This window comes from Salvelinus fontinalis, chromosome 6, assembly GCF_029448725.1.
Source record: "Salvelinus fontinalis isolate EN_2023a chromosome 6, ASM2944872v1, whole genome shotgun sequence".
Classification (NCBI taxonomy): domain Eukaryota; kingdom Metazoa; phylum Chordata; class Actinopteri; order Salmoniformes; family Salmonidae; genus Salvelinus; species Salvelinus fontinalis.
Genome location: NC_074670.1, coordinates 1,464,336 through 1,527,895, shown reverse-complemented (window position 1 = coordinate 1,527,895; position 63,560 = coordinate 1,464,336). Strand labels below are relative to the sequence as shown.

Sequence of the window (63,560 nt, the reverse complement as noted above, 5' to 3'; positions counted from 1 at the left end):
ATGGTAGAATGAAGCAGAAATAGCCAGAGAGAGAACAAATGTGGGATGTCCAAAACAACCATGTCAGAATGCTCCTTAACATGTAGAGGGTTGGGCTACATCTCAAATGGAACCCTATTCCCTATATAGTGCACTACTTTTCATCAGGGCCCTATAGGACTCTGGTCAGAAGTAGTGCAATATATATGGAACAGGGTTCCATTTGGGAGACATCCCTGGACAACATCACCCGGGGGTTTCTGATCGGTTCGTTTCCTGGGGAAAGTCCTGAGGTTAAAATAATTGTTTCTGTTCTGTTCTCTCTCCCTGAAATTCTAATTGTCCAGACAGTCGGTCAATGACAGCCAAGGGTTGTTAGGACTTTCAGAGAAGTCTATTTCAGACACTCATGAATAGATTTAGAAAACTATTTAAGTTTTATGTCCCACATTTTCTTTTAACATTGATTACTTACTATAAATTGTGAAGTGTTGGGCTAAATATGTACGACAAACAGGATGAAAATCACTTAAGACTGCAGGTCTGGGACACGGACAAACACAATTATCTAAAAGACCTAAATCTGGATTTTTAAAGAGACAGATGACTGGACCTTCATTTACCGTCATTTTTCTTTCTCTCCCCCATTTCCAGTTAAAACATGTAACTTTTTTTACATTGTGGTTTGTCCGCTCCCCTTCTATCCCTAATGTGTTCTGCTGCTTGGTGAAGAATGAAAGCACGGTTTAGTGGCTTCTCTGTGTCAGGTTTGAGGTTTCAAACGTTTGGTGGGGTAGTCACCTCACCTCCATCAGCAGACCCTATTAACACACACACACACACACACACACACACACACACACACACACACACACACACACACACACACACACACACACACACACACACACACACACTATTGGTTCAAATGATCTCATTTGAGGAACATTTGAGACCCAGGAACCAGACATGACTGTGGCCTGACCTGGTTGCCTTCAGCAGTCAGACACGGGGACTTCACCATCTCCCCCCTATAGAAATAAATAGTCGGCCATATTGAGTGACCCCATGAGGTAAACTCCAGTCAAATTGCTATGGTCAGAGGGGCTTTCCCCGTTCTAGTAAATGCATTTCTATGTCACCTTGACCCTGGTTATAGTATGTTGGACATAAACACAACCCACCACACTAACTTTACCACGGTGTGTCACCTCCAATGTAGAGGAGCCTTGTGAAGACATGAATCACGCTAGCTAGCCTGTTGTTGACATGGTGAAGGTTGGGGTGTTCCATGGAGAGAAATGTTTAAAGGGGGGGGTCACCTCTTTACGAGCGTAGAAAGACTTGACTACTTGTTGACAAATCATGTTTTACAGTATATCTGTTGACAGGAAGCATGGGGAGGTTTGATAGATAAGAGGGGGCTCCTTGTTGATTTATATCTGTTGACAGGAGATAAGAGGGGACCCCTTGTTGATTTATATCTGTTGACAGGAGATAAGAGGGGACTCCTTGTTGATTTATATCTGTTGCCAGGAGATAAGAGGGGACTCCTTGTTGATTTATATCTGTTGACAGGAGATAAGAGGGGACTCCTTGTAGATTTATATCTGTTGACAGGAGATAAGAGGGGACTCCTTGTTGATTTATATCTGTTGACAGGAGATAAGAGGGGACCCCTTGTTGATTTATATCTGTTGACAGGAGATAAGAGGGGACTCCTTGTTGATTTATATCTGTTGACAGGAGATAAGAGGGGACTCCTTGTTGATTTATATCTGTTGACAGGAGATAAGAGGGGACTCCTTGTTGATTTATATCTGTTGACAGGAGATAAGAGGGGACTCCTTGTTGATTTATATCTGTTGACAGGAGATAAGAGGGGACTCCTTGTTGATTTATATCTGTTGACAGGAGATAAGAGGGGACTCCTTGTTGATTTATATCTGTTGCCAGGAGATAAGAGGGGACTCCTTGTTGATTTATATCTGTTGACAGGAGATAAGAGGGGACTCCTTGTAGATTTATATCTGTTGACAGGAGATAAGAGGGGACCGTTTTGCGTTTTGTTTGTAGTCTATTCCTGTTCATGAGTTCTTCGTGTTATATGTAAGTTCTCTATTTCAGGTCTGTCTTCGTTCGTTTTGTTATTTTGTAATTATTCCAAGTGTTGTTTCGTGTTCGTCTTCGTGGTTGTATAAATTCATTATGTTCTCAAAACCCGCTGAATTTTGGTCTGATCCCTACTCCTCCTCTTCGGACGAAGAGGAGGAGAACAAGCGTTACAAGGGGACTCCTTGTTGATTTATATCTGTTGACAGGAGATAAGAGGGGACTCCTTGTTGATTTATATCTGTTGACAGGAGATAAGAGGGGACTCCTTGTTGATTTATATCTGTTGACAGGAGATAAGAGGGGACCCCTTGTTGTGTGTCCATAACGTTTACTACTTGTTGTTGACTAAAATTATTCACTTAACTGTCAGTTGAAATATTAAAATTCTTTGGTTAACACTAAAACCACTGTGTGCAGTATTAGATAAGGAGACAATGACAGTATGAAGGTAGAACCACTGTGTGCAGTATTAGATAAGAAGACAATGACAGTATGAAGGTAGAACCACTGTGTGTAGTATTAGATAAGGAGACAATGACAGTATGAAGGTAGAACCACTGTGTGCAGTATTAGATAAGACAATGACAGTATGAAGGTAGAACCACTGTGTGCAGTATTAGATAAGGAGACAATGACAGTATGAAGGTAGAACCACTGTGTGCAGTATTAGATAAGGAGACAATGACAGTATGAAGGTAGAACCACTGTGTGCAGTATTAGATAAGGAGACAATGACAGTATGAAGATAGAACCACTGTGTGCAGTATTAGATAAGGAGACAATGACAGTATGAAGGTAGAACCACTGTGTGCAGTATTAGATACGGAGACAATGACAGTATGAAGGTAGAACCACTGTGTGCAGTATTAGATACGGAGACAATGACAGTATGAAGGTAGAACCACTGTGTGCAGTATTAGATAAGGAGACAGTATGAAGGTAGATCCACTGTGTGCAGTATTAGATAAGAAGACAATGACAGTACGAAGGTGGTGTCATGGCTTTAGTAGGAAAAAGGACCATCTCGTTCCCTGAGGACTGACATGTTTCATTATTTGACCAGGACAAAGCAGACACATTGTACAACCATAACTGACCAGTATTTTGGAAGTCAGCTGATAACCAGTGAACAACACAGGCATACAGCATACAGCACAGTGGTTTACAGTAGTACATTCATGACCACTGTGGGCTATATGGTACTGTATCCAATCCGTGAGTTATTCAGATTGAGAAAACTCTTCTACATCACAGTGAGGTGATGAGGTCACCGTGTTTCTAACCGAGTTACAATCAGAGGCTTCCTGTAACTCCCTCATCTTCCTCTCTAGTCTCTCTGCCATCACACTCTGATGGGTCTTCCTCAGTATTTCAGGGAGACTCCTCAGGTCTTCCTGTGAGGAATCCCTGATCCAGTCCTTCACCTGGCCCTGCAAGAGGCCTCTCTGGGCGGACTGGGAGAGGCTGCTGGCTGGGTGCTGCTGGTGCTCCTGCTGGTCCTGGTGCTCCTGCTCAAATCAAAGGAAATTAAACTTGATTTAAATTGCATTTAAAATTGCGGCACATTTTCAAATAATAAAATGAAGGAGATATACAACAACAGAAGTAAATACAAGAGAATAATGAAGTGAAATCATTGATTAAAGGCCAGGTTAAATGTAAACCTCTAACTGTGTGTGTGTGTCGGTCATTTGGTATTTAATTAGGATCCCCAATTAGTTGTTGCCATAGCAGCAACTACTCTTCCTGGGGCCCACACAGCAACATAAACCATGACATAATACAGAACATGAACAGACAAGAACAGCTTAATGACAGAACTACATCAATGTAAAACAAGATAAACATAACTAAGGTTCTGTACTGACTCAAAACGGAGTGTTCTGTTCTAGGTCTGCATTTATCATGTATATGTTCATATAGGACCTTACGTTCAGTAGCATCTATCAGTACATACACACACAACATGTAGGTCTGTCTCTCTAACCTGGTGCTCCTCTTCACTGGCCATCAACCTCCAGACCAGCTTCCTCAGCTTCACCACTCTCATCTTGTGATGAGCGAAGAAGTCAGAAAGGAAAGTTCTGAGTAGTTTAAACTCACCTGCGAACCGAGGAAAACATTTTGATTTGAATGTCAGTAACACTAACGTAATACTAATGCATAAAACCAATGTAATGCAAAAATATACTAATATTACTTTCATTACATTTCATAAAAGCCTGCAATAAATAAAATATAGTCCACCAATTCTGTTTCACTATTTGGGTTTGAAACACGCCACAACTAAAAACACAAGTCAATATCAAGATCTTGTCGATGATACCCACCTCCATCTTTCAGTTCTTCACAGGAAAGCGCGCAGAGGTTGTCGTGCCAACACGTACCCCCGAGGGCCGTCTTCCGCCCCAGTGACGCGCAATCCGTGTGATTTACGCACAGCGCGAGCGAAGAAGAGCTTTTGGAGAAGGAACCGTGAGGGCATTTTTCACACTCCGTGTCCGTCTCCGTCGTACCTGTGGGGACATTTGACATTTTTAAACAAATGTATATTACTATTTGTCCGTTAAAACCCTTTATAAACCGTTATTCTATATATCTGCAAAATAACGCGATTGCGCAAAGAAGGAAATTGTGATATATCTGTCCATTCTGTTTCTTACCTCTCCGTTTCACCCCGTAGCCAGAAGGACACTCCGTGTGTCTGATACAGAAATCGGCGTCCCAGTAATATCCTCCTTTGCATTCACACACCCTGTCATTGAGAACCGAGCACTCCTCCTTGACCACCTGGTGCTCCCCACAGAACGTGCCGCAGTACAGACACTTGTGCAGGTAGTTCCAGTACTGAGTGTAGTGGCTTGATGGACATGGTGTACACACGGTCTGTGTGGTGGCGGTGCAGTGCGCAGACATGTGGTGGCCAGGTGGACAGCGATTACAGGTGAGGAACTGGCCCGTGGTGGAGTCCAGGTGGTGGTAGGTGGAGGGGGTCTGACTTTGAAGAACCTCTTTCATTGCGCCACAGCTGAGATCAACCGACGCCAGCACTACGAGGATTGGGAACAACTGTAAATATATGGGAAAAAATCACTTCGTTTAGAGCACGTTGTGACAATGTAAAAAGGACTTTATTAAATACATTTGATTGATATAAAGGTTTCAACTGTAGGCTAAGGGGCTAACAATTTATTACACAACATTCTTGTAAAATTGACTAATAATTACAAACAGCTTTTTGTCATGGCAACATAATATTGTTGTCACAGCATCACATTCACATTGTACAATATACCTACATATTTAACTTAAAAATGTTGCAATATATAAATAATGTGTTAAAAAGGAACATCCGTGTATGTGTTATAATCCCATCATCAGAAGAGTGACTCACCATGTTGATGCTGTCTCTTGTCCGGCTGTAAAAGGACTGTAAATGGATCCTTCTCTCTGCCCTTTATCATCAACCCTGGACTAGAAAGAGGAAGAGGAGGAGTCATATCCTCTATTGTGGGCTGATTCAGACCTTATCGTCCTTTATCGTCAACCGTGGACTAGAAAGAGGAAGGGGAGGAGTCAGTCAGGGATGGAGACATGTCCTCTATTAGATCATATTATAACATCTTCCTAACACACCTGGTGTCCCCAGTTAGTCATAACACGCCTGGTGTCCCCAGTTAGTCATAACACGCCTGGTGTCCCCAGTTAGTCATAACACGCCTGGTGTCCCCAGTTAGTCATAACACGCCTGGTGTCCCCAGTTAGTCATAACACGCCTGGTGTCCCCAGTTAGTCATAACACGCCTGGTGTCCCCAGTTAGTCATAACACACCTGGTGTCCCCAGTTAGTCATAACACACCTGGTGTCCTCAGTTAGTCATAACACGCCTGGTGTCCCCAGTTAGTCATAACACGCCTGGTGTCCTCAGTTAGTCATAACACGCCTGGTGTCCCCAGAGTCATAACACGCCTGGTGTCCCCAGTTAGTCATAACACGCCTGGTGTCCCCAATTAGTCATAACACGCCTGGTGTCCCCAATTAGTCATAACACACCTGGTGTCCCCAGTTAGTCATAACACGCCTGGTGTCCCCAGTTAGTCATAACACACCTGGTGTCCCCAGTTAGTCTAAACACGCCTGGTGTCCCCAATTAGTCATAAAACACCTGGTGTCCCCAGTTAGTCATAACACGCCTGGTGTCCCCAATTAGTCATAACACGCCTGGTGTCCCCAATTAGTCATAACACGCCTGGTGTCCCCAATTAGTCATAACACGCCTGGTGTCCCCAATTAGTCATAACAAACCTGGTGTCCCCAATTAGTCATAACACGCCTGGTGTCCCCAATTAGTCATAACACGCCTGGTGTCCTCAATTAGTCATAACACGCCTGGTGTCCCCAATTAGTCATAACACACCTGGTGTCCCCAGAGTCATAACACACCTTGTGTCCCCAGTTAGTCATAACACACCTGGTGTCCTCAGTTAGTCATAACACACCTGGTGTCCCCAGTTAGTCATAACACACCTGGTGTCCTCAGTTAGTCATAACACACCTGGTGTCCCCAGTTAGTCATAAAACACCTGGTGTCCCCAGTTAGTCATAAAACACCTGGTGTCCCCAGAGTCATAACACACCTGGTGTCCCCAGAGTCATAACACACCTGGTGTCCCCAGTTAGTCTAAACACGCCTGGTGTCCCCAGTTAGTCTAAACACACCTGGTGTCCCCAGTTAGTCTAAACACACCTGGTGTCCCCAGTTAGTCTAAACACACCTGGTGTCCCCAGTTAGTCTAAACACACCTGGTGTCCCCAGTTAGTCATAACACACCTGGTGTCCCCAGTTAGTCTAAACACACCTGGTGTCCCCAGTTAGTCTAAACACACCTGGTGTCCCCAGTTAGTCATAACACACCTGGTGTCACCAGTTAGTCATAACACACCTGGTGTCCACAGAGTCATAACACACCTGGTGTCCCCAGAGTCATAACACACCTGGTGTCCCCAATTAGTCATAACACACCTGGTGTCCCCAGTTAGTCTAAACACACCTGGTGTCCCCAGTTAGTCATAACACACCTGGTGTCCCCAGTTAGTCATAACACACCTGGTGTCCCCAGAGTCATAACACACCTGGTGTCCCCAATTAGTCATAACACACCTGGTGTCCCCAGTTAGTCATAACACACCTGGTGTACCCAATTAGTCTAAACACACCTGGTGTCCCCAGTTAGTCATAACACACCTGGTGTCCTCAGTTAGTCATAACACACCTGGTGTCCCCAGTTAGTCATAACACGCCTGGTGTCCCCAATTAATCATAACACACCTGGTGTCCCCAGTTAGTCATAACACACCTGGTGTCCCCAGTTAGTCATAACACACCTGGTGTCCCCAGTTAGTCATAACACACCTGGTGTCCCCAGTTAGTCATAACACACCTGGTGTCCCCAGTTAGTCATAACACACCTGGTGTCCCCAGTTAGTCATAACACACCTGGTGTCCCCAGTTAGTCATAACACACCTGGTGTCCCCAGTTAGTCATAACACACCTGGTGTCCCCAGTTAGTCATAACACGCCTGGTGTCCCCAGTTAGTCATAACACGCCTGGTGTCCCCAGAGTCATAACACACCTGGTGTCCCCAATTAGTCATAACACACCTGGTGTCCCCAATTAGTCATAACACACCTGGTGTCCCCAGTTAGCCATAACACACCTGGTGTCCCCAGTTAGTCTAAACACGCCTGGTGTCCCCAATTAGTCATAACACGCCTGGTGTCCCCAATTAGTCATAACACACCTGGTGTCCCCAATTAGTCATAACACACCTGGTGTCCCCAATTAGTCATAACACACCTGGTGTCCCCAGTTAGTCATAACACACCTGGTGTCCCCAGTTAGTCATAACACACCTGGTGTCCCCAATTAGTCATAACACACCTGGTGTCCCCAGTTAGTCATAACACACTTGGTGTCCCCAGTTAGTCATAACACACCTGGTGTCCCCAATTAGTCATAACACAACTGGTGTCCCCAGAGTCATAACACACCTGGTGTCCCCAGTTAGTCATAACACGCCTGGTGTCCCCAGAGTCATAACACACCTGGTGTCCCCAGTTAGTCATAACACACCTGGTGTCCCCAGTTAGTCATAACACACCTGGTGTCCCCAGTTAGTCATAACACACCTGGTGTCCCCAGTTAGTCATAACACACCTGGTGTCCCCAATTAGTCATAACACACCTGGTGTCCCCAGTTAGTCATAAAACACCTGGTGTCCCCAGTTAGTCATAACACACCTGGTGTCCCCAGTTAGTCACAACACACCTGGTGTCCCCAGTTAGTCATAACACACCTGGTGTCCCCAATTAGTCATAACACGTGAAGAGGCCAAGACAACGCCTATTTCCCCTCAGGATACTGAAAAGATTTGGCATGGGTCCTGAGATCCTCAAAAAGTTATACAGCTGCACCATCGAGAGCATCCTGACTGGTTGCATCACCGCCTGGTATGGCAACCGCTCGGCCTCCGACTGCAAGGCACTACAGAGGGTAGTGCGTATAGCTCAGTACATCACTGGGGCCAAGCTTCCTGCCATCCAGGACCTCTATACCAGGCGGTGTCAGAGGAAGGCCCTAAAAATTGTCAAAGACTCCAGCCACCCTAGTCCCCCCCACCCTAGTCTCTCTGTTACCGCACAGCAAGCGGTACCGGAGCGCCATGTCTAGGTCCAAAAGGCTTCTTAACAGCTTCTACCTCCAAGCCATAAGACTCCTGAACAGCTAATCAAATGGCTACCCGGACTATTTGCATTGCCCCTCCCCCTCCCTCTTTTACACTGCTACTACTCTCTATTTATGATTTATACATAGTCACTTTAACTCTACCTACATGTACATATTACCTCAATTACCTCGACTAACTGGTGCCCCCGCACATTGACTCTGTACCGGTACCCCCTGTATATAGCCTTGCTACTGTTATTTTACTTCTGCTCTTTAATACATTTTAGTTAATATAATTTGTTTTACTTATCTTATTTTTACTTCACACTTATTTTTCTTCAAACTGCATTGTTGGTTAAGGGCTTGTAATTAAGTATTTCACTGTAAGGTCTTACAGCTGTTGTATTCGGTGCATGTGACTAATACAATTTGATTTGAGATGTGTTAACCTTGGCAGTCATAATTAAAGATCTTTAATAAACAATACATTAGGATACTTTAGATCCATCTGCCTGGCTCTGTCATACCCACATTCTCTCTCTCTCTCTCTCTCCTTGTTCCTTTGTGGGAGGCATGTAGGATCAGAATAAGGGTTTTGTGTAGCTGTCTGAAGGGTATTACTGAGAATCATTAGTATTCTACATGTTACATGGATGGTTATCTCTGTGTTGGCAGACATTTTGTTCTGTTCTCTCACTCTCACACTCACTCACTCACTCACTCACTCACTCACTCACTCACTCACTCACTCACTCACTCACTCTCACTCTTACTTCCCATGACAACCAAACATGTCTATAAATAGGTCTGTAAAGGTCACCACTACTTCCTAAAGGTAACATGTGGAAGGGCTGCTGGGTCCTCATGTAGACCACAGCAGAACAGTCTCTAAAGGTCAGCTGGCCAGAGTCTAGCCTGGTCCCAGATCTAGATTGGACTGTCTTACCAACTCCTATGGTCGTTGTTGCTGCCAATGACCATAGGACTTGGCAAGACAGCACAAACATGTCTGGGATCAGGCTAGACTCTGGTCAGCTGACCTTTAAAGATATCATAATAACATGTATAACAATATGATGATCCTCCGTAGGAAGTTACCCTGACTCTACACACTCCTGACAACCAAACTATGATCCTCCGTAGGAAGTTACCCTGACTCTACACACTCCTGACAACCAAATAAGAGTGCTGGTTCCTTTCTGAGGAGCAAGGTGAGATGGTGTGACAACGGCAGTAGGTACAAAGGAACACAAACCAACAGGGATCAGACTAGTTGTAACCAGATCAGACTAGTTGTACCAGATCAGACTAGTTGTAAACAGATCAGACTAGTTGTAACCAGATCAGACTAGTTATAACCAGATCAGACTAGTCTCATCTGGTACAGAGGTGCAAGGTGAGCAACAAATGGCCTGAAAATGAGACAATGACCCTAGAAGACATCACAAACAGATCTGGGACCGCACTAGTGGAGGTGAGACAGTGAATAACCTTCCAGGAGACAGAATGACACAGTGAATAACCTTCCAGGAGACAGGATGACACAGTGAACAACCTTCCAGGAGACAGAATGACACAGTGAATAACCTTCCAGGAGACAGGATGACACAGTGAATAACCTTCCAGGAGACAGGATGACACAGTGGATAACCTTCCAGGAGACAGAATGACACAGTGAACAACCTTCCAGGAGACAGAATGACACAGTGAATAACCTTCCAGGAGACAGGATGACACAGTGAATAACCTTCCAGGAGACAGAATGACACAGTGAACAACCTTCCAGGAGACAGAATGACACAGTGAATAACCTTCCAGGAGACAGCATGACACAGTGAATAACCTTCCAGGGCAGACAGGATGACATAGTGAATAACCTTCCAGGAGACAGGATGACATAGTGAATAACCTTCCAGGAGACAGGGTGACACAGTGAATAACCTTCCAGGAGACAGGATGACACAGTGAATAACCTTCCAGGAGACAGAATGACACAGTGATTAACCTTCCAGGAGACAGAATGACACAGTGAATAACCTTCCAGGAGACAGGATGACACAGTGAATAACCTTCCAGGAGACAGGATGACACAGTGAATAACCTTCCAGGAGACAGAATGATACAGTGAATAACCTTCCAGGAGACAGGATGACACAGTGAATAACCTTCCAGGAGACAGGATGACACAGTGAATAACCTTCCAGGGCAGACAGAATGACACAGTGAATAATCTTCCAGGAGACAGGATGACACAGTGAATAACCTTCCAGGAGACAGGATGACACAGTGAATAACCTTCCAGGAGACAGGATGACACAGTGATTAACCTTCCAGGGCAGACAGGATGACAGAGTGAATAACCTTCCAGGAGACAGAATGACACAGTGAATAACCTTCCAGGAGACAGAATGACACAGTGAATAACCTTCCAGGAGACAGGATGACACAGTGAATAACCTTCCAGGGCAGACAGGATGACACAGTGAATAACCTTCCAGGAGACAGGATGACACAGTGAATAACCTTCCAGGAGACAGGATGACACAGTGAATAACCTTCCAGGGCAGACAGGATGACACAGTGAATAACCTTCCAGGAGACAGAATGACACAGTGAATAACCTTCCAGGAGACAGGATGACACAGTGAATAACCTTCCAGGAGACAGGATGACACAGTGAATAACCTTCCAGGAGACAGGATGACACAGTGAATAACCTTCCAGGAGACAGAATGACACAGTGAATAACCTTCCAGGAGACAGGATGACATAGTGAATAACCTTCCAGGAGACAGGATGACACAGTGAATAACCTTCCAGGAGACAGGATGACACAGTGAATAACCTTCCAGGGCAGACAGGATGACACAGTGAATAACCTTCCAGGAGACAGGATGACACAGTGAATAACCTTCCAGGAGACAGAATGACACAGTGAATACCCTTCCAGGAGACAGGATGACACAGTGAATAACCTTCCAGGAGACAGAATGACACAGTGAATAACCTTCCAGGAGACAGAATGACACAGTGAATAACCTTCCAGGAGACAGAATGACACAGTGAATAACCTTCCAGGAGACAGAATGACACAGTGAATAACCTTCCAGGAGACAGGATGACACAGTGAATAACCTTCCAGGAGACAGGATGACACAGTGAATAACCTTCCAGGAGACAGGATGACACAGTGAATAACCTTCCAGGAGACAGAATGACACAGTGAATAACCTTCCAGGAGACAGAATGACACAGTGAATAACCTTCCAGGAGACAGATTGACACAGTGAAGAACCTTCCAGGAGACAGAATGACACAGTGAATAACCTTCCAGGAGACAGGATGACACAGTGAATAACCTTCCAGGAGACAGAATGACACAGTGAACAACCTTCCAGGAGACAGAATGACACAGTGAATAACCTTCCAGGAGACAGAATGACACAGTGAATAACCTTCCAGGAGACAGGATGACACAGTGAATAACCTTCCAGGAGACAGAATGACACAGTGAAGAACCTTCCAGGAGACAGAATGACACAGTGAATAACCTTCCAGGAGACAGAATGACACAGTGAATAACCTTCCAGGAGACAGGATGACACAGTGAATAACCTTCCAGGAGACAGGATGACACAGTGAATAACCTTCCAGGAGACAGGATGACACAGTGAATAACCTTCCAGGGCAGACAGGATGACACAGTGAATAACCTTCCAGGAGACAGGATGACACAGTGAATAACCTTCCAGGAGACAGGATGACACAGTGAATAACCTTCCAGGGCAGACAGAATGACACAGTGAATAACCTTCCAGGGGACAGAATGACACAGTGAATAACCTTCCAGGAGACAGAATGACACAGTGAATAACCTTCCAGGAGACAGGATGACACAGTAAATAACCTTCCAGGAGACAGAATGACACAGTGAATAACCTTCCAGGAGACAGGATGACACAGTGAATAACCTTCCAGGAGACAGGATGACACAGTGAATAACCTTCCAGGAGACAGGATGACACAGTGAATAACCTTCCAGGAGACAGGATGACACAGTGAATAACCTTCCAGGAGACAGAATGACACAGTGAATAACCTTCCAGGAGAGACAGAATGACACAGTGAATAACCTTCCAGGAGAGAATGACACAGTGAATAACCTTCCAGGAGACAGAATGACACAGTGAATAACCTTCCAGGAGACAGGATGACACAGTGAAAAACCTTCCAGGGCAGACAGGATGGCACAGTGAATAACATTCACAAACTCATTTTGCAGGAGAGTAAAGATGAGTCAAGTAATTTCATAGAACAGGACCGTGTGGACATGTCAGCTGTACACTGAACCTTCACATTACATTATATTTCCAAGGAAGGAATACCACGTCCTTATTGAGTAAGTGTACTGAGGAAGCAATTTTATGTTTCTTAATAAGCACATTGTTACGAGACTGAAATGCCCGTAAAAAGACTGAGTCAATAGGATGGGTGTGTTTCAGAAACCATGGACATCCCGCCAGGCACAGGTTACTGCAGGACAGTAAGGACACTAGGGCTCAACATTCACACTAATGTGAGGGGAAATCAAAATACAACACTTGTCATTTTAAAAGCCATACAACAATTTTATCAAACGGATTTTAATCAGATAATTCGACATAATGTTCACAAATGTAAAGACTTGAAAAGGTCCGGTCAAACCAAAAAAATCCCAAATAAAGATCCATTCCTTTTTATACAAAAATGATTTACAAAAAAAATCCCTTCAGCTACAAACAACATTCAAACCTGCAGCATTCAGAATCCAGTTTTTTAATATAGAGATAAAAAATAAGCTTTTACAACAAATTTGGGAAGAAAAATGACATTTAAATAAAACAAATTGCACTCCTTTGTACATTCATAAAAGCTGACAATGTTTGAAATGTTTTGACAGTTTCAATAGAGCTTTGCATGTCAGCAGTCCACACAGAACAGCAGAGGGGGAATCCCAAATGGCACCCTATTCCCTATATAGTGCACTACTACCCAATGGGCCTTGGTCAAAAGTAGTGCACTACTACCCAATGGGCCTTGGTCAAAAGTCGTGCACTACTACCCAATTTGCCTTGGTCAAAAGTAGTGCACTACTTCCAATGGCCCCTGGTCAAAAGTAGTGCACTATATAAGTAGTAGGGTTCCATTTGGAATGCACACAGGAGGAAACATTTCATTATGAAATAAATCTCCTCCTTTTAAAACAGTGAAAAAGCAAGACAACCCCCCCCCTTCCCTATCACCCCTCTACCTCACCGTAAAAACACCAGACTATATACACATTTTAAATAGTTTTCTCTTTTCGCTAAGGTTGGAATCAATTCCATTTTTAATTCAGTCAATTCAGCAAGTGAATTCAAATTCAATTCACAAACAGATGAAGAAGAAAAAATCCTCATGAATTGAATTTCAATTAAATTGACCCCAACCCTGGTTTTCACACAGTTAGGACTAATCCTAATTTCCATTTACATTGAATTTTCACTTAGTCATGCATTGATATCAATGGGAGACCAAGTGAACATTTGACGTTAAGTGGACGTTAGGATCCACCCCATCAGACGTGGGTTGCAAATACTTTAAACATGAATTTACAACCGTTATCTGACTCTGTTTGAGCTTGTCTGGATCAATAAACCAATAGAAACATCTCAAAACGTCAAACCCCATCCATCTGACACTCCAGGCAGACTCTAACAAACGATCGATTTTTTAAGTATTTGAAACCCAGATCTGCACCCCCTTAGAACCCGCCCCATTTCTCCTATTGGTTGTAGGGTTTGGTGTTGAAGCAGGTCCCGTCTTCAATCATGTTGAGGAACATCTTCTCGTACATCTTGTGTATGGAGGAGGTGGAGATGATCCGGTTGATCTTCTTGATGGTCCTGAGGAGCGGGCGTGGCGCCCCCTGCTGCCGCAGCCTGCTCAGGCTGTGAGCCAGACCCTATAATCCATTGATTAATAGATTAGGTTTATTTGACCATTTAAACAAATACATATACAGACTATATTGTTTTAACTATCAAGGAGAACACAAAGGGATCAAGTCAGTTACTCCTTCTTCTTCTCCATTGTGGTCCTTTCACCAAAACTAAGGAATTCAAAATGGGGAAACCCAGCACACTTCTAATTGGAGATTCTTATCTTGTTGTTGGTACGTAGACCAGAAAATAATCCGTTATGAAAAGGAAAAGTGAGGAATGTCCACAGTCATAATTTGTCTAGATTAAGGCAGCCGTGTTAATGTGCACGGTGGTGACGGACCAATACCTTATTGATGTCCAGGTCTTTGTTCTGGTTCTTCCAAAGGTGTAGGAGCTGCAGGAGGTACTGCTGGGAGCGACATGAGGAGACCACGGCTCTGATGTCTTCCTCGTGAGCCCGGACCCCTGGTAGACTCTTCATCACCATCAGCAGGTCACCCAGGGTCAGGTTCTTCAAACTCGCACACCTGGACACCTTCCGCTCACAGTGGTTCACACCTGAGATAACAGAGTAGAGGAGGAACTCAGGTTAAACTGATACACTGTAAGACACCTGGACACCTTCCACTCACAGTGGTTCACACCTGAGATAACAGGGTAGAGGAGGAACTCAGGTTAAACTGATACACTGTAAGACACCTGGACACCTTCCGCTCACAGTGGTTCACACCTGAGATAACAGGGTAGAGGAGGAACTCAGGTTAAACTGATACACTGTAAGACACCTGGACACCTTCCACTCACAGTGGTTCACACCTGAGATAACAGAGTAGAGGAGGAACTCAGGTTAAACTGATACACTGTAAGACACCTGGACACCTTCCGCTCACAGTGGTTCACACCTGAGATAACAGGGTAGAGGAGGAACTCAGGTTAAACTGATACACTGTAAGACACCTGGACACCTTCCACTCACAGTGGTTCACACCTGAGATAACAGAGTAGAGGAGGAACTCAGGTTAAACTGATACACTGTAAGACACCTGGACACCTTCCACTCACAGTGGTTCACACCTGAGATAACAGGGTAGAGGAGGAACTCAGGTTAAACTGATACACTGTAAGACACCTGGACACCTTCCACTCACAGTGGTTCACACCTGAGATAACAGGGTAGAGGAGGAACTCAGGTTAAACTGATACACTGTAAGACACCTGGACACCTTCCACTCACAGTGGTTCACACCTGAGATAACAGGGTAGAGGAGGAACTCAGGTTAAACTGATACACTGTAAGACACCTGGACACCTTCCACTCACAGTGGTTCACACCTGAGATAACAGGGTAGAGGAGGAACTCAGGTTAAACTGATACACTGTAAGACACCTGGACACCTTCCACTCACAGTGGTTCACACCTGAGATAACAGGGTAGAGGAGGAACTCAGGTTAAACTGATACACTGTAAGACACCTGGACACCTTCCACTCACAGTGGTTCACACCTGAGATAACAGGGTAGAGGAGGAACTCAGGTTAAACTGATACACTGTAAGACACCTGGACACCTTCCACTCACAGTGGTTCACACCTGAGATAACAGGGTAGAGGAGGAACTCAGGTTAAACTGATACACTGTAAGACACCTGGACACCTTCCACTCACAGTGGTTCACACCTGAGATAACAGAGTAGAGGAGGAACTCAGGTTAAACTGATACACTGTAAGACACCTGGACACCTTCCACTCACAGTGGTTCACACCTGAGATAACAGGGTAGAGGAGGAACTCAGGTTAAACTGATACACTGTAAGACACCTGGACACCTTCCACTCACAGTGGTTCACACCTGAGATAACAGGGTAGAGGAGGAACTCAGGTTAAACTGATACACTGTAAGACACCTGGACACCTTCCACTCACAGTGGTTCACACCTGAGATAACAGGGTAGAGGAGGAACTCAGGTTAAACTGATACACTGTAAGACACCTGGACACCTTCCACTCACAGTGGTTCACACCTGAGATAACAGGGTAGAGGAGGAACTCAGGTTAAACTGATACACTGTAAGACACCTGGACACCTTCCACTCACAGTGGTTCACACCTGAGATAACAGGGTAGAGGAGGAACTCAGGTTAAACTGATACACTGTAAGACACCTGGACACCTTCCACTCACAGTGGTTCACACCTGAGATAACAGAGTAGAGGAGGAACTCAGGTTAAACTGATACACTGTAAGACACCTGGACACCTTCCACTCACAGTCGAGTGAAAGGATAATGGAGAAAGGTTCGTAATGATACTACTCTTAGACAGCTGGACTAGGGCTGCCACAATTATCGTATAACCGTGTAACCAACGGTTATGGATGAAGATCATCAGGAAAATATAAAAACATTTTGTGGAATGAACAGCTGCCTGAAGACGGGACGGCCGGGCACTCGTGTGGTTGAGTCAGTTTCTGGTATAACATGGACTCTACAGTGTGATGACACTTTGTTGCGCCTGGCTGAAACAAGCAAGGTGTTGTAGCAGACATATGCAGCCAGGAGCAGAGAACATGTGTATTTTCTTTGTTGTTGTTGCTATTCCAACGGTTATTACGGTGACTGCGGTCATTTGGCTGACCAATAACCATCATCTAAAATACCAGCCCTAACCTGGACACCCCTAACCTGGACAGCCCTAACCTGGACAGCCCTAACCTGGACACCCCTAACCTGGACAGCCCTAACCTGGACAACCCTAACCTGGACAACCCTAACCTGGACAGCCCTAACCTGGACAGCCCTAACCTGGACAGCCCTAACCTGGACACCCCTAACCTGGACACCCCTAACCTGGACACCCCTAACCTGGACAGCCCTAACCTGGACACCCCTAACCTGGACACCCCTAACCTGGACACCCCTAACCTGGACACCCCTAACCTGGACACCCCTAACCTGGACAGCCCTAACATGGACAGCCCTAACATGGACAGCCCTAACCTGGACACCCCTAACCTGGACACCCCTAACCTGGACAGCCCTAACCTGGACACCCCTAACCTGGACAGCCCTAACCTGGACAGCCCTAACCTGGACAGCCCTAACCTGGACAGCCCTAACCTGGACAGCCCTAACCTGGACAGCACTAACCTGGACACCCCTAACCTGGACAGCCCTAACCTGGACAGCCCTAACCTGGACACCCCTAACCTGGACAGCCCTAACCTGGACAGCCCTAACCTGGACACCCCTAACCTGGACACCCCTAACCTGGACACCCCTAACCTGGACACCCCTAACCTGGACAGCCCTAACCTGGACACCCCTAACCTGGACACCCCTAACCTGGACACCCCTAACCTGGACAGCCCTAACATGGACAGCCCTAACCTGGACAACCCTAACCTGGACACCCCTAACCTGGACAGCCCTAACCTGGACACCCCTAACCTGGACAGCCCTAACCTGGACACCCCTAACCTGGACAGCCCTAACCTGGACAGCCCTAACCTGGACAGCCCTAACCTGGACAGCCCTAACCTGGACAGCCCTAACCTGGACAGCCCTAACCTGGACAGCACTAACCTGGACACCCCTAACCTGGACAGCCCTAACCTGGACAGCCCTAACCTGGACACCCCTAACCTGGACAGCCCTAACCTGGACAGCCCTAACCTGGACAGCCCTAACCTGGACACCCCTAACCTGGACAGCTTCCACTCACAGTGGTTCACTGGATAATAGATATGATGAGCCCAGGACATAACAGGACCCTCTCACTGTTACAAGTCTTTAGAACTCATATGCATCAGCCAATAGCAGAGCTGTACTAAACAGATCCTACTGACCTTGAATGATGCCGTAGAGTTTAACCTGGTCTTTGTTGTGTTCTCTCCAGAGTCTCAACAGGAGTAGTATCTGCTGCTGGGGGGAGCAGGCCTTCTTCAGCCTCTCCAGACTCTTCCTGTCCACCCTCTTCCCAGGCAGGCTCTCCAGGAGACGCTCCAGGGGGACGGAGGACAGACGGAGGGACGCCAGAGACTGGAAGATGGCCTCCTCACACAGCGACACGTCTGAGACAGAGAGGGAGAGAGAGGACACTGACGTTACATCCTGGTACTTAGGTACATGTTTTCTTTCTGATACATTGAGATCTTGATTGATTCTGTGTGACGGGACAGATGTGTTAGGTTTGCTCTACTGGGACCATAATTGTATCGTTGTAACGGCTGATTTCCCCCTCTTCGTCTGAATAGGAGGTGTAGGGATCGGACCAAAACGCAGCGTGTTGTGAAGACATGATGAATTTATTTAGACAAGACGAACACGAAATACACTTGAGAAATTACAAAACAAAATAAACGACGTAGACCGACCTGAACATGAGAACTTACATATAAACGAAGAACGCACGAACAGGAACAGACTAGACAAACGAAACAGTCCCGTGTGGTACAAACACAAACACGGAAGACAATCACCCACAAACAAACAGTGAGAACAGCCTAACTTAATATGGTTCTCAATCAGAGGAAACGTCAAACACCTGCCCCTAATTGAGAACCATATCAGGCAACACATTGAACCCAACATAGAAACACATAACATAGACTACCCACCCAGCTCACGCCCTGACCATACTAAACAAATACAAAAACAACGGAAAACAGGTCAGGGACGGGACAATCGTATTCCAGAAACAGCCTTTCTGTGTCAGGTTATATCAAATAAACATTAATTTATTCTATTGTACAGATATCAAATCACTAGATGATGAGCACCAGTTCACATGAACACCTCAACGCCTGTGGAGATGGTCCTCAACCTCCCCCTGATATGGCTCACTGTGATTCTTCACACAGCTGCTGTGATGGAACAAAGGTGTTCTGTGTTCCGTGTGTGTGCATCGTTCTGGTTCTAGAACTCAGTACTGTGTTTGGTCTCCTGGGAGACTCATCAGGCTCACTCTGATGTGTGTGTGTGTGTGTGTGTGTGTGTGTGTGTGTGTGTGTGTGTGTGTGTGTGTGTGTGTGTGTGTGTGTGTGTGTGTGTGTGTGTGTGTGTGTGTGTGTGTGTGTGTGTGTGTGTGTGTGTGTGTGTGTGTGTGTGTGTGTAATGGAGGGTGTCCAGTCATTACCACACCAGATAATGACAACATCACTTCCTCTCACTTCTTTATTCCATCCCAGCGGCGACACACTCATTTCCCTCACAGCCTCTCCTCCTTCCTCCTTATGTAGTTCTGGCTTCGTTCCTAAGTCTGTAGTTGACTCCTAAATTGCACCGCATTCCCTTTATAGTGCACTACTTTTGACCAGGACCCACAGGGATCTGGTCAAAAGTAGTGCACTATATAGGTAATAGGGTGCCATTTGGGATGCAGATCTCACCAACAGCAGGGCTAACTTTGTTGGGGGTTACCCTGGTGGTCGGGTGTGGGGCTACACTGATGCCATGATTACTGAATATATGTGATAACCTTTGTATACCTGCAATGTGTAATGATGGAAAAGTACTGGGTAAATGGAGATGTACTGCTTAATTTCTCAGCATGAGAACTGTCTGGACCTGCTGATAGTCACACAGCCTCAAGGCCCAGATAGTAGAGCTGAGAAACCACAGTCTGGACCTGCTGATAGCCACACAGCCTCAAGGCCCAGATAGTAGAGCTGAGAAACCACAGTCTGGACCTGCTGATAGCCACACAGCCTCAAGGCCCAGATAGTAGAGCTGAGAAACCACAGTCTGGACCTGCTGATAGCCACACAGCCTCAAGGCCCAGATAGTAGAGCTGAGAAACCACAGTCTGGACCTGCTGATAGTCACACAGCCTCAAGGCCCAGATAGTAGAGTGAGAAACCACAGTCTGGACCTGCTGATAGTCACACAGCCTCAAGGCCCAGATAGTAGAGCTGAGAAACCACAGTCTGGACCTGCTGATAGTCACACAGCCTCAAGGCCAAGATAGTAGAGCTGAGAAACCACAGTCTGGACCTGCTGATAGTCACACAGCCTCAAGGCCCAGATAGTAGAGCTGAGAAACCACAGTCTGGACCTGCTGATAGTCACACAGCCTCAAGGCCCAGATAGTAGAGCTGAGAAACCACAGTCTGGACCTGCTGATAGTCACACAGCCTCAAGGCCCAGATAGTAGAGCTGAGAAACCACAGTCTGGACCTGCTGATAGTCACACAGCCTCAAGGCCCAGATAGTAGAGCTGAGAAACCACAGTCTGGACCTGCTGATAGTCACACAGCCTCAAGGCCCAGATAGTAGAGCTGAGAAACCACAGTCTGGACCTGCTGATAGTCACACAGCCTCAAGGCCCAGATAGTAGAGCTGAGAAACCACAGTCTGGACCTGCTGATAGTCACACAGCCTCAAGGCCCAGATAGTAGAGCTGAGAAACCACAGTCTGGACATGTTTTTCTCATCTCAGATACTTTGTAGATACTTTGTATCTAATCCAATGCAACAATGTTATGATTGACGGTAGATTAGATACTTTGTATCTAATCCAATGCAACAATGTTATGATTGGCGGTAGATTGGATACTTTGTAGATACTTTGTATCTAATCCAATGCAACAATGTTATGATTGACGGTAGATTGGATACTTTGAAGATACTTTGTATCTAATCCAATGCAACAATGTTATGATTGACGGTAGATTGGATACTTTGAAGATACTTTGTATCTAATCCAATGCAACAATGTTATGATTGACGGTAGATTGGATACTTTGTAGATACTTTGTATCTAATCCAATGCAACAATGTTATGATTGACGGTAGATTGTATAAAGAGTGTTTGGTTGTCTCCTGTTTCACCACACAGATCGTTACGTAGACTACTGAGGTACTCTGGATGTGAATCTCTGTTTGCAATTACATTTTATTACTAAAGAGTTTTATACCAAAGTTCCTGTGTCTGTGTCAGCTATCTGGAAGACTGATGGTTAAAGGAAACTTACATCACCCCATGCAAAGGACCACCCAACTTAAAGCAGGTCTGATTTACAGCAGGTCTGATTTACAGCAGGTCTGATTTACATCATTTTCCCAAATCTAAACTAACTGAACATTGGCGTAGACATATTTCCCCTCAATTTGAAATTTTGACTTCAAACTATTTTCTAATTCTTTGCAAACGATCTGCGGCGTCACCATAGAAACAGAACGACTGAATCATTGTAATTGAATGTGTGTCGTATCCTACGAAAACAAATCCTGAATGAATTGTTAAGGAGAGCGCCAGTCCCCTGGGAAAGTAACAGTTCTGGGTGTTCTACTCTGTTGTTTAGTCATCCTACAGGAACTCAGTTTCATGTGAAGAGTTGATTCTCATGGCAGTCAACCTCCCCCTGAACACGGCTCATTGTGACTCGTCACACAGCAGAGCTGGTGAGATGGAAGACAGGTGTTCTGTGTTCTGTGTGCATCGTTCTGGTTCTAGAATGAGAACTCAGTACTGTGTTTGGTCTCCTGGGAGACTCATCAGGCTCAGTCTGATGTGTTGTGGTTCTGTGGTGTGTGTGTGTGTGTGTGTGTGTGTGTGTGTGTTTCAGCCTGAGTAAGACCCAAACTGGCGGCCTGTGAGTAAAAAAACGAACATGTTTATCATGGTTGGGCATAAAATACTGTAAAAACACCAGGAAATCAGCTCCAAGTGATTTTAATTTAGGACATCTGTTCCCAAGTATTCCCACGCAATATAGAGAGACACGTCATCGTAAACTTTTTATTTTATTTAACCTTTATTTAACTAGGCAAGTCAGTTAATTAAGAGCAAATGCATATGTACAATGACGGCCTAGACCGGCCAAACCCTAACCAGGACGACGATGGGCAATTTGTGTGCCGCCCTATGGGATGTGAGCCGTCCTATGGGGTGTGAGCCGCCCTATGGGGTGTGAGCCGCCCTATGGGATGTGAGCCGTCCTATGGGATGTGAGCCGTCCTATGGGATGTGAGCCGCCCTATGGGATGTGAGCCGCCCTATGGGATGTGAGGCAACCTATGGGATGTGAGGCAACCTATGGGATGTGAGCCGCCCTATGGGATGTGAGCCGCCCTATGGGATGTGAGCCGTCCTATGGGATGTGAGCCGTCCTATAGGATGTGAGCCGTCCTATGAGATGTGAGCCGCCCTATAGGATGTGAGCCGCCCTATGGGATGTGAGCCGCCCTATGGGATGTGAGCCGTCCTATGGGATGTGAGCCGTCCTATGGGATGTTAGGTGGAACAGTATAACTTTAAACCTTTCCTTCGCCCCGACACGGGCGCGAACCAGGGACCCTCTGCACACATCAACAACAGTTACCCACGAAGCGTCGTTACCCATCGCTCCACAAAAGCCACGGCCCTTGCAGAGCAAGGGGAAACCCTACTTCGGGTCTCAGAGCAAGTGACGTAACCGATTGAAATGCTATTAGCGCGTAGCCGCTAACTAGCTAGCCATTTCACATCCGTTACACTCACCCCCCTTTCAACCTCCTCCTTTTCCGCAGCAACCAGTGATCCGGGTCAACAGCATCAATGTAACAGTATAACTTTTGAACCGTCCCCTCGCCCCGACACGGGCGCGAACCAGGGACCCTCTGCACACATCAACGACGGTCGCCCACGAAGCATCGTTACCCATCACTCCACAAAGGCCACGGCCCTTGCAGAGCAAGGGGAAACCCTACTTCAGGTCTCAGAGCAAGTGACGTACCGATTGAAATGCTATTAGCGCGTACCCGCTAACTAGCTAGCAATTTCCATTTCCTTTACATAGGCACCCTATGGGGTGTGAGCCGCCCTATACAAATGTATGCAAGGTTTGAAATGATTATGTATTAGTCAAATTATATATCTGTTTGGGCTTCTTGCGGTCAATTTGCAGTCTACAAATTATCTGTAATTATGTTCCGGCCCCGAGACCATCTGCTCAAGAAAAAACTGTCTGGAGTTACTGGAGTTAGTGGGATGATGTCTGGAGTTACTGAAGTTAGGGGGATGGCGTCTGGAGTTACTGGAGTTAGTGGGATGGCGTCTGGAGTTACTGGAGTTAGTGGGATGATGTCTGGAGTTACTGGAGTTAGTGGGATGATGTCTGGAGTTACTGGAGTTAGTGGGATGATGTCTGGAGTTACTGGAGTTAGTGGGATGATGTCTGGAGTTAGTGGGATAATGTCTGGAGTTACTGGAGTTAGTGGGATGATGTCTGGAGTTACTGGAGTTAGTGGGATGATGTCTGGAGTTACTGGAGTTAGTGGGATGACGTCTAGAGTTACTGGAGTTAGTGGGATGATGTCTGGAGTTACTGGAGTTAGTGGGATGATGTCTGCAGTTACTGGAGTTAGTGGGATGACGTCTGGAGTTACTAGAGTTGGTGGGATGACGTCTGGAGTTACTAGAGTTAGTGGGATGACGTCTGGAGTTACTGGAGTTAGTGGGATGACGTCTGGAGTTACTGGAGTTAGTGGGATGATGTCTGGAGTTACTGGAGTTAGTGGGATGATGTCTGGAGTTACTGGAGTTAGTGGGATGACGTCTGGAGTTACTGGAGTTAGTGGGATGACGTCTGGAGTTACTGGAGTTAGTGGGATGATGTCTGGAGTTACTAGAGTTGTTGGGATGATGTCTGGAGTTACTGGAGTTAGTGGGATGATGTCTGGAGTTAGTGGGATGATGTCTGGAGTTAGTGGGATGATGTCTGGAGTTAGTGGGATGATGTCTGGAGTTACTGGAGTTAGTGGGATGACGTCTGGAGTTACTAAAGTTATTGGGATGATGTCTGGAGTTACTGGAGTTAGTGGGATGATGTCTGGAGTTAGTGGGATGATGTCTGGAGTTACTGGAGTTAGTGGGATGATGTCTGGAGTTACTGGAGTTAGTGGGATGAAGTCTGGAGTTAGTGGGATGATGTCTGGAGTTAGTGGGATGATGTCTGGAGTTAGTGGAGTTAGTGGGATGATGTCTGGAGTTAGTGGAGTTAGTGGGATGATGTCTGGAGTTACTAGAGTTAGTGGGATGATGTCTGGAGTTACTAGAGTTAGTGGGATGATGTCTGGAGTTACTGGAGTTAGTGGAATGACATCTGGAGTTACTGGAGTTAGTGGGATGATGTCTGGAGTTACTGGAGTTAGTGGGATGAAGTCTGGAGTTAGTGGGATGATGTCTGGAGTTAGTGGGATGATGTCTGGAGTTACTGGAGTTGGTGGGATGATGTCTGGAGTTACTGGAGTTAGTGGGATGATGTCTGGAGTTAGTGGGATGACGTCTGGAGTTACTGGAGTTAGTGGGATGATGTCTGGAGTTACTGGAGTTAGTGGGATGATGTCTGGAGTTACTAGAGTTAGTGGGATGATGTTGACCTGCTGTTCAAGTGAAACGCTGTAGGCAGCTGTGATTAACTTGGTATCAACCAGTGTTCCCTGCTGCTGCAAGAGTTTACCTGCTGAGATTAAGCCTAGGTATTTTCTTGGGGAGGGAAAACAGTTTTAGGTAAAGTCACTCATTAACCTCTGTTGCACATCTGTCCCATTCAGACTCACATACTTAGTAAAAGTACAGGACACGGTGGTCATTGAGTCAGTGTGAAGCTGAGCGGGTTGTCGTGCAGTTGATTAGGAACGCTCATTCCTTATTTAATAAACATTACGTGGGGCGTGTGCTGTGGTCATGTGTGGCTCATTAGGTAGAGAGCTGCGTTCGCAACGCCAAAGGTAGTGGGTTTGATTCCCGCTGGGGCCACCCATACAAAAAAACTATGTATGACTTTAAATCGCTTTGGATAAGAGAGTCTGGCATATATCACCATTATCCTGTATATTCTCACCAGTGTGACACTGTGTGTGGTGACGGGAGCACTCCAGGACAGATCCTTTAGCCTCGTTCTCACACAGTGTGTCCTGGGTGGGGGTCCCCGGTCGGAGGGTCTTCAAGCCCAGCTCAGAGCAGTTCCTGTGAGGCACACACGGCTCGCTGGCAGACATCCGGCTGGAGAACAGGCCCTGCGGACACGCCTCACACACTGTGTCTATCTCTGGTGTACCTAGGAGAGAACACAAAACAAAAGTACATTTATGACTACTGACCAAGATCATTTTTACAGGTGGGATCACGTTTTATCACAATCGGAGAGAAATTGCTCTTTTTCACATCAAGCATCTTCAGGTTCTACACGTCCAATATGTCAAGTTACAAGTTGTGGTACGTAGTTCTTGTCATCAACCAGCAGACTGTTGTGAGTGGAAGTGTGGAGTTTCTGTGGCATTGTTTAGAGAGGAGTAAACTACTAACGGTGCTGACGGTAACACATCCTGTTTTACAACAGAGAAGAAGTGAGAGTCAGAGACTGTATCAGGTCCTTCATGCATCCAGTATGATGATATTTGACAGAGATGACTAGGCATATTCGTATGAAAACAGATAACAGGATGACAAAGCATGTGACAAGGCATATTTGTGTAAGTACATTAACTCATAGGTCTATATGAAATGACTAGTTATTACTACAAGTGACCAGCAGAGCATCTTCACTATGTCATGGATCCTCAGGTTGACAAGCCATGCAGTGGTCATGGATCCTCAGGTTGACAAGCCATACAGTGGTCCTGGATCCTCAGGTTGACAAGCCATGCAGTGGTCATGGATCCTCAGGTTGACAAGCCATACAGTGGTCCTGGATCCTCAGGTTGACAAGCCATGCAGTGGTCATGGATCCTCAGGTTGACAAGACATGCAGTGGTCATGGATCCTCAGGTTGACAAGCCATACATTGGTCATGGATCCTCAGGTTGACAAGCCATGCAGTGGTCATTGATCCTCAGGTTGACAAGCCTTTCAGTGGTCATGGATCCTCAGGTTGACAAGCCATACAGTGGTCATGGATCCTCAGGTTGACAAGCCATACAGTGGTCATGGATCCTCAGGTTGACAAGCCATACAGTGGTCATGGATCCTCAGGTTGACAAGCCATACAGTGGTCATTGATCCTCAGGTTGACAAGCCATGCAGTGGTCATGGATCCTCAGGTTGACAAGCCATGCAGTAGTCATGGATCCTCAGGTTGACAAGCCATACATTGGTCATGGATCCTCAGGTTGACAAGCCATACAGTGGTCATGGATCCTCAGGTTGACAAGCCATGCAGTGGTCATGGATCCTCAGGTTGACAAGACATACAGTGGTCATGGATCCTCAGGTTGACAAGCCATGCAGTGGTCATGGATCCTCAGGTTGACAAGACATACAGGCTATTTGGAAAGTATTCAGACCACTTAACTTCTTCCACATTTTGTTACGTTACAGACGTATTATTTTCTCATCAATCTACACACAATACCCCATAATGACATCACAATACCCCATAATGACATCACAATACCCCATAATGACATCACTATACCCCATAATGACATCACAATACCCGCTAATGACAAAGCAAAAAACAGGTTTTTAGAAATGTTTGTTGTCCTTCTGAAAGGTTCACTCATCTCCACAGAGAAACTCTGGAGCTCTGTCAGAGGGACCATCGGGTTCTTGGTTACCTCCCTGATCAAGGCCCTTCTCCCCCGATTGTTCAGTTTGGCCGGGCAGCCAGCTCTAGGAAGAGTCTTGGTGGTTCCAAACTTATTACATTTAAGAATGATGGAGGCCACTTTGTTCTTGGGGACCTTCAATGCGGCAGAAATGTTTTGGTACCCTTCCCCAGATCTGTGCCTCGACACAATCCTTTCCCGGAGCTCTACGGACAATTCCTTCGACCTCATGGCTTGGTTTTTGCTCTGACATGCATTGTCAACTGTGGGACCTTTTATAGACCGGGGTGGGCCTTTCCAAATCATGTCCAATCATATGAATTTACCACAGGTGGACTCCAATCAAGTTGTAGAAACATCTCAAGGAGGATCAATGGAAACAGGATGTACCTGGGCTCAATTTCAAGTCTCATAGCAAAGGGTCTGAATACTTATGTTAATAAGGTATTTCTGTTTATCATCTGCAAAACATTCTAAAAACCTGTTTTCGCTTTGTCATTATGGGGTATTGTGACGTCATTATGGGGTATTGTGAGTCATTATGGGGTATTGTGTGTAGATTGATGAGGAAAACAGTTAATTTAATCAGGCTGTAACGTAACAAAATGTGGAAAAGGAGAAGGGGTCTGAAGACTTTACGGATGCATATTGTCAACAACGCATTTAAGAGCTGCGGTCAGACTTGCTCCAATCAAAAGACCTCAAGTAGGAGACCCGTCTCACAATAACCATCTGAGATCGTTACAATACATCTAGCTGTATGATGAAGAAATCAGATTTGGGGTCAATAAGTCAATGAAATATTCAACCCTTTTGTTATGGAAAGCCTAAATAAGTTCCAGAGGGAAAGATGTGCTTAACAAGTCACATAAGACGTTGAATTGACTCCCTCTGTGTGCCATAATAGTGTTCAAAATAAAATAAAATATGACTACCTCATCTCTGTACCCCACACATTCAATTATCTGTAAGGTCCCTCAGTCGAGCAGTGAATTTCAAGCACAGCTTCAACCACAAAGACCAGGGAGGTTTTCCAATGTTTTCATAAAAAGAAGGGAACCTATTGGTAGATGGGTAAAAATATCCCTTTGAGCATGGTGCAGTTATTCATTACACTTTGGATGGTGTATCAACACACCCAGTCACTTCAAAGATACGGGAACCCTTCCTAACTCAGTTGCCAGAGAGGAAGGAAACCGCTCAGGGATTTCACCAATGGTGATTTTAAAACAGTTACAGAGTTTAAAGTCGCTCTGGATAAGAGCGTCTGCTAAATGACTTAAATGTAAATGTAAATGTAATGACTGAGATAGGAGATTATTGAGGATGGATCAACAACACTGTAGTTACTCCAGAAATACTAACATAAAGAACTGAGTGAAAATAAAGAAACATTTACAGAATAAAAAATATTACAAACATGCATCCTGTTTACAATTAGGTGCAAAAAATACTGAAAAGAATGTGGCAAAGCAATTAACTTTTTGTCCTGAATACAAAGCGTTATTCAATCTTCATATTTTCAAGCAAGATGGTGGCTGCATCATGTTATGGGTATGCTTGTCATCAGCAAGGACTAAGGAGTTTTTTGGGGGGAAAAGAAACAGAATAGAGCTAAGCAAACCGTGGTTCAGTCTGCTTTCCATCAGACACCGGGAGACAAATTCACCTTTCAGCAGGACAAGGCCAAATTCACCTTTCAGCAGGACAAGGCCACATTCACCTTTCAGCAGGACAAGGCCACATTCCCCTTTCAGCAGGACAAGGCCACATTCACCTTTCAGCAGGACAAGGCCAAATTCACCTTTCAGCAGGACAAGGCCACATTCACCTTTCAGCAGGACAAGGCCAAATTCACCTTTCAGCAGGACAAGGCCAAATTCACCTTTCAGCAGGACAAGGCCACATTCACCTTTCAGCAGGACAAGGCCAAATTCACCTTTCAGCAGGACAAGGCCAAATTCACCTTTCAGCAGGACAAGGCCACATTCACCTTTCAGCAGGACAAGGCCAAATTCACCTTTCAGCAGGACAAGGCCAAATTCACCTTTCAGCAGGATAAGGCCAAATTCACCTTTCAGCAGGACAAGGCCACATTCACCTTTCAGCAGGACAAGGCCAAATATACACTCCAGGTGTGCAACGCTCTTGGACACTTACCCAGAAAAGACTCACAGCTGTAATCGCTGCCAAAGGCGATTCTAACATGTATTGACTCAGCGGGTTGAATACTTAATTAATCAAGATAAATTAGTGTTCTATTTTACATTCATTTTTTTTAACTCCTTGAATTGTTCTTCCACTGTGACATTACAGAGTATTTTGTGAAGTTCATTGACAAAAATGACAATTAAATCAATGTTAATCCCAATTTGAAACAAAACAAAACGTAGAAAAATTCAAGAGGTGTGAATACTGAAGGCACTGTACATCAATGGTTGGGTCTGTCTGTCTGTAGTTATGGCTGTTGGAATTATAGACACCCTGTACCGGTGTAGAGGAAAGATGGAGCTGATCCAGTCTAACTGTCTGATACAGAGACAGAGAGGAAAGATGGAGCTGATCCAGTCTAACTGTCTGATACAGAGACAGAGAGGAAAGATGGAGCTGATCCAGTCTAAATGTCTGATACAGAGACAGAGAGGAAAGATGGAGCTGATCCAGTCTAACTGTCTGATACAGAGACAGAGAGGAAAGATGGAGCTGATCCAGTCTAACTGTCTGATACAGAGACAGAGAGGAAAGATGGAGCTGATCCAGTCTAAATGTCTGATACAGAGACAGAGAGGAAAGATGGAGCTGATCCAGTCTAACTGTCTGATACAGAGACAGAGAGGAAAGATGGAGCTGATCCAGTCTAACTGTCTGATACAGAGACAGAGAGGAAAGATGGAGCTGATCCAGTCTAAATGTCTGATACAGAGACAGAGAGGAAAGATGGAGCTGATCCAGTCTAACTGTCTGATACAGAGACAGAGAGGAAAGATGGAGCTGATCCAGTCTAACTGTCTGATACAGAGACAGAGAGGAAAGATGGAGCTGATCCAGTCTAACTGTCTGATACAGAGACAGAGAGGAAAGATGGAGCTGATCCAGTCTAAATGTCTGATACAGAGACAGAGAGGAAAGATGGAGCTGATCCAGTCTAACTGTCTGATACAGAGACAGAGAGGGACGATGGAGCTGATCCAGTCTAACTGTCTGATACAGAGACAGAGAGGAAAGATGGAGCTGATCCAGTCTAACTGTCTGATACAGAGACAGAGAGGATAGATGGAGCTGATCCAGTCTAACTGTCTGATACAGAGACAGAGAGGAAAGATGGAGCTGATCCAGTCTAACTGTCTGATACAGAGACAGAGAGGAAAGATGGAGCTGATCCAGTCTAACTGTCTGATACAGAGACAGAGAGGAAAGATGGAGCTGATCCAGTCTAACTGTCTGATACAGAGACAGAGAGGAAAGATGGAGCTGATCCAGTCTAACTGTCTCCAATAGAATCTGACATGTCTCTATTCATCATCTCTAACAGAGACGTTCAACAGACTATTGATACTAAAACTCTGTCCAGAAAACAAAACCCTCCTCTCCTCTCCACTCTTCTCCTCTCTCCTCTTGTCCCCTCCACTCCTCTCCCCTCTCCTCTCTCCTCCCCTCTTCTCCCCTCTTCTCCCCTCCTCTCCTCTCTCCTCCCCTCCTCTCCCCTCCTCTCTCCCCCCCTCTTCTCCCCTCCTCTCCTCTCCCCTCTCCTCCCCTCTCCTCCCCTCTCCTCTCCTCCCCTCTCCTCCCCTCTTCTCCCCTCCTCTCTCCTCCCCTCTTCTCCTCTCCTCTCCTCTCCCCTCTCCTCTCCCCTCTCCTCTCCCCTCTCCTCTCTCCTCTCCTCTCTCCTCTCCCCTCTCCTCTCTCCTCCCCTCTTCTCCCCTCCTCTCCTCTCCACTCTTTTCCTCTCCTCTTCTTTCCTCCGCCTCTCTGCTTTCCTTTCCCTCTCCTCACCCCTCTCCTCACCCCTCTTCTCTCCCAGCCTCTCATCTCCTATTCTTTCCTCACCCCTAATCTCTCCCCTCTCTCCCATCCTCTCCTCTCCTCCTCTCCTCTCTCTTCTCCCCTCTCCTCATCTGGCCTGGAATACGTCTGAATCACAAACCAGGACTGAAGGCTGAGGAACGTTATAATTAAAATGAGGAGGCCAACGAGAACAACGTACAAATGACAAAGGCCTAGTTTAGTGTCTGGCGTGATCTTGATCCTGCTTAGCTTTGCCTGCGTCCCAAATGGCACCCTATCCCCTATATAGTGCACTATTTTAGACGAGGGCACATAGGGCTCTGGTCAAAAGTAGTGCACTATATAGGGACATGTGGGACATAACCTCTCTGAGTGAGCTGACAGGAGAGGACAGATCCTGGTGATGATAACAGCCAGGCAGCAGAGTTATTCTGTTGTTATTCTGCCTGCCACTCACAGCTCTGTCTCTGTCGGGTCCTCTGCCAACCCACTAAGTACTATCAGTGGGCTCTCATAGAGAACAAAACAGGTCAGGACCATACAGCAGTGGATTCTGGGTAATGGAGAGTACGGTACTATTATATTGTAGACTGATTAGACCTACCGCAGGCTGAGTAAACACTTCCCCCTCTGTGGACATGGGCTGACCGGGAATAACATTTGCAAACCATTATGTATGAGTATATAACTGGAAGTACCAATCAAAAGAGAGGGTGGATCTTCAGCCAAGTTAAATAAACCAACAGCAGTTAAAGAATGAACGAGAACCTTCAGCATCACAACTTCACATGCATCATAAAACAAAAAACATTTCAGTCAATCAATTCATTCAGTCATTGGTTGATTGTAATAGCATAGAGATGACCTACCTAGAGCAGTCACGCCGAGGCCCGGTGGACAGGACGTGTGTTTGATGCAGAACTCCACCACCAGGTGGTAGCCTGGGATACACTCACACAGCTGGTCGTGGGTGCTGTTACACTCTTGACTCACCAGCTGCCTCTCCTTGCAGACCGTCGTGCAGTACTGGCAGCTGTCGCCCCACTGCCAGTGTTCTGAGAAGGACCGGTCGGGGCACGGCGAGCAGGCGCTGGGGGTGTCGGCGGTACAGTGGGTCAGGACGGCCGTGCCGGGCGGACACTGGTCACACAGGAGGAGTTCAGAGGTCAAGGGGTCATAGTGCTGGTACTTGGGGGGTGGGACCTCGTGGAACGCCCAGGAGAAGGAAATGGCGAAGAGCTGTGGAGAAATAGAGAGCGAGAGAGAGAGAGAGAGAGATGGGGGAGAGAGAGTGAGGGGAGAAGAGAGAGAGTGGGAAGAGAGAGAGATGGGGGAGAGAGAGTGAGGGGAGAAGAGAGAGAGAACAGAGAAAGAGAGAAGAGGGAGAGAGCGAGGTGAAAAAGAGAGACAGAAAGGGAGAGAGAAAGAGGGAGAGAGGGTGAAATGGAGAAAGAGACAGAGAGGTGAAAAAGAGAGACAGAAAGGGAGAGAGAGAGAGGGTGAAATGGAGAGAGAGAGAGAGAGGTGAAAAAGAGAGACAGAAAGGGAGAGAGAAAGAGGGAGAGAGGGTGAAATGGAGAGAGAGAGAGAGGTGAAAAAGAGAGACAGAAAGGGAGAGAGAACAGAGAGGAGAACCACCAGATTAGACAGAGCGAATGTTTACAGCCTGATGGCAGAGACACTAAGCGTTCAGGCTTGTTGTGATTGACTGGGTGTAACCCAAGCCTGGGGTGATTGACTGAGTGACTAAGTGTTATATGAAGCCAGAAACCAGGCACTACTAAATAGAAGCGTGTCTGTGATTGACAGTGTAAAGCAGCAGTAAGCAAGGCAGCCGCCTTCACCGCTGTGGCCCAAATGTCAATTCTCCCTCCGTGGACTTCCCCTACTTCCCCTACGCCACTGCCATGAAAAACACTGTATCCAGTCAGCAATGTCCCTCAGCATCTCCTGCAGCACTGTATAGGCCTTGGCTTGGGGTGACCTATACTGGCCTGGGGTGACGTAAACTGGCCTGGGGTGACCTATACTGGCCTGGGGTGGCGTAAACTGGCCTGGCCTGGGGTGACCTATACTGACCTGGGGTGACCTATACTGGCCTGGGGTGGCCTATTCTGACCTGGCCTGGGGGGACCTATATTGGCCTGGGGGGACCTATACTGGCCTGGGGTGACCTATACTGGCCTGGGGTGACCTATACTGGCCTGGCCTGGGGGGACCTATACTGGCCTGGGGTGACGTAAACTGGCCTGGGGTGACCTATACTGGACTGTGGTGGCCTGGGGTGACCTATACTGGCCTGGGAAGACCTAAACTGGCCTGGGGTGACCTATACTGACCTGGGGTGACCTATACTGGACTGTGGTGGCCTGGGGTGACCTATACTGGCCTGGGAAGACCTAAACTGGCCTGGCCTGGGGTGACCTATATTGGCCTGGGGTGACCTATATTGGCCTGGGGTGACCTATATTGGCCTTGGGTGACCTATATTGGCCTGGGGTGACCTATATTGGCCTGGGGTGACCTATAATGGCCTGGGGTGACCTATAATGGCCTGTGGTGGCCTGGCCTGGGGTGGTCTATACTGGCCTAGCCTGTGGGACCTATACTGGCCTGGGGGGACCTTTACTTTGCCTGGGGTGACCTATACTGGCCTGGGGTGGCCTGGAGTGACCTGTACTGGCCTGGAGTGACCTATACTGGCCTGGGGTGACCTGGAGTGACCTATACTGGCCTGGGGTGACCTATACTTTGCCTGGGGTGACATATACTGGCCTGGCCTGGCCTGGGGGGACCTATACAGGCCTGGGGTGGCCTATACTGACCCGGCCTGGAGTGGCCTATACTGGCCTGGGGTGACATATACTGGCCTGGCCTGTGGTGGCCTCTACTGGCCTGGGGTGACATATACTGGCCTGGGGGGACCTATACTGTCCTGGCCTGGGGTGACCTATACTGTCCTGGCCTGGGGTGACCTATACTGTCCTGGCCTGGGATGACCTATAATGGCCTGGGGTGTCCTGGGGTGACCTACACTGGCATGGGGTGACCTATACTTTGCCTGGTGTGACCTATACTGTCCTGGCCTGGGGGGACCTACTGGCCTGGGGTGGTATATACTGGCCTGGGGTGACCTATACTGTCCTGGCCTGGGGGGACCTATATTGGCCTGGGGTGACCTACTGGCCTGGGGTGGTATATACTGGCCTGGGGTGACCTATACTGGCCTGGCCTGGGGGGACCTATATTGGCCTGGGGGGACCTACTGGCCTGGGGTGACCTATACTGGCCTGGGGTGGTCTATACTGGCCTGGGGTGGTCTATACTGGCCTGGAGTGACCTATCCTGGCCTGGGGTGACCTATACTGGCCTGGGGTGACCTATACTGGCCTGGGGAGACCTATACTGTCTGCAGGCCAAATAAACATGGAGCATGGAGACTGAAAAAGTAGGGAGTAGACTGATTTCCCAAGCCCCTCTTCCCTTCTGTCTTTCTGTAAACTGTTATCTAAATCCTTACTGTAAACTGTTATCTAAATCCTTACTGTAAACTGTTATCTAAATCCTTACTGTAAACTGTTATCTAAATCCTTACTGTAAACTGTTAGCTAAATCCTTACTGTAAACTGTTAGCTAAATCCTTACTGTAAACTGTTAAACCCATGCAAGTTGCTAGTTTTACTCCCGGGGCATGCCCCTGTACATTCTGTATATGGAAGTTCTGGAATAAAGACATTGTTGAACTTTTAACCTTTCACCATTCAGTTGGAAGTCACCATTCAATGACATTCTGCTACAGCACTCTAGACCAAAATTACACGCTGCTCTGTCGCCCATAATTACAATGTTCTGATCATCTGAAGGGAAGTCACATTGGATGACTGCTGTGGCCGTTCGCCAGCTGAGAGGGAATACAGCTGGAGTGTGTACATCCCCTCAATCAGACAGAGGCTTAGTGGCTCAGCGGTCTAAGGCACTGCATCTCAGTGCTAGAGGCGTCACTACAGACCCTGGTTCGATTCCAGGCTGTATCACAACCGGCTGTGATTGGGAGTCCCATAGGGCGGCGCACAATCGGCCCAGCGTCGGCCGGGGTAGGCCGTCATTGTAAAAAATAATTTGTTCTTAACTGACTTGCCTAGTTAAACAAAAATATGGCTCCCTATGTAGTGCACTACTTTTGACCAGGGCCCATAGGGCTATATAGGGAATAGGGTGCCATTTGGGACGCATAAAGAGTTTACTAGTTTATTACACAGCAGTCGGTCAAGGAGATGTTATTCTGCTCGTCAGTGTTTAAAGCCGCTGAATGACACGAGCATTGAAATCAGGGTAGGAGCGTGATTTAAAAGTCAAAATATGACTTCCTCTGACTAACTCAGGCTATGGAGCGGGATTTCAAGTCAAAATATGACTTCCTCTAACTAAAGTACTGTAGCTGAAATGGCTTTCCATATTCAACCTAAACCACCATCTACCCCGGAGGTATGACAGACAGTCATTTCCAGGTGTATAATTTCCCTGCATTAAGCAGTGAGGAGGAACACACCCAGCAGCTGACTGAGAGGAACGCATTGGAGGACCTAGGCTACGTCACAAATGGCCCCCTATTCCCTATGTAGTGCAGTAGGGCTCTGGTCAAGCTCTGTAGTGCAGTAGCGCTCTGGTCCAGACGCTTTGTGCATCCCAAATGGCACCCATGTTGAATAGGGCTCTGGTTAAAAGTAGTGCACTATATAGGGAATAGGGTCCCCATAGGGCTCTGGTCAAAAGTAGTGCACTATATAGGGAATATGGTGCCATTTAAGACACAGGCCTAGGCAATGTCCAAACGATCTCTCCTTCCTCCTAAGTGTGCACTTGTTCACTTCCCTTAAAGCCCCGATGCAGCCTTTTTTTAAATAACTCAAAATATATTTTTTATCATTTATTTCCCTGAGCATTCTTTTGCCATTGAAATGCTCAGTCCGATCGTGTAGGCGAATCCATACATATTTTTATATGTTTACATAAACAGCCCTGATTGGCGGATAGGATCGTCTAGACTCGAGCAGGGGTCTCCAACACGAGCTACCAGTGGCTCACAGCCTACCTACCAGTAGCTCACAGCCTACCTACCAGTAACTCATAGCCTACCTACCAGTAACTCACAGCCTACCTACCAGTAGCTCACAGTCTACCTACCAGTAGCTCACAGCCTACCTACCAGTAGCTCACAGCCTACCTACCAGTAACTCACAGCCTACCTACCAGTGGCTCACAGTCTACCTACCTGTAGCTCACAGCCTACCTACCAGTAGCTCACAGCCTACCTACCAGTAGCTCACAGTCTACCTACCAGTAGCTCACAGCCTACCTACCAGTGGCTCACAGCCTACCTACCAGTAGTTCACAGCCTACCTACCAGTAGCTCACAGCCTACCTACCAGTAGCTCACAGTCTACCTACCAGTGGCTCACAGTCTACCTACCTGTAGCTCACAGTCTACCTACCAGTAGCTCACAGCCTACCTACCAGTAGCTCACAGTCTACCTACCAGTAGCTCACAGTCTACCTACCAGTGGCTCACAGTCTACCTACCATTAGCTAACAGTCTACTTACCAGTAGCTCACAGTCTACCTACCAGTAGCTCCCAGCCTACCTACCAGTAGCTAACAGTCTACCTACCAGTAGCTCACAGTCTACCTACCAGTAGCTCACAGTCTACCTACCAGTAGCTCATAGCCTACCTACTAGTAGCTCACAGCCTACCTACCAGTAGCTAACAGTCTACCTACCAGTAGCTCACAGTCTAACTACCAGTAGCTCACATCCTACCTACCAGTAGCTCACAGCCTACCTACCAGTAACTCACAGTCTACCTACCAGTAACTCACAGCCTACCTACCAGTAGCTAACAGTCTACCTACCAGTAGCTCACAGTCTACCTACCAGTAGCTCATAGCATACCTACTAGTAGCTCACAGCCTACCTACCAGTAGCTCACAGTCTACCTACCAGTAGCTCACAGCCTACCTACCAGTAGCTTACAGTCTACCTACCAGTAACTCACAGCCTACCTACCAGTAGCTCACAGTCTACCTACCAGTAGCTCACAGTCTACCTACCAGTAACTCACAGCCTACCTACCAGTAGCTAACAGCCTACCTACCAGTAGCTCACAGTCTACCTACCAGTAGCTCATAGGATACCTACTAGTACCTCACAGCCTACCTACCAGTAGCTCATAGTCTACCTACCAGTAGCTCACAGCCTACCTACCAGTAGCTCACAGCCTACCTACCAGTAACTCACAGCCTACCTACCAGTAGCTCACAGTCTACCTACCAGTAACTCACAGCCTACCTACCAGTAGCTCACAGTCTACCTACCAGTAACTCACAGCCTACCTACCAGTAGCTCACAGCCTACCTACCAGTAACTCACAGTCTACCTACCAGTAGCTCACAGCCTACCTACCAGTAACTCACAGCCTACCTACCAGTAGCTCACAGCCTACCTACCAGTAACTCATAGCCTATCTACCAGTAGCTCACAGCCTACCTACCAGTAACACACAGCCTACCTACCAGTAGCTCACAGCCTACCTACCAGTAACTCATAGCCTATCTACCAGTAGCTCACAGCCTACCTACCAGTAACTCACAGCCTACCTACCAGTAGCTCACAGCCTACCTACCAGTAACTCGCCAAACAGTTGCTACTATCTAATCAACACAACATTGACATTATCCCACCCCTGGTTAGCCACTATTGGCTTAAAAAGCCAAACCAAACACAATATCTGCCCATTCATTTCCAGCAATATTGGCCCTGTCTGTCTGTGTGGTGGGAGCGTCTGTCTATCACTCCGTGTGTATTAAGTTGATGTGATAACCATCTTGTTGGTTGACAGAAATACTTTCCCCAAAAACACTCTCATATAAATGTTAACTGCAAAGTCGGCTTACCTGGCAGAAGTATTTAATGAGTAGATATAATTTGTATCTCTAATTTGTTATTTGCTAATTTTTCCATAGAATGAGCAGCAGCAGTACAAAACCATCACTAGACCGGCATGTCAGACGGTACATTCCTCACTCGCTACATATTAAAGGGACAGACGCCCAATTAAAGAGGAATTACCCAAAACAAATTGTTTTGTTTTCATCCAGACGCCCCCCAAACAATGCTCTTCTGATGTGATGTCATCATTAACATGGACTCAGGAACATCTACTATGACACCTCCACTGTGGGGCTCTATAGGTCTTCTGATGTGATGTCATCATTAACATGGACTCAGAACATCTACTATGACACCTCCACTGTGGGGCCCTATAGGTCTTCTGATGTGATGTCATCATTAACATGGACTCAGAACATCTACTATGACACCTCCACTGTGGGGCTCTATAGGTCTTCTGATGTGATGTCATCATTAACATGGACTCAGAACATCTACTATGACACCTCCACTGTGGGGCCCTATAGGTCTTCTGATGTGATGTCATCATTAACATGGACTCAGAACATCTACTATGACACCTCCACTGTGGGGCCCTATAGGTCTTCTGATGTGATGTCATCATTAACATGGACTCAGGAACATCTACTATGACACCTCCACTGTGGGGCCCTATAGGTCTTCTGATGTGATGTCATCATTAACATGGACTCAGGAACATCTACTATGACACCTCCACTGTGGGGCCCTATAGGTCTTCTGATGTGATGTCATCATTAACATGGACTCAGAACATCTACTATGACACCTCCACTGTGGGGCCCTATAGGTCTTCTGATGTGATGTCATCATTAACATGGACTCAGAACATCTACTATGACACCTCCACTGTGGGGCCCTATAGGTCTTCTGATGTGATGTCATCATTAACATGGACTCAGAACATCTACTATGACACCTCCACTGTGGGGCCCTATAGGTCTTCTGATGTGATGTCATCATTAACATGGACTCAGAACATCTACTATGACACCTCCACTGTGGGGCCCTATAGGTCTTCTGATGTGATGTCATCATTAACATGGACTCAGGAACATCTACTATGACACCTCCACTGTGGGGCCCTATAGGTCTTCTGATGTGATGTCATCATTAACATGGACTCAGAACATCTACTATGACACCTCCACTGTGGGGCCCTATAGGTCTTCTGATGTGATGTCATCATTAACATGGACTCAGGAACATCTACTATGACACCTCCACTGTGGGGCCCTATAGGTCTTCTGATGTGATGTCATCATTAACATGGACTCAGAACATCTACTATGACACCTCCACTGTGGGGCCCTATAGGTCTTCTGATGTGATGTCATCATTAACATGGACTCAGGAACATCTACTATGACACCTCCACTGTGGGGCCCTATAGGTCTTCTGATGTGATGTCATCATTAACATGGACTCAGGAACATCTACTATGACACCTCCACTGTGGGGCCCTATAGGTCTTCTGATGTGATGTCATCATTAACATGGACTCAGAACATCTACTATGACACCTCCACTGTGGGGCCCTATAGGTCTTCTGATGTGATGTCATCATTAACATGGACTCAGAACATCTACTATGACACCTCCACTGTGGGGCCCTATAGGTCTTCTGATGTGATGTCATCATTAACATGGACTCAGAACATCTACTATGACACCTCCACTGTGGGGCCCTATAGGTCTTCTGATGTGATGTCATCATTAACATGGACTCAGGAACATCTACTATGACACCTCCACTGTGGGGCCCTATAGGTCTTCTGATGTGATGTCATCATTAACATGGACTCAGAACATCTACTATGACACCTCCACTGTGGGGCCCTATAGGTCTTCTGATGTGATGTCATCATTAACATGGACTCAGAACATCTACTAGAGTTGTTTATTAACCATTATTCTACCAGGCATGTTGTCAGAAAACATAGTGCACTACTTTCTGTTGTACACTAAGGACCAGGGAAAGAGTTGACAACATAGTACACTACTTTCTGTTGTACACTAAGGACCAGGGAAAGAGTTGATAACATAGTGTGTTACTTCCTGTTGTACACTAAGGACCAGGGAAAGAGTTGACAACATAGTACACTACTTTCTGTTGTACACTAAGGACCAGGGAAAGAGTTGATAACATAGTGTGTTACTTCCTGTTGTACACTAAGGACCAGGGAAAGAGTTGACAACATAGTACACTACTTTCTGTTGTACACTAAGGACCAGGGAAAGAGTTGATAACATAGTGCACTACTTTCTGTTGTACACTAAGGACCAGGGAAGAGTGAATAACATAGTACACTACTTTCTGTTGTACACTAAGGACCAGGGGAAGAGTTGCAGGGGAGAAGAGAAGAATGTACCTATTTGAAAGTTAGAAAAAAAATGAGTAGCTCGTGACGTGTTTTTTAAAAGTAGCTCTCATGCTAGAAAAGGTTGGAGAACCCTGCTGTCGAGCCTACCCCGTTACCCCTTCAAATATAACAGCTCATTGGTCAGAATGATCCAATCGTATTGTGATGTCATGCTGTGGCCAAAAACTCCGTCCCACCTGAACAGGCTTTGTCTTTTTAAAAAGCTCTTACTCTAAAAGGACATTATCATCATTTTCACAAATTAAGAGTGTTATTTCGACATCATAGTGCGGAAATAACATTAATAAAACTGGAAAATCACTGCACTGCCCTTTTAATTAATTTGAAAGGAGACGACTGGTATAAGAAATATGGTGGAAATTCCCACGAGCCCATCCCTGCACCAATCCAATGCTTTTAGATTTGTGGGAAGTAGTGAACGAATGCACACTTCAGTAGAACATAGACTCGCCTCCAGACGTTCTAAGTTCGGTAAAAAATGTCAAGCAACACGACTATGGAGGACCAAATGAATGCACACACAGCGGTAAGTCGCTTTGGATAACAGGGTCGGCTATATGGCACATATCATTAGGCCTGTTACAATGGAGGATCAGAAGGCTGGAGAGCTGAGGGATGGATGGATAGAGTCAGTACTGCTGTCCAGGTGGTCTGCCTGGGGATTTCAGCTCTTCAGAGACATCAAACACACAGACTGACCCAGCCCTCTGCCTCTAACTAAACGGACTGCTGTAAAATCCCCCATTAAAGGCCTCAGAGGTCACATCCCAAATGGCACCCCATTCCCTACATAGTGCACTACCTTAGACTAAAGCCCTATAGGTCCTGGTCAAAAGTAGTGCACTATATAGGGATTAGGGTACTATTTGGGACATACACAGAGCACCCTACTAGTGGGAGGCCTGGCATCAAACAGCTCTCTTGATGAAATCATAAAACCACCAACGACCCCAGCTATGAGCAGATGAGATGGGTCGGTACCCATAATACCCATAACAAATCAAATGTTATTATACAGATTATATAACATACACATACCGTGAGACATTACAACTTAATTAAACCTAGGCAAATTACAAATATGGCACGTTCAACTCTTACAATCAAATCAAATGTTATTTGTCACATGCGCCCGAATACGACAGCTGTAAGACCTTACAGTGAAATGCTGAATACAACAGGTGAAGGTAGACCTTACAGTGAAATGCTGAATACAACACGTGAAGGTAGACCTTACAGTGAAATGCTGAATACAACAGGTGAAGGTAGACCTTACAGTGAAATGTTGAATACAGCAGGTGAAGGTAGACCTTACAGTGAAATGTTGAATACAGCAGGTGAAGGTAGACCTTACAGTGAAATGCTGAATACAACAGGTGAAGGTAGACCTTACAGTGAAATGCTGAATACAACAGGTGTAGACCTTACAGTGAAATGCTGAATTCAACCGGTGAAGGTAGACCTTACAGTGAAATGCTGAATACAACAGGTGAAGGTAGACCTTACAGTGAAATGCATATTAACAAGCCTTTAACCAACAATGCAGTTTAAAAAAATAAAAAAATAAATAAGAATAAGAAATAAAAGTCACAATCAATATTTGGGTCAGTCAGCCAACGAACTAACTTTTAGAAACCTGTGAGAGTACACGCAGGTAGCCAGGTATTAAAGCCAAACAGTAGCAGCCATAGCAGAGATCCATACTGTATGTGTAACCATGGCAGAGTATGTCATTGATCTCCATGTCATTTAGTCCCAGGCTGTGTTCCAATGCCTCTGATTTATACAGCGTCACAACTAACAGATTGTCACTTCTGAGTGGGAGGCCGTAGCAACAGTTTGGCAACGCTCATGTGGGTATTTGTTAATGATTAACTAAAGATAATATAAACATTTCTGATGAAACTGAATCTGATATACATATAAATATATATTTATATTCCGTTTGTTTTTAAGGATTCTTTCAGTGGACATTTCCACCAACTTCCGAGTCATTTTAGAGGATGTTTACACATATCACCTAACTCACCTGAGAACTAGGTTGAAACCCACAATGGAAACGTGTTCCTGTAATAATTTAAAATGGCATCAGTCATGCTGTTTCCACAGTATGTGACAACAACTTAAAGAGCAGAGAAAAGAACAGAGACACTGTCTCTCAGTGGTTCAGTGTTATTAGAGTAGACCGGTATGACAGAAACACAACAGTCTACTGACTGCATCACTACTACTGTTGATGTAAAAGAGGAAGTTACTGTCGTCGCTGTGAGGAGGGTTCCTTTCAGGATTATGTGTTCCTTTCTTAATAAACGTTAGGTGATGTGTGTGTGTGTGTGTGTGTGTGTGTGTGTGTGTGTGTGTGTGTGTGTGTGTGTGTGTGTGTGTGTGTGTGTGTGTGTGTGTGTGTGTGTGGGTGTGTGTGTGTGTGTGTGTGTGTGTGTGTGTCTGTGTGTAAAGCCTCAGTATTTGACAACAAAAAAAAAGATTTGTGTTTATTCTGCAGGGCGTTATAGGGTGACCTTTTGACGCATTTCTCTCTGTCACCTCGTGAACGGCTCATTTTGGGGAAGTTGTCTCTAACAGACGCCACCGAGTGCAGACACCACCGAGTGCAGACACCACCGAGGGCAGAGCATAAAGATAAAGAGTTCAAAGATAACAAGCCACATGTAGAACTATCCACATAGAAGAATAGCTCCCTGGCACTGCTTACACATTAATACCACCTGCATTCATTTACACAGAAGGCAAGTGTAGCCTATCATATCAGACACAATGTGTATCTGTGTTTCAATCATTTAACACGCACGCACGCACGCACGCACGCACGCACGCACGCACGCACGCACGCACACACACACACACACACACACACACACACACACACACACACACACACACACACACACACACACACACACACACACACACACACACACTATATAAAGAGTTCAATGAAGATAGAACAAGGTTATTTTCATACAAGTTCTCTACTGGTTCTTATCTGATACAGATCTCAACATGGACATATGCAAACCACTTTATGAGACCCAGATAGGAGTGACACCATGCAAAACACATCAAAGGAAACAACTGTGCTTTCTCTACCAAAACAGAGAGGTGAGAACTACACTACCACCAGTGTAATAACCTAGCATTATTATGGCACCTCATCCCCTGACTACTAACACACCGTTGGGCCAGAAGCAAGCACTTCTGGGACAGATTCTCACAGCAGTCACTCACTATCTATGGAATCTGGATTCACTTCAGATTGGTCCTACGGGAAATACAAACATAACCTACAACTCAACTCCATTAGCCTATTGGGACGGCAGGTAGCCTAGTGGTTAGAGTGTTGGGACGGCAGGTAGCCTAGTGGTTAGAGTGTAGGGACGGCAGGTAGCCTAGTGGTTAGAGTGTAGGGACGGCAGGTAGCCTAGTGGTTAGAGTGTAGGGACGGCAGGTAGCATAGTGGTTAGAGCGTTGGGCTAGTAACCGAAAGGTTGCAAGACTGAGTTCCCGAGCTGACAAGGTAAACATCTGTCGTTCTGCCCCTGAACAAGGCAGTTAACTCACTGTTCCTAGGCTGTCATTGAAAATAAGAATTTGTTCTTAACTGACTTGCCTGGTTAAATAAAGGTTTTTAAAAAATACAAAATTGACTTATTGACATAAATACTAATGCAGTTCATGGTTCCTTTTTAGGATTGGTTTAGGAAAATTAAACATGGTATGAGTGGGGGCGGGAACCATCTTTAACCAACAAGTTATGCAAATTCAGCCTGAAACAAATTGAGTCATGACGGAGAGAGTTGAAAATACAATACACACCTATGTCAGAAGAGTCATGTGGTCGAGAAATATTGCAGCATGTTGGTGTTTAGGCCCTATGAAGCCGGTACTATTTATAATAGTCAATGACGCATCCCTCATAATAAACATGATCGATTTAGTTTACATTAAAATACAAAATATGAAATATGTAAAAGCAATTTGATCAAAACGTTCGTCCGTAAAACGAGTAATGTGCTTGTTTCAAAAACAATCACAGTTAGAAACTTCTAATTTCTATTAATACTAGTCTCCCCTTCACCAAAGACCAAGAGGTACAATGTCTATCGACAAAGATGATTTAAACACAGAATAGGCTTCCTACCTGTGCTGCGTTTTGATGAAGAAGCGCATCGCATCGAATATAACCGAGATGTATCGTTCGCCTGCACACTGTTCTAATCTCACAATTCACTCGTTTGGAATAATCTATTCAATCGTTAGAATAAACCCCTTCGCCAAACATAGTCCAAGGAGAATATAAAGAAGGTGAAGGTAAAATACTCACCAGGTGTAATCTCATTGCTGGCTGTGGTCTCATTGTGTTAGCGCTCATCTCCGTCTCCTCTGTAGTAGAAATCCGTTAGGACGAGACGAGGTTGTTTCCATACTTATACTTAGGAAGTGTGCCCACCCACTTTGGTGGCATTACGACTAGCGGGCTTCTTCGCTTTGCTTTCTTACAAGGTTTCTCCTTAAAATAAATGCATACTTGTTATGATTGCGTCATCACTTACGTAGACTATAGAGGCAGTTTTTTTTATCCACTGACTGTTTAGCACTGGAAATAAAAAAAATAAAAAAATAAAATAAAATATATTTACAATTTGATGTATCATGCCGTTAACTCATATGAACAATAGCCTATTTAGTGATTTAAAAAATAGTTATTTAAATAATGAAATGAACAAAGGAGGGCATTGATCATTCTTGCCTAATGCCTATAATGCAGAATATTTAGGTTATTATTGTCTCCTTCCTGGACAGGGAAGACGAGGTATTGGGTCCAGAGAGAGGTTGGGTGACCAGGTATTGGTCCAGAGAGAGGTTGGGTGACCAGGTATTGGTCCAGAGAGAGGGTTGGGTGACCAGGTATTGGTCCAGAGAGAGGTTGGGTGACCAGGTATTGGTCCAGAGAGAGGTTGGGTGACCAGGTATTGGGTCCAGAGAGAGGTTGGGTGACCAGGTATTGGTCCAGAGAGAGGTTGGGTGACCAGGTATTGGTCCAGAGAGAGGTTGGGTGACCAGGTATTGGTCCAGAGAGAGGTTGGGTGACCAGGTATTGGTCCAGAGAGAGGTTGGGTGACCAGGTATTGGTCCAGAGAGAGGTTGGGTGACCAGGTATTGGTCCAGAGAGAGGTTGGGTGACCAGGTATTGGTCCAGAGAGAGGTTGGGTGACCAGGTATTGGTCCAGAGAGAGGTTGGGTGACCAGGTATTGGTCCAGAGAGAGGTTGGGTGACCAGGTATTGGTCCAGAGAGAGGTGGGGTGTCCAGGTATTGGTCCAGAGAGAGGTTGGGTGACCAGGTATTGGTCCAGAGAGAGGTTGGGTGACCAGGTATTGGTCCAGAGAGAGGTTGGGTGACCAGGTATTGGTTCAGAGAGAGGTTGGGTGACCAGGTATTGGTCCAGAGAGAGGTTGGGTGACCAGGTATTGGTCCTGAGAGAGGTTGGGTGACCAGGTATTGGTCCAGAGAGAGGTTGGGTGACCAGGTATTGGTCCAGAGAGAGGTGGGGTGACCAGGTATTGGTCCTGAGAGAGGTTGGGTGACCAGGTAAAAAAAAATACCTACCATATTCCTGGTTTATTACAGACAGAACTGTCATATACCTTACAGTGAGTGCCTTCAGAAAGTATTCATACCCCTTTACTTGTTCCACATTTTCAAAATGGATTTATGTATAATAATATCTCATATTGACAAAGTGAAAAGATGGGGTTTTAGATTTTTTCTTCTCCAGATGTATTGAAAAGGAAATGCAGAAATATCTCATTTACACACACTACCATTCAACAGTTTGGGGTCACTTAGAAATGTCCTTGTTTTTGAAAGAAAAGCACATTTTTTGTCCATTAAAATAACATTGAATTATTACAGTGTAGACATTGTTAATGTTGTAAATGACTATTGCAGCTGGAAACGGCAGATTTTTTTAATGGAATATCTACATAGGCGTACAGAGGCCCATCATCAGCAACCATCACTCCTGTGTTCCAATGGCCCATTGTGTTAGCTAATCCAAGTTTATCATTTTAAAAGGCTAATTGATCATTAGAAAACCCTTTTGCGATTATGTTAGCACAGCTGAAAACTGTTGTTTCTGATTAAAGAAGCAATAAAACTGACTTTCTTTAGACTAGTTGAGTATCTGGAGCATCAGCATTTGTGGCTCAAAATGGCCAGAAACAAAGACCTTTCTGGTGAAACTCGTCAGTCTATTCTTGTTCTGAGAAATGAAGGCTATTCCATGCGAGAAATTGCCAAGAAACTGAAGATCTCATACAACGATGTGTGCTACTCCCTTCACAGAACAGAGCAAACTGGCTCTAACCAGAACAGAAAGAGGAGTGGGAGGCCCCGGTGCACAACTGAGCAAGAGGACAAGTACATTAAAGTGTCTAGTTTGAGAAACAGACGCCTCACAAGTCCTCAATTGGCAGCTTCATTAAATAGTACCCACAAAACACACACAAGTCTCAACGTCAACAGTGAAGAGGCGACTCCGGGATGCTGGCCTTCTAGGCCAAGTTGCAAAGAAAAAGCCATATCTCAGACTGGCCAATAAAAATAAAAGATTAAGATGGGCAAAAGAACAGAGACACTGGACAGAGGAACTCTGCCTAGAAGGCCAGCATCCCGGAGTCGCCTCTTCACTGTTGACATTGAGACTGGTGTTTTGTGGGTACTTTTTAATGAAGCTGCCAGTCTCCCAGTGTCTATTGGAAAGCAGACTGAATCAGGTTTTCCTCTAAGATTTTGCCTGTGCTTAGCTCTATTCCGTTTCTTTTTATCCTAAAAAACTCCCTAGTCCTTGCCTATGACAAGCATACCCATAACATGATCCAGCCACCACCATGCTTGAAAATATGAAGAGTGGTAATGTGTTGTATTGGATGTGCACCAAACCTAACGCTTTGTATTCAGGACATAAAGTATATTTCTTTGCCACATTTTTAGCAGTTTTATTTTGGTGCCTACTGCAAACAGGATGCATGTTTTGGAATATGTTTTATTCTGTACAGGCTTCCTTCTTTTCACTCTGTCATGTAGGTTAGTATTGTGGAGTAACTACAATGTTGTTGATCCATCCTCAGTTATCTCCTATCACAGCCATTAAACTATGTAACTGTTTTAAAGTGACCACTGGCCTCATGGTGAAAGCCCTGAGTGGTGTCCTTCCTCTCGAACAAGTGAGTTAGCCAGGACACCTGTATCTTTGTAGTGACTGGGTGTATTAATACACCATCCAAAGTATAATTAATAACTTCACCATGCTCAATGGAATATTCAATGTCAGCTTTTTTACCCATCTACCAATAGGTGCCCTTCTTTGCGAGGCATCGAAAAACCTCCCTGGTCTTTGTGGTTGAATCTATTTTTAAATTCACTGCTCGACTGAGGGACCTTACAGATAATTGTATGTGTGGGGTACAGAGATGAGGCAGTCATTCATAAATCATGTTAAACACTATTATTGCACACAGAGTGAGTCCATGCAACTTATTATGTGTCTTGTTAAGCACATTTTCACTCCTGAACTTACTTAGGCTTGCCATAACAAAGGAGTTAAATACGTATTGACTCAAGACATTTCAGCTTTTCATTGTTTATTATAAAAATGTAAAAAAGTATAAAAACATGATTCCACTTTGACGTTATGGTGTATGGTGTGTCGGCCAGTAAAACAACTCGATTCAATCCATTTTTAAATTCAGGCTGTAACACAACAACATGTGTAACAAGTCAAGGGCTGTGAGTCCTTTAAGGCACTGTACTGTATGTCTGGACCAGAGAACAGAGAGAGTAGGGCTGTGAGTCCTTTAAGGCACTGTACTGTATGTCTGGACCAGAGAACAGAGAGAGTAAGGCTGTGAGTCCTTTAAGGCACTGTACTGTATGTCTGGACCAGAGAACAGAGAGAGTAGGGCTGTGAGTCCTTTAAGGCACTGTACTGTATGTCTGGACCAGAGAACAGAGAGAGTAGGGCTGTGAGTCCTTTAAGGCACTGTACTGTATGTCTGGACCAGAGAACAGAGAGAGTAGGGCTGTGAGTCCTTTAAGGCACTGTACTGTATGTCTGGAATTTGTAATCATATTCAAATTAATTATGGCTAAACCTCCTCCCACCGTAGAATTATTGACTATGCAAATACTATGTACAGGTATTAGGACTGGGATTTATGAGGTGGGATTTGTGAGGTGTAAAGTATAGTTGTCAATGTGATTGTTTATTATTAATTCCAGTCCTGAGTTCCTCCTAAAGATATTAACATATTCCTAAAGATATCAACATATTCCTAAATATATTAACATATTTCAAAAGATATTAACATATTCCGATAGATATTAACATATTCCTAAAGATATTAACATATTCCTAAAGATATTAACATATCCCTGCACCCCAATAGTTCCTCCCTATTTCCATACTACACCTTTATCCGATTGACATTTAGTGTGCTGTGGAGTTCAAATATTTATTGACCCACTCTTATAACTCAACCAATTTAGATCAATAGTTATTTTTTTAACTAGGCAAGTCACCGGAAGCTGAATAGCCCCATAACATCATAGATCCACCACCATATTTTACAGGTATGACCTTAACAAGGACCCCAGGACCAGCGGAAGCTGAATAGCCCCATAACATCACAGATCCACCACCATATTTTACAGGTATGACCTTAACAAGGACCCCAGGACCAGCAGAAGCTGAATAGCCCCATAACATCACAGATCCACCACCATATTTTACAGGTATGACCTTAACAAGGACCCCAGGACCAGCGGAAGCTGAATAGCCCCATAACATCACAGATCCACCACCATATTTTACAGGTATGACCTTAACAAGGACCCCAGGACCAGCGGAAGCTGAATAGCCCCATAACATCACAGATCCACCACCATATTTTACAGGTATGTTGTTATTATCTGCCTATGAGTCTTTGTTTAGATGCCAAACCGCCGGTAGGCGTGGCCAAAGACCTCTATTTTCATGTGATCCAACAACTGTAAAGCCTGGAGCTTGATAAACGGCACTTGGACTTGGACTGGAACCTTTGTTCAAATGACATGAGAATTGAGTTCTGAAAATAGCGCAGGCGAAGGATATCAAAGATCTGGAAAGATGCTGAATGGAGGAATGGTCTAAGATCCCTCCCAATGTATTCTCTAATCTCATCAAACATTTTAGAAAAGGCTGTGTTGTTATCTTGGCAAAGTGAGGCAATTAAAGGTATTAAAAACAGACATATTTTACTTAACAAAATCTCTTTCTCTTTACAGTTGTATTATTATAAAATAATGTAATTTTACCACATTTGCGGAGCATACAATATAGCTTGGTACTATTTCTTTTATATTTATTATTGCTAATCTGTATCAAGGATGTCATTAAATATGGACCTGACTGTATATGGCTCCAGGGGCGCTGTGTGTGTGTGTGTGTGTGTGTGTGTGTGTGTGTGTGTGTGTGTGTGTGTGTGTGTGTGTGTGTGTGTGTGTGTGTGTGTGTGTGTGTGTGTGTGTGTGTGTGTGTGTTGTGAGATCAGCACAGAAGACAACTGCCAGTCTCTCCAGAGCTGCACTATGAGTTCTAAAGTTCTATTCTAAAAGTTCTATTCTAAAGTTCTATTCTAAAGTTCTATTCTAAAAGTTCTATTCTAAAGTTCTATTCTAAAAGTTCAATTCTAAAGTTCTATTCTAAAAGTTCTATTCTAAAGTTCTATTCTAAAGTTCTATTTGAAAAGTTCTATTCGAAAAGTTCTATTCTAAAGTTCTATTCTAAAAGTTCTATTCTAAAAGTTCTATTCTAAAAGTTCTATTCTAATGTTCTATTCTAAAAGTTCTATTCTAAAGTTCTATTCTAAAGTTCTATTCGAAAAGTTCTATTCTAAAGTTCTATTCTAAAAGTTCTATTCTAAAAGTTCTATTCTAAAAGTTCTATTCTAAAAGTTCTATTCTAATGTTCTATTCTAAAAGTTCTATTCTAGAGTTCTATTCTAAAAGTTCTATTCTAAAGTTCTATTCTAAAAGTTATATAATAAAGTTATATTCTAAAAGTTATATTCTAAAAGTTCATTTCTAAAAGTTCTATTCTAAAGTTCTATTCTAAAAGTTAATTTCAAAAGTTATATTCTAAAAGTTCTATTCTAAAAGTTCTATTCTAAAGTTCTATTCTAAAAGTTCTATTCTAAAGTTCTATTCTAAAGTTCTATTCTAAAGTTCTATTCTAAAAGATCTATTGTAAAAGTTCTATTCTAAAAGTTCATTTCAAAAGTTCTATTGTAAAAGTTCTATTGTAAAAGTTCTATTCTAAAGTTCTATTCTAAAGTTCTATTCTAAAGTTCTATTCTAAAGTACTATTCTAAAAGTTCTATTCTAAAAGTTCTATTCTAAAAGTTCTATTCTAAAGTTCTATTCTAAAAGTTCTATTCTAAAGTTCTATTCTAAAGTTCTATTCTAAAGTTCTATTCTAAAAGTTGGTTCTTTGCTCCTCGGTCACAGGGATCCTCAGACGATCGTGACTCACCCACTGGGTGACGTACCAGACAGATGACGTAGAAAACCTAGAACAATACGTACCAGACCTACAGTCTACGTAGTTAGACACTAGCCTCATCCTCGTAGGCAGGGAGGGAAACCTCGGCTGTGAAGTCACAACACCACAACGACAACACAACGATAGCTGGAGACATCCTACACACACACGACAATCACACCACAACCCCAGCGTAACGATAGCTGGACATCCATCACACACACGGCATCAGTGACGCGTGGACTAGGCGTGGACGCCTGGTCGGCTGTCCTGTGGTGAGGTCTGGTGAGGTCTCTCTCCTGACACCAACGGACTCACAAAGGAGACGTGGTGAGAGGAGGTAAACCATCTACTACACAGCTTAGCCCTGTCCCTCTGACCAAGTCAAAACCCTTACCCACACACCAATTACATATCACAATGCTGCACCCTTTGGTGGCTAGCCTAGCAGCACTGTTTTCACAGACTAGACTGCTGGCCTTCGCCCATAAATAACGTGCCAAATGGCACCATATTCCCTATATAGTGCACTACATTTCACCAGGTTCCATGAGGGCTCTTGTCAAAAGTAGTGTACTATAGAGGGAATAGGATGCCATTTGGGACAAATCCCAACAACTACTATGAGTTTGTGATTTATCTTTACTACTTTTGGAAGCGGCCGACGGCGGACCTTTAAATCTGAGATTTTAGTCATGTTTGCTCTAATTTACAATTTGTCTTGTGCAGAAAGTTAATGTCACATGCGTTCGTTGGTTAAATCTTTGTTTAAACTCTGCAGCACGCAGCAATCTCTGATTTAAATACAAAAACAAGCGGAAAGATTAAAAGATTATGTTTCCTGCATAATGTAGCATAGAGGGTTAAGAGGCCAAATGGAACCTTCTTCCCTGTTTAGTGCACTATTTTTGACCAAGGCCAATAGGGCTCTGGTCAAATGCAGTGCACTATATAGGGAATAGGGTGCCATTTGGGGACACGACAAGGAATCTCATGCCATCTCATTTGCATTCTCTACAGAATGATATGAGAGGTTTCACTCTTTTCCCTTTGTTTAGACATTCGTTCCCATGTGTTCCTGTCAGCCTGCAAAGCTAACCAAACACAATTCATTTCCATAACAGATCTCATAAATGAATGGAAAAAAGGAACCTTAACTGACAGCTGGCCTCTTGCCCTGAACAACAGTTTGTTGTGTGAGAGAGAGTCTGGGACAACCTGGACAACAGTCTGTTATGAGAGAGAGAGTCTGGGACAACCTGGACAACAGTCTGTTATGAGAGAGAGAGTCTGGGACAACCTGGAGAACAGTCTGTTATGAGAGAGAGAGAGAGTCTGGGACAACCTGGACAACAGTCTGTTATGAGAGAGAGAGAGAGTCTGGGACAACCTGGACAACAGTCTGTTATGAGAGAGAGAGTCTGGGACAACCTGGAGAACAGTCTGTTATGAGAGAGAGAGAGAGTCTGGGACAACCTGGACAACAGTCTGTTATGAGAGAGAGAGAGAGTCTGGGACAACCTGGACAACAGTCTGTTATGAGAGAGAGAGTCTGGTACAACCTGGACAACAGTCTGTTATGAGAGAGAGAGTCTGGTACAACCTGGACAACAGTCTGTTATGAGAGAGAGAGAGAGTCTGGTACAACCTGGACAACAGTCTGTTATGAGAGAGAGAGTCTGGTACAACCTGAACAACAGTCTGTTATGAGAGAGAGAGTCTGGTACAACCTGAACAACAGTCTGTTATGAGAGAGAGAGTCTGGTACAACCTGGACAACAGTCTGTTATGAGAGAGAGAGTCTGGTACAACCTGGACAACAGTCTGTTATGAGAGAGAGAGTCTGGTACAACCTGGACAACAGTCTGTTATGAGAGAGAGAGTCTGGGACAACTTGGACAACAGTCTGTTATGAGAGAGAGTCTGGGACAACTTGGACAACAGTCTGTTATGAGAGAGAGAGTCTGGTACAACCTGAACAACAGTCTGTTATGAGAGAGAGAGTCTGGTACAACCTGAACAACAGTCTGTTATGAGAGAGAGAGTCTGGTACAACCTGAACAACAGTCTGTTATGAGAGAGAGAGTCTGGTACAACCTGGACAACAGTCTGTTATGAGAGAGAGAGTCTGGTACAACCTGAACAACAGTCTGTTATGAGAGAGAGAGTCTGGTACAACCTGAACAACAGTCTGTTATGAGAGAGAGAGTCTGGTACAACCTGAACAACAGTCTGTTATGAGAGAGAGAGTCTGGTACAACCTGAACAACAGTCTGTTATGAGAGAGAGAGTCTGGTACAACCTGGACAACAGTCTGTTATGAGAGAGAGAGTCTGGTACAACCTGAACAACAGTCTGTTATGAGAGAGAGAGTCTGGTACAACCTGGACAACAGTCTGTTATGAGAGAGAGAGAGAGTCTGGTACAACCTGGACAACAGTCTGTTATGAGAGAGAGAGAGAGAGAGTCTGGTACAACCTGGACAGCAGTCTGTTATGAGAGAGAGAGTCTGGTACAACCTGGACACTATAAGCAGCATCCCTCACTGAGCAGTACGATACGTATTAAATCAAACTCGAAAACACTGGATAAATATAATCTATAGATAAATATAATCTATAGATAAATATAATCTATAGATTAATATAATCTATCCCACAATCTAATAATAGAAATGCACAACGATCAAACTACTTACACGACCTTCAAAGATCATAATGACATATTACACACAGATCATAATGACATATTACACAAAGATCATAATGACATATTACACAAAGATCATAATGACATATTACACAAAGATCATAATGACATATTACACAAAGATCATAATACCATATTACACAAAGATCATAATGACATATTACACAAAAATCATAATGACATATTACACAAATATCATAATGACATATTACACAAAGATCATAATACCGTATTACACAAAGATCATAATACCATATTACACAAAGATCATAATGACATATTACACAAAGATCATAATACCATATTACACAAAGATCATAATGACATATTACACAAAGATCTATGTGTAAATGTGTTCATATTTTCTTGTACGTACATGAGAGAGAAATCTGTCTTCAGACAGTGAGTGGATGGAGAGTCTGACAGTCATGTGCCAGATAGCTCAAGTTGAAGTCTCTCTGGCCAGTCAGTTGCATGCGTGGCAGATTCAGGCGGGGATGATATAGGTTTGGTGGAGGACTGGAAGTATTACCAACCAACCCCTGGCCTGCGGCGGGGTAACCAGACCAGACCAGACCTCGGGCCGGCTGGACACAGCGTAGAGGATCCATGTGAGCTCTGTGACCTTCTCGTGTTCTCCTTCGCCGGAGCCTTGCGGTCTTCCTCAGAGTTCTCATTTCGCCATGTTTTTCATCTCTCAGTTTCCATGCCCCTCCAACATAAATCAACTGGACAACACTTTTTGTCTGCATCCCAAATGGCACTCTATTCCCTATATAGTCCCCTACTTTTGATCACGAGCCCTGGTCAAAACTAGTGTACTATATAGGGAATAGGGTGCAATTTGGGACGAAACCTATTTGTGCTTGACGTAACATTTAAATGTTTTATTTAACCTTTATTTAACTAGGCAAGTCAGTTAAGAACAAATTCTTATCTACAATGACGGCCTAACCTGGCCAAACCTGAACGACGCTGGGCCAATTGTGCGCCACCCTTTGGGACTCCCAATCACAGCTGGATGTGTTACAGCCTGGATACGAACCAGGGACTGTAGTGATGCCTCTTGCACTGAGATGCTGTGCCTTAGACCGCTTCGCTACTCGGGAGCGTAACGTCACAAAGGCAATTGAAATGAGGGACCAATATGGGGGCGTGTCTTCTGATGAGGCTTCCAGACGTCAACCTGCTGTGGCGTCTGTGCCAGTTAAAGGGGCGTGTCTTCTGACGAGGCTTCCAGACGTCAACCTGCTGTGGCGTCTGTACCAGTTAAAGCAGTGAGTCACATGACATCTTGGGAAGAAATAACACTGGAACTCCATCTGAAAAGTGAAACGGCAGCTGATGTTTTGGTCGCCTTTTTCTCTTGCTGTGGTGTTTTTGATATAACTGAGGGGAAACCGAGGACTTAGCAGTGATGCATTGAGGAGGAACAGGAAGTACCTGGTCATGTGCTGTTGGGTTGTTTGTTAGTTCAATTGTTTGTTTGGTTGTCAATGACTTTGTCAATGATTACATTTCAAATGGGATAAAAGTTTGGGAATGAGTTGAAATGGGATTTATAAGCATGATTAATACCAAAAGTCTGGCCCGAGAGAGATAATGAAGTAACCAGAACAGGTCCAGGTGGAACCAGGCGAGGTCAGCATGAACTATGGAGACCATCGCTATCCGTGAGCCAATGGAACAACCTTGAGATTCCTAGACATAACTATACTGTCCTTTATTAACTCTCTAAACACCAAATGCTTTCAATTCATTAGTATGTCCTCCAGCCTTATCAAAACCAGCTAACATCCTGCTCTATCCTCCAGCCTTATCAAAACCAGCTAACATCCTGCTCTGTCCTCCAGCCTTATCAAAACCAGCTAACATCATGCTCTGTCCTCCAGCCTTATCAAAACCAGCTAAAATCCTGCTCTGTCCCCCAGCCTTATCAAAACCAGCTAACATCCTGCTCTGTCCTCCAGCCTTATCAAAACCAGCTAACATCCTGCTATGTCCTCCACCCATATCAAAACCAGCTAACATCATGCTCTGTCCTCCAGCCTTATTAAAACCAGCTAACATCCTGCTATGTCCTCCAGCCTTATCAAAACCAGCTAACATCCTGCTCTATCCTCCAGCCTTATCAAAACCAGCTAACATCCTGCTCTGTCCTCCAGCCTTATCAAAACCAGCTAACATCCTGCTCTGTCCTCCAGCCTTATCAAAACCAGCTAACATCCTGCTATGTCCTCCAGCCTTATCAAAACCAGCTAACATCCTGCTCTGTCCTCCAGCCTTATCAAAACCAGCTAACATCCTGCTTCATATCTAATAGGCAGTGCTAGTTCTATACAATCAAAGTTTGTCAGATGAAGTAACGGGTGTGCTTGAAGGATCCAGCTTGTGGTTAAGTAAGACTATGCTATACTGGCTGACTGAATGTGTTGCCGTAGAGACAATCAGTTTATTGTTTTGCATAAGAAATGATCCTCCTGAGCTGAGTCATCAGCCATGATAAACACAGTGATATGCACTAGACCATGGATTATATGTCTAACACAGGACTGAATGAGCAGTTTAACAGACAATTCTTGCCGGGAATTCGCCAATATGTTTTTCAAACCAATTTGAAATGGAAGTAAGTGAGCTTCTCTCCAGGAGTAAAACTGATGTTTGAGGAAAGTAAACAAATGAAGGCCACCGCATGTTGTTTGTTGGTTTAATTGGTTTCATGGGAAGCAAAATGAATGTATGTTTTGTGCATAATGTTTGCTATCCAAAACTAGAGTCTGGTTGAGCAGTTCCTTCACTGGGGCCACAATCTCCTGTGGAGTCGGACGAAAATAAAAAGCAATGTACTGTACGGGTACTGGAAGGTTTCACCCCTGGGCACTGCAGGCCCTCACTAATGAAATAATTACTTTGAAAGCTAAATATAGTCATCGAAATAGAGCTTGTTGCTTCAGTCTCCAGGATGCCACACATTTGGAGGTGTGCAGTATGTTGGTTTCTCACTAAGAAACGCTGAGTCACTCAAATAAATTGGGATCTTTGAGTCATGATAATCTGGTATTTTAGTGAAGCTGGAGGCAGTGTACTACTCTTCATACGATAAAGGTGATTATCTGGTATTTCAGTGAAGCTGGAGGCAGTGTACTACTCTTCATACGATAAAGGTGATTATCTGGTATTTTAGTGAAGCTGGAGGCAGAGTACTACTCTTCATACGATAAAGGTGATTATCTGGTATTTTAGTGAAGCTGGTGGCAGTGTACTACTCTTCATACGATAAATGTGATTATCTGGTATTTTAGTGAAGCTGGAGGCAGTGTACTACTCTTCATACGATAAAGGTGATTATCTGTTATTTTAGTGAAGCTGGAGGCAGCGTACTACTCTTCATACGATAAAGGTGATTATCTGGTATTTCAGTGAAGCTGGAGGCAGTGTACTACTCTTCATACGATAAAGGTGATTATCTGGTATTTTAGTGAAGCTGGTGGCAGCGTACTACTCTTCATACGATAAAGGTGATTATCTGGTATTTTAGTGAAGCTGGAGGCAGTGTACTACTCTTCATACGATAAAGGCGAGGTCCAACATTTACAGACAGAACATTATCTACCTCTAAATCAGGCCTGATGGTGTATCCATTTCCACATGTGGGTCTTCCTGATTGTGTTTTTCTCAACACTATCTGTGTAAGCACGTTCCATACAGTACACCTCCACAGTTATCTGGTTACCTTGGAGAGCACGACAAACAGTCTATGAGTAGCTGTCTAATAAATGACTGGGCTTTCCAGCAACGTCAACAGGGGGTCACTTATACCCCAAGGGCTTTCCTAAGACCAGCAAAGGGTATCTGAGGACAAGGCCTGCATCCTAAATGGCATGCTATTCTCCATGTAGTGCCATAGGGCTCTGGTCAACAGTAGTGGACCATACTGTACACGGAATAGGGTGCCATTTGAGACACAACCCTAGTCTATGTTTCAAGATCCTTGAGAGTGAGGTCATCACAGTGCAATTAACAGCTTTAGATACAGCTAGGAGAGTGTCACGCCCTGACCTTAGAGATCCTTTTTATGTCTCTATTTTGGTTGGTCAGGGCGTGAGTTGGGGTGGGCATTCTATGTTGTCTAGTTCTATGTGTTTGGCCGGGTGTGGTTCTCAATCAGAGGCAGCTGTCTATCGTTGTCTCTGATTGAGAACCATACTTAGGTAGCCTGTTCCCACCTGTGTTGGTGGGTAGTTGTTTCCTGTTTTGTGTTGTTTCACCTGACAGGACTGTTTCGTTTCTTACATTCTCTTTGTTATTTTGTTTCGTGTTTTGTTATAATAAACTTAACATGGACACTTACCACGCTGCGTTTTGGTCCGATCCTGACTACTCTTCATCAGACGAAGAGGATCGTTACAGAGAGATATTACTGAGGGCTGTGTGGGAGGGGGCTGGGTAACCGTACTTACATAACTAATGATAATCTCCCACAGTAAATGATCTGACTGTTTGTCTCAGTGTAGACTCATTCACTGTTATTTTCACTAAGTTTTGATTGACCTTCCTTTCTGCACCATTTTTGTTCCATGCCTATAGGATGTTTAGTATTCATGTTTCAGATTTCCTCTCATCACTCCAGCCAGACAATGGCCAGACAGTTTCCTATCATTACACCACCCAGCCTTATTACAATGGTCAGACAGTTTCCTATCATTACACCACCCAGCCTTATTACAATGGTCAGACAGTTTCCTATCATTACACCACCCAGCCTTATTACAATGGTCAGACAGTTTCCTATCATTACACCACCCAGCCTTATTACAATGGTCAGACAGTTTCCTATCATTACACCACCCAGCCTTATTACAATGGTCAGACAGTTTCCTATCATTACACCACCCAGCCTTATTACAATGGTCAGACAGTTTCCTATCATTACACCACCCAGCCTTATTACAAGGGTCAGACAGGCCCATCATAAAGACAAGCTTTTCATGGGAAAAGAGGTGTTAATAACGGTAAAGAATTCACAGCAGCAAACAAGCCGGGAACGGTCCTCAGTTTCATCATGACTCACTCAAATAAAACCTTCCTGGAAAATTACTTGACTTTCTACAATGAATGGCTGTACAGTATTTGCAGAAATAGCTATACAGTATTAGCAGAAATGGCTATACAGTATTAGCAGACATGGCTATACAGTATTAGCAGAAATGGCTATACAGTATCGCTCGAACCCGGTGAGTATTTTGTCTATTTCAGTGTGCACTAACCACGTATATAGTGCCTTTAAAAACCCTAAATCCTCGTATATTGTGCCTTTATACACCCTAAACCCTCGTATATTGTGCCTTTACACCCTAAACCCTCGTATATTGTGCTTTTATACACCCTAAACCCTCGTATATTGTGCCTTTATACACCCTAAACCCTCATATATTGTGCTTTTATACACCCTAAACCCTCGTATATTGTGCCTTTATACACCCTAATCCCTCATATAATGTGTCTTTATACACCCTAAACCCTCGTATGTTGTACTTTTATACACCCTAAACCCTCATATATTGTGCCTTTTATACACCCTAAACCCTCATATATTGTGCCTTTTATACACCCTAAACCCTCGTATATTGTGTATTTATACACCCTAAACCCTTGTATATTGTGCCTATATACACCTTAAACCCTCGTATATTGTGCCTATATACACCTTAAACCCTCGTATATTGTGCCTTTATACACCCTAAACCCTCGTGTATTGTGCCTTTATACACCCTAAACCCTCGTATATTGTACTTTTATACACCCTAAACCCCCATATATTGTGCCTTTTATACACCCTAAACCCTGTATATTGTGCCTTTATACACCCTAAACCCTCGTATATTGTACCTTTATACAGCCTAAACCCTCGTATATTGTGCCTTTATACACCCTAAACCCTCGTATATTGTACCTTTATACACCCTAAACCCTTGTATATTGTGCCTTTATACACCCTAAACCCTCGTATATTGTGCTTTTATACACCCTAAACCCTCGTATATTGTGCCTTTATACACCCTAAACCCTCGTATATTGTGCCTTTATACACCCTAAACCCTCATATATCGTGCTTTCATACACCCTAAACCCTCGTATATTGTGCCTTTATACACCCTAAACCCTCGTATATTGTGCCTTTATACACCCTAAACCCTCATATATTGTGCTTTCATACACCCTAAACCCTCGTATAGTGTGCCTTTATACACCCTAAACCCTTGTATATTGTGCCTTTTATACACCCTAAACCCTCGTATATTGTGCCTTTATACACCCTAAACCCTCGTATATTGTGCCTTTATACACCCTAAACCCTCGTATATTGTGCCTTTATACACCCTAAACCCTCGTATATTGTGCCTTTATACACCCTAAACCCTCATATATTGTACTTTCATACACCATAAACCCTCGTATAGTGTGCCTTTATACACCCTAAACCCTCGTATATTGTGCCTTTATACACCCTAAACCCTCATATATTGTACCTTTATACACCGTAAACATTCAGGTGCAGATAGATCATTATTCATACATTTTGCAGGCCAGTCATCGTAAATAGACATGATGCCACCCCAGAGGAAATGTAATTAGTTGAAAATCTTCTTAAAGGTCTTTTCTTTCAATTATCCATGTTTGTTTTTCTGATGACTCTCAGGCCCGGGAAAAATAAAACCTTCCTGGAAAATTACTTAACTTTCTACAATGAATACAGTATTAGCAGAAATGGCTATACAGTATTAGCAGAAATGGCTATACAGTATTGCTCGAAACTGGTGAGTTTTTTGTCTATTCAGTGTGCACTAACCACGTATGTTGTGCCTTTAAACACCCTACACCTAGTATATTGTGCCTTTATACATCCTAAACCCTCATATATTGTGCTTTTATACACCCTAAGCCCTCGTATATTGTGCCTATATACACCCTAAATCTTCATACATTGTGCCTTTATACACCCTAAACCCTCGTATATTGTGCCTTTATACACCCTAAACCCTCATATATTGTGCCTTTATACACCCTAAACCCTCGTATATTGTACCTTTATACACCCTAAACCCTCATATATTGTGCCTTTTATACACCCTAAACCATCGTATATTGTGCCTTTATACACCCTAAACCCTCGTATATTGTGCCTTTATACACCCTAAACCCTCGTATATTGTACCTTTATACACCCTAAACCCTTGGATATTGCACCTTTATACACCCTAAACCATCGTATATTGTGCCTTTATACACCCTAAACCATCGTATATTGTACCTTTATACACCCTAAACCATCGTATATTGTACCTTTATACACCCTAAACCCTCATATATTGTACCTTTATACACCCTAAACATTCAGGTGCAGATAGATCATTATTCATACATTTTGCAGGCCAGTCCTCGTAAATAGACATGATGCCACCCCAGAGGAAATGTAATTAGCTGTAAATCTTCTTAAAGGTCTTTTCTTTCAATTTTCCATGTTTGTTTTTCTGATGACTCTTAGGCCCGGGAAAAATGTACTGCAATGAGCCATAGGATACACAGAATGCAGATTATTCCATACTCCGGGTCAGACAAACAGACAGACAGATGCTTTGACTACTGTAAAATGCCAAACAAGGAGAGCTAAATCAAATTGAATTCATTGCCAGTAAAAAGGGGCGTTGAAAACTATATTTATCTGCCGAGGTTTGGTGACTGGAAAGAGAACAGAAGAAACTGTTTAATCCTTCAGTAGAAATTGATAGGTGCAGAATGGAAATAAGTCTCTCATTCAGAAAGAGATCTCGTTCCGAAGGGGAAAGAAAGAAATATCAGTCAATGTGCTCCTTCATTTTTTAACCATATTTGTTTAAGGGGTTGTCAAGAGAATTTCCTTAAGCTGCTCCCTCCAGAAGAGTATTCAGAGAGATCTCCCTGCCTGCGTCCCAAATGACCCCACCCCAATCCCTATATAGTGCACTACTTTTGACCAGGGCTCATAGGGCTCTGGTCAAAAGTAGTGCACTATATAGGGAATAGGGGGTCATTTGGGACGCAGGCCCTGGAACCACAGTGGCGGTTCGTTGACGGTCCCTCTGCGGCGGCATTATGGACCAGTTCTTCTTTCTTGGAAGCACGAGACGACCACATGAATGACTTCAGGGAAGCCAAGTGTTCTGCCCGCCGTTTGAAAAGGGCTCCGATGACGATGACTCGTCTACAGGGGGATAACCTGGGCATCCCGGACACTGCAGACTAGCATGAATGACCTCCTCATCAAGTGAGGTTTTATGGAAACCAGTACGAGAGTTTCCTGGAAATCAGGGGGAATGTGTTTGGTGTAAGAGTAGGCCAGTGTTCTAAATTGCACCCTGTTTCATATAATAGTGCACTACTTTTCACCAAAACCCTATTGGCTCTGATCAAAAGTCATGCACTATGTAAGGTGCCATTTGGGATTCACCACAGTTCTCTTGGGATTCACAGAGAGGATTGGATCAGAAGCTAGGAACCTGGGCCAACTAAACAGGTGTTAGTTACAGTCTGGTTCTAGAACTATGGCCTTGGATCGGTGGGTCGGTGGTATTGGTGGTAACTATGGCCTTTGATCGGTGGGTCGGTGGTATTGGTGGTAACTATGGCCTTGGATCGGTGGGTCGGTAGTATTGGTGGTAACTATGGCCTTGGATTGGTGGGTCGGTGGTATTGGTGGTAACTATGGCCTTGGATCGTGGGTCGGTGGTATTGGTGGTAACTAAGGCCTTTGATCGGTGGGTCGGTGGTATTGGTGGTAACTATGGCCTTGGGTCGGTGGGTCGGTGGTATTGGTGGTAACTATGGCCTTGGATCGGTGGGTCGGTGGTATTGGTGGTAACTATGGCCTTGGATCGGTGGGTCGGTAGTATTGGTGGTAACTATGGACTTGGATCGGTGGGTCGGTGGTATTGGTGGTAACTATGGCCTTGGACCGGTGGGTCGGTGGTATTGGTGGTAACTATGGCCTTGGATCGGTGGGTCGGTGGTATTGGTGGTAACTATGGCCTTGGATCGGTGGGTCGGTGGTATTGGTGGTAACTATGGCCTTGGATCGGTGGGTCGGTGGTATTGGTGGTAACTATGGACTTGGATCGGTGGGTCGGTGGTATTGGTGGTAACTATGGCCTTGGACCGGTGGGTCGGTGGTATTGGTGGTAACTATGGCCTTGGATCGGTGGGTCGGTGGTATTGGTGGTAACTATGGCCTTGGATCGGTGTGTCGGTGGTATTGGTGGTAACTATGGCCTTGGATCGGTGGTATTTTTTACGAAATATGCTTTATTGTTTCAGTTTGAAATGTAATCAATGTGTAAAACTGTTGAAATGAAATCTTCTTCATTCATGCGACATTTGACAGTTATTCCCATTCAGTCAAATTTAAAAAAAGCAAGAGACAATCCAAACATTCCTGGTGTTGATCCTCTAATCCGACCAGTCTGTCAAACTATCCAGCGGTACCATCTCTGTAGCAAGAACCAGCCTCTGAAAACGAATAACATTTTAA

At 44.7% G+C, this 63,560-nt stretch overlaps 2 protein-coding genes across 3 annotated transcripts; both read right to left on the bottom strand.

Annotated features, from left to right (window-relative positions):
* Positions 1-3,082: 3,082 nt before the first annotated feature.
* LOC129856651 (tumor necrosis factor receptor superfamily member 6B-like) lies at positions 3,083-5,579 on the bottom strand. 2 transcript variants are annotated; one of them, XM_055924391.1, is made up of 5 exons: positions 5,489-5,579; positions 4,758-5,163; positions 4,425-4,610; positions 4,082-4,197; positions 3,083-3,605 (listed from the first exon to the last, which is right to left on the bottom strand). In XM_055924391.1, the coding sequence occupies exons 1-5, from the start codon at positions 5,489-5,491 to the stop codon at positions 3,315-3,317; spliced, it is 1,002 nt and encodes a 333-aa protein (XP_055780366.1). In that variant the 5' UTR covers positions 5,492-5,579; the 3' UTR covers positions 3,083-3,314. The 2 variants fall into 2 exon arrangements, with proteins under 2 accessions (XP_055780366.1, XP_055780367.1); XM_055924392.1 differs by having other exon boundaries at positions 3,083-3,602.
* A 7,873-nt stretch (positions 5,580-13,452) lies between these two features.
* Positions 13,453-45,246, bottom strand: LOC129856851 (tumor necrosis factor receptor superfamily member 11B-like). The gene is made up of 6 exons (XM_055924571.1): positions 45,030-45,246; positions 32,188-32,557; positions 25,609-25,824; positions 18,631-18,855; positions 15,135-15,346; positions 13,453-14,808 (listed from the first exon to the last, which is right to left on the bottom strand). The coding sequence occupies exons 1-6, from the start codon at positions 45,075-45,077 to the stop codon at positions 14,629-14,631; spliced, it is 1,251 nt and encodes a 416-aa protein (XP_055780546.1). The 5' UTR covers positions 45,078-45,246; the 3' UTR covers positions 13,453-14,628.
* Between the last annotated feature and the right edge of the window lie 18,314 nt (positions 45,247-63,560).

Excerpts from the sequence above, each read along its gene's own strand:
- LOC129856851 (XM_055924571.1), bottom strand. The coding sequence starts at position 45,077 with ATGAGCGCTAACACAATGAGACCACAGCCAGCAATGAGATTACACCTG. Across the intron at positions 25,825-32,187 it reads CCTCGGCGTGACTGCTCTAG|GTACACCAGAGATAGACACA; the intron begins GTAGGTCATCTC and ends GTTCTCTCCTAG. Across the intron at positions 15,347-18,630 it reads ACTCTACGGCATCATTCAAG|GTGTGAACCACTGTGAGCGG; the intron begins GTCAGTAGGATC and ends CTGTTATCTCAG.
- LOC129856651 (XM_055924391.1), bottom strand. Across the intron at positions 4,611-4,757 it reads CTACGGGGTGAAACGGAGAG|GTACGACGGAGACGGACACG; the intron begins GTAAGAAACAGA and ends ATGTCCCCACAG. Across the intron at positions 3,606-4,081 it reads CCAGTGAAGAGGAGCACCAG|CAGGAGCACCAGGACCAGCA; the intron begins GTTAGAGAGACA and ends CTTTGATTTGAG.